This window comes from Panthera tigris, chromosome C1, assembly GCF_018350195.1.
Source record: "Panthera tigris isolate Pti1 chromosome C1, P.tigris_Pti1_mat1.1, whole genome shotgun sequence".
NCBI lineage: Eukaryota > Metazoa > Chordata > Mammalia > Carnivora > Felidae > Panthera > Panthera tigris.
Genome location: NC_056667.1, coordinates 177,987,291 through 178,048,238, shown reverse-complemented (window position 1 = coordinate 178,048,238; position 60,948 = coordinate 177,987,291). Strand labels below are relative to the sequence as shown.

The 60,948-nt window shown below is 35.6% G+C and overlaps 1 long non-coding RNA gene across 1 annotated transcript; it reads left to right on the top strand.

The window, feature by feature from the left end:
- Positions 1-410: 410 nt before the first annotated feature.
- Positions 411-5,598, top strand: LOC122240742. The gene is made up of 4 exons (XR_006220472.1): positions 411-485; positions 2,953-3,106; positions 4,938-5,012; positions 5,514-5,598. It is a non-coding gene; the product is annotated as an uncharacterized LOC122240742 (long non-coding RNA).
- Positions 5,599-60,948: the final 55,350 nt, after the last annotated feature.

Sequence of the window (60,948 nt, the reverse complement as noted above, 5' to 3'; positions counted from 1 at the left end):
GCCATTTACAAGCCAAGGAGACAGGCCTAGAACATATGGTTTCCTCACAAGCCTCAGGAGGGACCAAAGCTACCCACACCTCATATTGGTCTAATATGAGGTCTAATATGGTCTAATATGAAAGACAGTAACATACACTGTTTAAGTTACCTAGTTTGTGGTATGGCAACCCTAGAAAATTAACACACAATTTCTCCCGAGGTATATTATGCAAAAGCAAAATTTGGTACATGGAGTTTCTTGAGCCAAATACATGTTCCTTCACCTACCATTGCCTAGGCTCATCTTCAGTGACAGAATTGAGTAGTAGTGACAGACCATATAGCTGGCAAATCTGAGAATATTTACTCTCTTGACCTTTACAGAAAAGCTTGACAACAGAAGCATGGGTAATATTTCAGTCCACTAGAAAAGAGCAAAAAAAAAAGAAAAAAAAAAAAAAAAGAAAAAAGAACTCAAATGCTCATTAACAATAGAATGGATGGGTAAGTTATGGTTTATATCCATTGCCATACTCACAAATGATTAACAATTATCTCTATATGCAAGAAAATATGTGTACAGAACTTTATTATAGATTTTGTTATAAGAGTATACACATACGTAACATTTGCAATTAATAAACTAGGATATATTTTATCATAATCATAGAGCAAATTGAGTCTCACAAAATGCTTTATTTCATCTTTACCATACGTTATTTTTTTAAATCTCTTTCAAATTTTGGTGCAATCCATGAAAAAATAATTCCCACATAAATATTGGTTGGTGTTTTCATTTACACTAACAAGTCAGGTGAAACAACAATACTATATTAGAACTTCACTTATTCAAGACATTCCACACTCATGGGTTAAAAGAAAAAAAAAATGTTAAAATGTCTATACTACCCCAAGTAATCTACAGATATAATGTCTCTTTCAAGATACCAATAGTATTTTTCACAGAACTAAAACAATCCTAAAATTTGTATGGAACCACAAAAGATCCTGAATAGCCAAAGCAATCTTGAAAAGGAAAACAAAAGCAAGCTTCATGATTCCAGACTTCAAGTTATGTTACAAAGCTGTAGTAATCAAAAAATATGGTACTGGCACAAAAATAGACACTAGATCAATGGGACAGAGTAGAAAAAAAAAACCCAGAAATAAACCCATAATTATATGGTCAATTAATCTGACAAAGGAACGGATACCTAATGGGAAAAAGATTGTCCCCAACAAGTAGTGTTGGAAAAACTGGACACCTACATGAAAGAGAAGAAAAAAAAAACAAAAAAAACAAAAAAACAGGACCACTTTCTTTCACCATATACAAAAATAAACTCAAAATGTATTAAAGACCTAGGCATGAGACCTGAAACCATAAAAATTCTAGAAGAGAGCTCAAGCAGTAATTTCTCTGACATTGGCCACAGCAATGATTTTATAGATTTGTCTCCTGAGGCAAGGGAAATAAAAGCAAAGTTACATCAAAATAAAGTTACATTAGGATTAGATCAAAATAAAATGCTCCTGCACAGTGAAGGAAACAAAACTAAAAGGCAATCTATTAAATAAAAGATATTTGAAAATGACATACCCAATAAAAGGTTAGCATCCAAAATATATAAAGAACTTACACAACTCAACACCAAAACCCACAAATAATTCAATTTAAAAATGGGAAGACTTGAACATACATTTCATTAAAGAAGACATACACATAGCCAACAGACCAATGAAAAGATGCTCAATATTGTTCAGCATCAAGGAAATGCAAATCAAAACTACAATGAGATCTCACCTAACATTGTTCAGAATAGCTAGAATCAAAAACACAAGAAACAGTAAGCGTTGGCAAAGATGTGGAGAAAAAGGAACTCTCTTGCACTCTTGGTGGGAATGCAAACTGGTGCAGTCACTATTGAAAACAGTATGGAGGTTCATTAGAAAGTTAAAAACGGAGGCACCATATGGTCCCATAATTGCACTACTGGGTCTTTATACCCAAAATGCAAAAGTAGTAATTCAAAGGGATGCATGCATACCTGTGATTATTGCAGCGTTATTTACGATAGCCAAATTACGGAGAAAGCCCAAGTATCCATCAATAGATGAATGGACAAAGATGATGTGATATATACATATATATGTGTATATATATATATATGTATGTATATATATATGTATATATATATACATGTGCATATACATATATATGTGTATATATATGTATATATATATACATATATAATATGTATATGTACATGTATATATATATGTATATGTATAATATGTACATATATATATATGTATTATTCAGCCATAAAGACAGACGAATATTATTCAGCCATAAAGACAAATGAAATCTTGCCATTAGCAATAACACAGATGGAGCTAGAGAGTATTACGCTAAGTGAAATAAGTCAGAAAAAGACAAATACTATGTGGGTTCACTCCTATGTGGAATTTAATAAAACAAACAAAGGGAAAAAAAGAGAGAGCGAGAGAGCAAGAGAGACAAACCAAAAAACCCAGACTCTGAACTATAGAGAACTGACAGTTACAAGAGGGGATGGGGTGGGGGGGGATGGGTGAAATAGGTGATGGAGACTAAAGAGTACACTTACCATGATGAGCACTGAGTAAGGTATAGAATTGTCGAATGACTATATCGTACACCTAAAACTAACGTAACACTGTATGTTAGCAGGAATTAAAGACTTAAAAAAAGAACTTGACGCGTCTATCAATGACACAAGTGATTGTCTTACTGAATTTGATAGTGTTTTCCAAATCCTGGATATGTATTTCCTCCCTTTTGCGCTATTCACAAAGTCATGCCTACTAACACAATCTAGTTTTCAACTTAATCTCTATTATTAACGTTTTATCCATCATTTCAAGTTGAAACAATCGACAGAATAAATCAAGCTCTGATTTGTAACATTTGCCAATTTCCTTGGTTTAGGTATTGCCACCATCGCCTGTTTCAACTGTACAAATGGGTTAGAGGTTTTCTTAATATCTGTGATCCTAGAGATTCCATATTCTCTTACAAGCCTGTCCAATGTGTTAACAATGTTAGCTGAATTCTTAACCACGTCTGGCTGCATCGGTCCCAGGTAAGTAAGTGCCCATGTGTATTTGTTCTTGAAGGCCTTTGTTTTTCCTTTGATTTGGGGTTAGTTGGTTCGTCATTGACCTCAGTGTCTGATGGATTCGTGAAAGCTTGTAGATGTGCAGATTTCCCTGTTTGCTACCACTGCTGAGAGGGCAGGAGCAATGTTCTTTCCAGGTTAGTGTATCCCTAATGGAAACTGGAAACCTGGTTAGGTTTTTTTTTTTTTTTTTTTTTTTTTTTTTTTTTTTTTTTTAATAGTTTTCCCTATTCATTGAAGTTCACTGAGGCCTCACCCCATCTCTACTCTGCTTCCGGAGGTAATCTTTTCTTTTTTTTTTTTTTTTTTCCAGCTAACACATGATACATTTAATCAAGTCTAGCTATTTTAATAGGAGGAGGGGTTCGGGGTATGGGATTATTATTATAAATCCTCACAATTTTCTCTAAAAAGTGATTTCAAAGTAGAATACGATGCACTTATTTTTAAAATACTCAATTTCTCCTAGCCTGTGAATCATTTAGAATAAATTATTTTATATTTGAATCTGTGAACATGTCAATAATGCAATTAGAACACTGGTTGGTGCTGAGACACAGCAGGGAGGTGGGGACTACACAGATGGAAATCACATAGCCTCTGTTCTCCAGAAAATTGTATTAAATTTGATATTTATTAGTACATGTTCCTGCTAACAAGGCTCAATACAAAGAATACCATTGTTGCAACTGTGCAATAATTTGGTTTAAATATCCACATTTTAATTTATTACATAGCTACACAATTATGTTTTTGCATTTAATATACTTAGTTTCATCTAATTACTACATTCAATTATCTTCAAGTTATGCCCGCCTCTATTGTAGAATCTCAAATGCAGACATCTGCGGGGTTGTTTTCAGGCTACTTCATGCTATGATAAACATGTCAAAATGATATTGTCTTTCTTCCGCACATACTTCAGACTAGTATTTATTTTCAGTTACTACTTCTGCTTTTTTTTTCTCCCACTACCGATACTATAATTAAAGTCACTTGTTTCAAAGGAAACAGAGGATTAGAACAATTGTCAAAGATGTATTTTTTGGTTGAATTTTGTATTTCCTGACTAATGATTTTATCTGTGGAAATTGTTAACAACATCTTAAGAAAAAACATAGCCCTCCTTGTTGTACTTGCTGGTAACTGACAGCTACAAATGTCACCTTTGAAATTTCTCCAAAGTGTTTTTTGTTGTATTTTTTTTTAATTTTTATTTAGTTATGGCAATATATCAAACCATCATCAAACATCCTGGCTGAAATACAACAACATTAGGATAATCCTAGTATTTTGTACATAGTTTTGGATGTTTCACTCAAGTTAAATAAATTAAACTTAAAATTAGTTATGTCTTGCAAAAAATCAATTTTACTCCTAATGAGTAACAAATGATATAGGATAAAAGTAGTTCAGGACGTTATTGGAATATAACCAATATAGAATTCATTAGTTTTACCGTATAGAATTTGCACCTAACTTTATTTTGGTTGGTTAGAAAATGGCTTACATATTGCTTTCAGTTTAGAAGTCTTGCATGTCTCTTGGTTAATTTCTTTCTTTTATGTCTTGATGATACTATAAATGGAATTCTCAATTTCATATTCCAATTGTTAGTTGCTTATGTAAGGTCGATTCTGTTTTACTACTATTGTATCCTGAGAACTTGCTAAATCCATTAGCTATAGTATTTTTTAGATTTCTTTTCTATGTAAATAATTATGACATCTACAAAAAGAAATAGTTTATTTCCTCCCTTTCTATTCATATACTCTTTCTTGTCTTACTTTAATAGTGAAAATACACAATACCATGCTGAATGGAAAAGGTGAAGGGCACATTCTGCATTATCCTTGACCTTAGTGAGGAAGTAGGTAATATTTTACTATTAAGTATGAAGATAGATGTAGGTTTCTGTGGATCTCTTTGTGAAATTAATAAATTTATTTCTATTCAAAGTTTTTATTAGGTTTTCTTATTGGATGGGTGAATTTTTTCTAGTGTTTTCTTTATAACTCTTGACATATCATATGGTTTCTCATCTTATTCTTTTAATATGATGAATTACATTGATTGCTTTTCTAGTGTTAAAGCAAGCTTGCATTTTTGCAACGAATCCCAGTTGGTCATGACATATTTTCCTTTTATATATTTCTGGATTCCATTTGCTATTTATTAAGGGTGCTTGCATTTATGTTCATGATGAAAATTGATCTTTAATATTCTTTCTTATCTTTCCTTCCATTTTTAATGTACTTCTCAGGTTTTGATATTGGGATTGTATTAACCTTCTAACATTTGTTAGGTACTGTGTGCTCCTCCGGTATTTTCTAGAAGAGCTTATATAAAATTGCTGTTCTTTATTCCCTAGATGTCTGACAGAAATCACCAATAAAATCATTTCCATCTGAAGGTTTGTAAGGAAATTTTTAATAAAATTATATTATTAAATAGAGCGCATTCTTTTGCTTTTATCTTTCATGCCGTGATTTGTGTGTTCATTTAAGTTGAAATTACCTTATTTCTCTTACATTGCCAAAATGGTTGACATTAAAATAATTGTAATATTGCTTGATATTTATTTCTGTAAGATCTCCAGTGATAACCTCTGCTTCATTTGTGATATGGGACATTTTTGTTTTCTTCCTGTTTTTATCCATTTAGCTGGATTTTATTAATACTTTTAATTTTTTCTAAACTATCTTTTGCTTTTGACAATTTACAGTTTTTCTTCCAATTTCATTGATTGCTACACTTTCAGTGTTTGTCATTCTACTTTTTGAATTTTAAGGTAAAGTTACTTTTATCTTTTTTAGCTTAATAAGTTGGCCTTTTAAGTCATTGATTTTAGCCTGACTCCACTTCTTTCCTAATTCAAGCATTCAAAGGTATAAATTTTCTTCTAAGCATTTCTTTCATGGGATCGTATGGGTTCTGAAATCTTGTACTATCTTTCAGTTAGAAATATTTCTCAATTTCTCTTGTGAATTCTACTTTGCATCAAGGATTATTTAGAGAGGTTTTATCTTGAAGTGGTTTGATATATTATTCTCTAAGTACCAACTAGGTCAAAAGCTAGTAATGTTTTTTAGATGGTCTATATCTTGATAGTTTCTTATTCTATAAATTGCTATGTAGATTTTTTAAAGTGCAAGAATATGACCAAAAAATTAAAAAAAAAAACACACTTTTTCCCTGAACTATTTGAAAGTATGTTATTGACACTGAAAAACTTTAGTGTGTAATTGTTAAAACTAAGAATATTGTGCTTTCTAGTTACATTAAAATCATTAAGTTCAGAAATTAAAATTGATACACGGAGACCATCTAATTTGTAGCCTTCATTCCTGTATTTCCAATGTCAAAATAAAAGAGAATATACACTCATATCTTATTCAAGTGGCATAATGTTACGTTTTATTTTAAAAGGAAAATAGTTCAATTCAACACTATATATTGCAGTTAATTGTTAAGGTCTTAAGTCTTCTTCAATGTGGATCTTTTTTTTTTTCCTTGACTTCCATAATCTTCACATTTTAGAAGTGCTCCTATATAAAACATCACTCATTTTTTTCTTATGTTTCCTCATAATTATACATACTTATTTTTTGGCAGTAATGTTGCAGAATTAAAGTTTTTTTCTCACTAATGTTTGTCCAGTTACTATAATGTTAACTTTTCCACATGGTAATATTTTGTATGGTGGTCCTTCAAGAACATATTGATACCTTGTTTCTCCTCCAACTCTCACCCACTAGTTTGAGCATCCCTTTGTATTCATTGACTAACTTTTGCTATACTAGTTGCCAAATGGTAATGTTCTAATTCAGCGTTTCTTCTGACTATGGTCATCAGTTTGAGGATGTCAGGGACTATGAAGGTACAGAGAGTGTTCTGGACTTTTAACTAACAAGTGAATCTGTCACAGTTTCGTAAAGGCGGGCAGAAGACCTGGAAGTCTGAGGTTAAAGACAAAGGAAATCACTCACGGTGAGACCATTAGGGAAACTATCAGGATCGATGCTGGGTCCTCAAAACACAACTCCCACAAGGCACTAGTAAAAAGGCCAGGCCACAGCTGCACCTACAATAGATTGTCACGTAGGAGAGGTACTTCAAGCACAGGGAACCTCAATCTTTTCTAATGAGCAGCTAATCTGCCTGATATTTTCCCTGGAGGGAGAGGACATCTTTATTACACTGGCCAATGAACAAACCTGCCCTTCTGCGCCAGACACTAACACTATCTCTAGCTTTCAAATCATGGTCTGGACCAGTCAGTCATTGCCTCTACTAATGAAATATTCACAAACACGGGAAACCCATGGGAAACGCTCCCAATCCAACATTGCTTACCACCTTCAATTCCTCGTCCACCCTGCAGTGAGAGCAGACTCTTGAAAGCAGCAAAATATCCATGTGCATAGATTCATCTTTGCCTCCTTCACCACCACAGTTTCAGATAAGTTCCAGTAAATCTCTTCCTCTCAATACTCTTTGCAAAAAACCTATAATCTCTGGACCCGTATTCTATGTGTCCTCACTTAATTTCAAAAACTTTGCTGAAAATCACAGAACTTCTTTTAAGATTCTGTTTTCCAGTTGGCTTTTTTCCAAGGTATAATAAATAAATGAATGAAGTCCTTGTATTATTCATCTTATTTTTAATTGATTTATTAGAGAAAGGAGAGCAATTAATTTTTTCTCCCCATCTTAAGGGAAGTTTCTGTACTACCTTTCCTCCTTTAATAACATGTATATAACAGAGCTATTCTTTCTTTTGCTATTCATACCACACTATCATTAGGTAACAAAGTAGCAAAAACTATTGGTTGTCAACCTAAAAAAAAAAAAAAAAAACCCACCTGATTCCATAGGAAATCAGTTGTAGCTGTGCGGATGGTTACAGCACCATGAGTGCTCTACAAGGAGTAGAGGCTTCATGTATCCAACTTTTAGTCAACCCCAATGTAAATTTAAAATATTTCTTTAGCTAGTGCTTTCTTTTTTCTCCTGTTGGGGAATGAATGTAAAAGGAAAAAGATGGTTCATTCCAATCAATCTTGAACATCAACAAAATGTTTGAGGAGATAATATAAGACCCTAGGTCTCTGATTGAATGCATAAAACAAAACTATTAAAAGAGAAATATACTATGTCTTACGTACCCAGAATCTCTTGAAATTTTGTTTCATCAGTTTAGCCCTAACCCTAATACTACAAGGGACCACTATTTCCCTTTCAATTACATGAACCACCAGAGCAAAAACTGAGAAGGCAGGCATATATATCTGGATGGATTTATAAAAAATACTACTTTGCTTATTCATTTGAGTATTTACTTCTCTATGTATGAGCTTCCTAGGTAGTCCTAGATCAGGAACCTGAGAGAGTTGAAAATTTTACACAAATATTTTCTGAAATTACAAATGTGTTTAATTCAGGATTCTATTTTTAAACTTGTTATCAATTGTATCACTTTACTATTCAGTTAACTAATGTTTAGTTATCTACCTGAACGAACAACAACAAGAAATCTACTTTTATCTATGCCCTTTCAAAGCAAATGTAGGTATCTATTTTGTGAATGTCACAAACCAACCTCATACTCATGTTCTGCTTGCCGAGCCTGTCTATTTGGGGGTAGATAATACGTATACTTAGTTGAACAAAGGACAGTAAGTTGCACGCTTAGAAAATGACAAGAAAGCACTTTTCTTTGTTAATTTATTTCATAAACTTACTAGAATTTTATAAAAGACATGCCAAAGATATACTGAAGGAAAAAAGCAGTTTTATAACTATATCATTATTCCACATACAAAAAAATATATTTTATGATATCTTCTTTAAAATGCCAACTTAAAGTTTTCTCATATTTTAATCTCTCTATATAGAAACTAAAATAATATGTGCAGTTATTTATTAGTTTAAGCTAATTACAAAAATTAAGTATTAAAGAAAAAAGTTACCAACAGAACAAAGGGAAAGGGAAGCTAATACCCAAAACTACATTTTTGTACATTGCACCTTTGATATACTATTAGAAAAAAACATAATATTCAATTCTTAATGTTTTGATGCAAGTAATAATATTTAAAATCAGTTTTTGGGGTTTTTAGAGATTGGAAAATATCAGAAGATTTTCCAAGAGGGGAAACTGTTGCAAACAAGAAGACACGTTGTACTCACTGCTTCCTACTAATTTTCCTGAAAGAAGTACTTGTTAAATGTCAAATGCTCAAGAACAATACCAATTATTAAACAATGATCACAAAATGTGTTCTTTCTGACAATTGTTTAAAATATCTATTAACGCCATGGAATAATTTATCTAGCAACTCTTAAAAATCTTGGGTAGGGGGCGCCTGGGTGGCTTAGTTGGTTGAGCGTCCGACTTCAGCTCAGGTCACAATCTCATGGTTGGTGAGTTCGAGCCCCGCATCAGGCTCTGGGCTGATGGCTCAGAGCCTGGAGCCTGCTTCCGATTCTGTCTCCCTCTCTCTCTGCCCCTCCCCCATTCATGCTGTCTCTCTCTGTCTCAAAAATAAATAAACATTAAAAAAAATTTTAAAAAGAAAAAAAAATTCTTGGGTAGATATACAGATCAGCCTCATGATCTCAAGGGACTAAGATTTACCCTCTTTAAATTAAAATAAGAGTTATCTTCTGAGAAAGTAAGATCAAGTGTTACAATAAACTACATTCTTTCAAGAGTGTGTGAAGTTTCAGTCTTGACCAATGCTACATCAAGTTTCAGTCAACTTCTAATATTGTCAGAAATTATAATGAACTTACTGAACACGAAGAGTAAATGTCTACTGTTGCTGACTCCTTCTCATTTTTGCTGAATTTGTCATTTGCTCCTTTCAGTAGAGGAGCGGTTATGTAAAATATTCAGAAGAACTGATAGGTGAAACATTTTTCAAAATATAACTTCACAATCGCCTAATTATTTTCTTAGAATGTCTTAAAGACCTAAAATGAGTATCAGGAGATCAATGTTAAGAACACAAATGGATAGCAACAAAGAAAAGGAAAATGACAAAAATAGTGGTAAGCTGAAAAGTCCTTTTAGATCTGTATAACTAAGAGGGTGACAGTCTTGACTCAACTCACAATACTCTCGAATCAACAGTATATTGATATCCTATGAACTATTTCCGTATACTGAAAACTCTTGCAATCTCAGTACAATCTCTAAGGCATTGTCTCACACACAGTACCCAACATGTGAGATACGTTATATATCCACAATTTGCCACTTTGTCTGTAAGAACTGAGATAATGTACTTCAAGTGTCCACTACAGTAACTGGTATGTGATTATGAGGATAATAATGTCTAAAACCTATGTGGTGCTTACCATATGCTAGGCACCATCAGGGCTAAAGGTTCACTCATCTAATCCAATGAGCAAAACGATATGATAGCGTTGTTATCATTGCTATATATAGATGAGGTAATTGAGAGTCACAGTATTAAGGAGCTTGCCCAAAATTCCAAATCATGTAAATATTTCAGAGTAGAGCTGGGAGTTGAAGATGTTTAGCCAAAAGCCAAAGCCCACAAAATAGTCACTAATTGCTTTGTGTATTTATGAGGGTGGGAAATGGGATTTAATTCCTTCTCACATTTAGACATCTAAGAAATATACAAGCAGCTACATACTAATATAATTTAACCTCTTGCCCTTTACAATAGCTATCAAATCAAATATATAACTGAAACTTATTTCTATGGGATTTAATTTTCTTTTAATTTTTTAAATGTTTGTTTATTTTTGAGAGAGACAGAGTGCAAGCGGGGTAGGGACGAGAGAGGGAGATAGAGATACAGAATCTGAAGCAGGTTCCAGGCTCTGAGCTATCAACACAGAACCCGATGCAGAGCTTGAACCCAGGAGACCTGAGATAGGACCTGAGCAGAAGTCAGGCACTTAACCAACTGAGCCACCCAAGTGCCCCTAATTTTTATTATTTCTTTAAATAAATAATCAAGAACAAATGGCTAAGCATTTCGAATTCTGCATTTCATAGGTATTTTTCTTCCATTTTATTAATGGATTTTTATAAATATTCTTATCCCTCAGCTTCCTATTTTATAGATTGATCTTTATAACTGCACAAGACTTGGTTAACATTCATCATTTGCAAGGTAATTTACCTTAAAAATGCTAGTTCTTGAAATGATTTTAGATTTTATTTACCAATGTGCCAAAAGATTATAGAATACATGTTTGTATACAATTTTTTTCCAGGCTAAAAATATAAGAATGTAAATATATATGTTTCAGTGTTTACATCAAGTAAAATTACTGAAAAAATAATTGCACTCATTTTAATATAAATTTTAACTAGGGATTTTTTTCTTTCAATTTTACACATAGAATACAAGAGCTACATTTTTGTGATAACCTTAGTAACTGGTTGAAAATATTATTCAAGAGAGTCATTCATTAACCATAAGTTTTTGCTACTTCTTGGAGCACACTAGTAGAATTGCCTGTTTGAGCAACTGATCTCAATTGACTAAATCTGACATGTTAATGGAATTTGGAAATTTTTTGTAGGATTTTATTGCTACATGTATCTGAAATTAAAGGAACTTCTAATATAAAGTTATGTTCAACTGCCTAGACAAAAAATATATTTCCAAATGGTTCAGTGGTTTCCCGAAAGTACTGTTCTGTATCTACAAAATTTTCACATAGCACTTAAGATAAAGGTACCTTGTTTTAATAAACGTTAAAATGATCACGTATTCCACGGAAAATTAGTTTTTCCAGTGAGATGTTCCTAGAGGAAACCATTTTGTGTTCAACTTTTTGGAATATTGACCATTTTCCACTTTTGGAATTGACAATGAATAAAACATAATAAATCATCTTAAAAATCTATTTTTAAAAATCTTTTTAAACTAGACATTATCAAGCTTAACACTTAAAAATTTATTTCATGATAATATGGAAGAAAATTAGCAAGACAGGAATTCACTAAGTAGCTTGCTTTCGAATTTAAAGATGGAAAAGCATTAGAATAAATTTCCAGTAACTGTTCTAGCAGTTAACAGAATGCAGGAACAAGTGATCTTAAGGATTCAAAAAAGAAATGAAGTCTATTTGTTGGATCTTATTTAGAGAGTTCTTCAATTTATGCCTATGAAATCTACATTATTGAAGACAATTATCACCAATTAGCTCAAAGTACATCCTTTAATTCATTATACATCTGCTAAGAAACTATTTTAGCAACATACATCGCTAAGTATAATTGTTAATTGAATGACTAAATGAGTGAATAGATGAGTGATCATATTCTCAAGAGGCTTGAAGTCCGTGAGGAAAACAAATACTTAAAACCAACTACTATTGCGAGGAAGAATAACATTTGAGTAGCAGAATAGTCAATTTTATATAGTACACCAGTGTGTTTTTTTGTAAGTGTAATTCCTAATTAGCTTACCATTCATATAAAGAATATGCCTGACCTATTAGACTTACCATACAAGTGTTCATCACACAAACACTTGTGGTTTTGTGTTTGGATACTAGCATTCTAATAATTAGGTAGTAGTAACTTATGGTTACTTCAATTTGCACTTCCTTGATAACATATGATGTTGAGCATCTCTTCTTGTGTTTAGTTTTCATCTGAATATCTTCTTTGATGAGGTCCTCCAGATCTTCTCTCCATTTTTAAAATTGGTTTTGTTATAAACTGAAAATATATATGTTGAAACATTTTTCTTTCGGGGAGGCCTTTTATATTTTATTTATTCTTCACTTTTAAAACAGTACTATCATTGAATAGTAAAACAAAAAAAATTACCAAGTAGTAGGCATATTATGACCTAGTCCTACATGTACTACTGCACATAAAATGCCAGCAGTGAGTGCTATTTACTAGCCCTATTAAAAAGTCTGATAATAAACAGCACCTCTAGGGTGATGTTTATCATCCTTGTATGCTTCTCCATTGCAATGGCACAGTCTTTCCTAATTTGAATCAAGATGCTGGTATGAGGAAATGGGGTGTTGGGAAGGTTATTAGAATTTGATGAGGTTTTACAGGTGGAATCCTGATAAATGAGAATAGCTCACTTCAACGAGTCATGAAGAGAGCTGTGTTCTCTTTTCTTCTCTCCTCTACCTGAGGACACACAGAGAAATCTACACTCTGGACACTGGAGGAGAGCCCTCACTAGAAACCCATCATGCAAACACACAGATGTCAGAATTTCAGCCTCTAGATCGATGAGGATTAAATTTCTGTACTTTAAAACACACCCATTTTATGGTATTTTTAATAGACATCTGAGCTAAGTATTTTTTTCTTGAGTTTTAAAAACTCTTTGTATATTTTGGATAGCAGTCCTTTATCAATTATGTACTTTGCAAAATTTTTCTCCCAGTATATTGCCTTTTTGTTTTTTAAGAAGTGTTTTGCAAGGCAGAAATTTTTACTTTTATTGAAGTCCAACTTTTTTTTTCTTTCATGGACCATAATGAACTTGTAAGCAAGAAAAGCAAAATTTTATAACAGGAGGAAAAACTTAAACAGATGTTTGGCCAGACATTTTTTCAAAAAAATATGTGACATTGACATACAGATTTGCACATTTAGGTCATACAATGAAAAGGAATCAAAGACATAAACAGAATCCTGGATTCTGCTTTATGTTTTGTTATGATACTATTGGAAGATTATAAGCCCAAGAGGCATAGTAAGAAAGGGAAGGTGTCATAAGAGATTTTTAATGCCCAGAACTGTGTTATGGAATATTGTGTCAGGCACAAGCTAAGAACTTTGTGTTATTTCAATTAATTTTAACAAATATATTATGGTAGGAATTCCATATTCATATAAGTAATGTGAAATTTAGTCATATTATAAACCATAAAGTTAAACTTGTTATCTGAATACATGGTCCAGTCAGTGAATATAGTCACAATCTTGCCATCCAGATAAAATTATTTGGACAGCATTCTATAAAGTGAAAGTACTAAATCATTTTCAAATAAGCAGAGAAAGAGGTGATATTCATTTTTTTATACTTAGAAAAGTCAGTTTTATGACTAAGGAGAATGAATTTGAGAGATAATTAATGAAGACCAGGTGACTACTATGGACATGACTTAAGCGAGAGATGATGAGGTACTCAACTAGGACCATTGTTGAGGGACTCAAAGGTATGGAAAACATCTTTGTGGTATGGTGGGTTTCAGAGGAGGAGAACATCAAATCTTAGTTATACAATGTATTCCTTGTGCAACTGCATCCATCATTACAGGTTTACTAATCTCAAAGTGTCAGTGGAAGAAGACTGCAGGCCCCAGAGCTCCCAGACACAGGTCCATTTGGAAGTTTTATTGGACATTTTAGCCATCGTAGTTTGAAGTTTCGTCTTCGATTTAACACATATGGGCTAAACTTTGGCCTGTAAGCTGCTATTTTAACTTTGCTTTTGACTTGCTTGGTAGTTATTACTAAGAAGTTTAGGGTTTCAAAGTGAGGCATTATTAAGGTAGAAACAAACCTAGAATGGGAAAGGCAATTACTGGTGTTGTCTCCAGTGGATCTATATTTAGTAACTGGGATGACAGCGATATGATGTCAGGATTTATGAAAAGATGGCCAGGTTTGCTGGGGAAAATAAGAAGTTAGGATTTATAGAGTTTATCATTGAAAAATTGGCAATATATCCTGGGGAAATTACAGCAATCAGATATGAATTTAAGCTTTTGGCTGGAAAGACATTAGATTTGGAAAGGTAGAATACTTAAATTATTGTTACTTAAAAGTGTGTAACATGATCTAGGGTAGGAATTTGAAATAAAAAGTTTTCTGAAGCTAGAAACATGTTATATGCTTATATTTATGGAAAATGTGGAAATTATAACTGCTTGAGAATCAAGGAAAAAGATCAAAATGCTTGCTGATCCTACCAAAGGTTGCATGTAAGTTATGTTTTCTAAGGATAGATGTTTGATTAGAGTAATTTGAGGATGGGGTAGTGATGCTTCAAGTGAATAATTTTAGTAAAAAATTTTATGTTGTGGGCTACATTGCTAGACAATATTGTGAGTCATGAAAGCCATTAGAAAATGAATATTGATATCACTTCAGCTTCACAGAAACACATCCACTAGTTCTAGTTTGAAAATAAAATACTGAGATCTCTAGTATTTCAATTGACACGATTATTGCCAAGAAATAACAAGCTTTTTGAACTGAATACCTACAAGGAACAGATTGTTTTAAACTAAATGGTATTATATACAGAATGTTCTAACTCACCCCTTTTTTGTATGCATGTGAGCAAGATACCACATTTAACTTAAGGATTATTCCAGTTTGGCAGAGATTACTGCCAGTTTTCATTCCTTATATGTGATATGATATCTGTACAAATATTACTATGGAATTTCTTTTTCTGATGGCTTAAATGTCACTGTAGAATAAAACTATATGGCAAAAGAAAAATGCATCATTACTGATAATTTTAAAGAATTATGGGGAACTGATTTGTTCATGGGTGTTAGTGAAGTAAGTGTCCTTGCCTAAGGAATGCAAGAGAAATAGAATACCCAAGGACTCTTGACAATTTGTGGGTCTTATAATTAGATGCATTACTTTTATTCCATTGTCTTCTATCTTCTTGTTCTATTAACACAATATATTAGTAGGTTGGTTGTTAACAAAGGACCACCTTTCAAAAAATTCTTATATATATTTTTTACATTTATTTTTGAGAGAGAGAGAGAAAACACATGAATGGGGGAGGGGCAGAGAGAGGGAGACACAGAATCTGAAGCAGGCTCCAAGCTGAGCTGTCAGCTCAGAGCCTGAGGCAGGCTCGAACTCACAAACCCTGAGATCATGACCTGAGCTGAATTCTGATGCTTAGCTGACTGAGCCAACCAGGCATCCCTCTTATATTCTGATTAAACTAATTTCTAATTACAGAAATTATATTTTATATATATATATATATATATATATATATATATATATATATATATATATAATATTCATATTCTAGGGCCACCTCTGTGGCTGATTCGGTCAAGCGTCTGACTCTTGATCTCAGCTCAGGTCATGATCTCACTGTTTGTGGGATCGAGCCCTACTTGGGCTCTGCACTGACAACGTGGGGCCTGCTTGGGATTCTATCTCTCCCTCTTTCTCTATCTCTCCCCCACAGACAACTATACATGCACTCCCTCTCAGAATAAATGAACATTAAAAAAGAACCACAGTGATGAAAGATTAGTTTTTCTCCCAACATTTCCCAATATTATGTAACATCTACAGGAAAGGCGATGTTCTGAGATGTCTGCATTTTGCTTTATGAACAGTAACAGAATAATGAAACATTACTTTTATGTAAACAATAGAAAACTTTAATTTAAACAGTTTTTAAAAGGTTAAAAATCCATAGTTTGGATGAAAAATAAGAACATAAAGTTCACTAGGGTCTAGAAACAATGGTAGGTGGCCACTGAAGTTCTGAAACTCAAAAAGAAAACAAAAATGTCAAGACTTAAACAAAACCTACTAAGTAGCTAGTAATAGAAATGTGAGTTTTCAAATAAAAAAAGTATAGATAATACATACTTTTAAGAGGCATCAATAAAAGGTGGGAGTAGATGAGGTTTGTTGATGGGAAAGTTTATCATTATTCATAAATTAGCCAATAAATGTAATATAAATCCAATAAAATCAGAGTTTTTGTTGTTGCTGAATTGGATAAGTCTCAAATCCAGATGGAAGGGTAAATAAATGTCAAAAGAATATTAAGTAAGTCAAGGTGTGTAGAAGATGTCCTCATCAGCAGTCAATCCAGAATATAAACCAGGGATAATTAAGCTAATTTGATAAGAACAGAGAAATAGAATATATCAGAATGCAAATCCCAAATAAAAATTCATCTCTATGTAGGAAATTGGTATATGATAAGGTCATTTTAGAAACAGAGGATAAGAGATTTCCCTAAGTACGCTGTAGAAAGTCATAGGAGAATAGGATTCCTGGAAAAGAAAGGAGGAGGAAGGGGGAGGAAGGGGGAGGAAGGAGGAGGAAGGAGGAGGAAGGAGGAGGAAGGAGGAGGAAGGAGGAGGAGGAAGGAGGAGGAGGAAGGAGGAGGAGGAAGGAGGAGGAGGAAGGAGGAGGAGGAAGGAGGAGGAGGAAGGAGGAGGAGGAAGGAGGAGGAGGAAGGAGGAGGAGGAAGGAGGAGGAGGAAGGAGGAGGAGGAAGGAGGAGGAGGAAGGAGGAGGAGGAAGGAGGAGGAGGAGGAAGGAGGAGGAGGAGGAAGGAGGAGGAGGAAGGAGGAGGAGGAAGGAGGAGGAGGAAGGAGGAGGAGGAGGAAGGAGGAGGAGGAGGAAGGAGGAGGAGGAGGAAGGAGGAGGAGGAAGGAGGAGGAGGAAGGAGGAGGAGGAAGGAGGAGGAGGAAGGAGGAGGAGGAAGGAGGAGGAGGAAGGAGGAGGAGGAAGGAGGAGGAGGAAGGAGGAGGAGGAAGGAGGAGGAAGGAGGAGGAGGAGGAAGGAGGAGGAGGAGGAAGGAGGAAGGAGGAGGAAGGAGGAGGAAGGAGGAGGAAGGAGGAGGAAGGAGGAGGAAGGAGGAGGAAGGAGGAGGAAGGAGGAGGAAGGAGGAGGAGGAAGGAGGAGGAGGAAGGAGGAGGAGGAAGGAGGAGGAAGGAGGAGGAGGAAGGAGGAGGAGGAAGGAGGAGGAGGAAGGAGGAGGAGGAAGGAGGAGGAGGAGGAAGGAGGAGGAGGAAGGAGGAGGAGGAGGAAGGAGGAGGAGGAAGGAGGAGGAGGAAGGAGGAGGAGGAAGGAGGAGGAGGAAGGAGGAGGAGGAAGGAGGAGGAGGAAGGAGGGAGGAGGAAGGAGGAGGAGGAGGAGGAAGGAGGAGGAGGAAGGAGGAGGAGGAAGGAGGAGGAGGAAGGAGGAGGAGGAAGGAGGAGGAGGAAGGAGGAGGAGGAAGGAGGAGGAGGAAGGAGGAGGAGGAAGGAGGAGGAGGAAGGAGGAGGAGGAAGGAGGAGGAGGAAGGAGGAGGAGGAAGGAGGAGGAGGAAGGAGGAGGAGGAAGGAGGAGGAGGAAGGAGGAGGAGGAAGGAGGAGGAGGAAGGAGGAGGAGGAAGGAGGAGGAGGAAGGAGGAGGAGGAAGGAGGAGGAGGAAGGAGGAGGAGGAAGGAGGAGGAAGGAGGAGGAAGGAGGAGGAAGGAGGAGGAAGGAGGAGGAAGGAGGAGGAAGGAGGAGGAAGGAGGAGGAAGGAGGAGGAAGGAGGAGGAAGGAGGAGGAGGAAGGAGGAAGGAGGAGGAAGGAGGAGGAGGAAGGAGGAGGAGGAAGGAGGAGGAGGAAGGAGGAGGAGGAAGGAGGAGGAGGAGGAAGGAGGAGGAGGAAGGAGGAGGAGGAAGGAGGAGGAGGAAGGAGGAGGAGGAAGGAGGAGGAGGAAGGAGGAGGAGGAAGGAGGAGGAGGAAGGAGGAGGAGGAAGGAGGAGGAGGAAGGAGGAGGAGGAAGGAGGAGGAGGAAGGAGGAGGAGGAAGGAGGAGGAGGAAGGAGGAGGAGGAAGGAGGAGGAGGAAGGAGGAGGAGGAAGGAGGAGGAGGAAGGAGGAGGAGGAGGAGGAGGAGGAAGGAGGAGGAGGAAGGAGGAGGAGGAAGGAGGAGGAGGAAGGAGGAGGAGGAAGGAGGAGGAGGAAGGAGGAGGAGGAAGGAGGAGGAGGAAGGAGGAGGAGGAAGGAGGAGGAAGGAGGAGGAGGAAGGAGGAGGAAGGAGGAGGAAGGAGGAGGAAGGAGGAGGAAGGAGGAGGAGGAAGGAGGAGGAAGGAGGAGGAAGGAGGAGGAAGGAGGAGGAAGGAGGAGGAAGGAGGAGGAAGGAGGAGGAAGGAGGAGGAAGGAGGAGGAAGGAGGAGGAAGGAGGAGGAAGGAGAAAGAAGGAGGAGGAAGGAGGAGGAAGGAGGAGGAAGGAGGAGGAAGGAGAAAGAAGGAGGAGGAAGGAGAAAGAAGGAGGAGGAAGGAGAAAGAAGGAGGAGGAAGGAGAAAGAAGGAGGAGGAAGGAGAAAGAAGGAGGAGGAAGGAGAAAGAAGGAGGAGGAAGGAGAAAGAAGGAGGAGGAAGGAGAAGGAAGGAGGAGGAAGGAGAAAGAAGGAGGAGGAAGGAGAAAGAAGGAGGAGGAAGGAGAAAGAAGGAGGAGGAAGGAGAAAGAAGGAGGAGGAAGGAGAAAGAAGGAGGAGGAAGGAGAAAGAAGGAGGAGGAAGGAGAAAGAAGGAGGAGGAAGGAGAAAGAAGGAGGAGGAAGGAGAAAGAAGGAGGAGGAAGGAGAAAGAAGGAGGAGGAAGGAGAAAGAAGGAGGAGGAAGGAGAAAGAAGGAGGAGGAAGGAGAAAGAAGGAGAAAGAAGGAGGAGGAAGGAGAAAGAAGGAGGAGGAAGGAGAAAGAAGGAGGAGGAAGGAGAAAGAAGGAGGAGGAAGGAGAAAGAAGGAGGAGGAAGGAAGAAGAAGGAGGAGGAAGGAAGAAGAAGGAGGAGGAAGGAAGAAGAAGGAGGAGGAAGGAAGAAGAAGGAGGAGGAAGGAAGAAGAAGGAGGAGGAAGGAAGAAGAAGGAGGAGGAAGGAAGAAGAAGGAGGAGGAAGGAAGAAGGAGGAGGAAGGAAGAAGAAGGAGGAGGAGGAAGGAAGAAGAAGGAGGAGGAAGGAAGAAGAAGGAGGAGGAGGAAGGAAGAAGAAGGAGGAGGAAGGAAGAAGAAGGAGGAGGAAGGAAGAAGAAGGAGGAGGAAGGAAGAAGAAGGAGGAGGAAGGAAGAAGAAGGAAGAGGAAGGAAGAAGAAGGAGGAGGAAGGAAGAAGAAGGAAGAAGAAGGAAGAAGGAAGAAGAAGGAAGAAGAAGGAAGAAGAAGGAAGAAGAAGGAAGAGAAGAAGGAAGAAGAAGGAAGAAGAAGGAAGAAGAAGGAAGAAGAAGGAAGAAGAAGGAAGAAGAAGGAAGAAGAAGGAAGAAGAAGGAAGAAGAAGGAAAGAAGAAGGAAGAAGAAGGAAGAAGAAGGAAAAGAAGAAGGAAGAAGAAGGAAGAAGAAGGAAGAAGAAGGAAGAAGAAGGAAGAAGAAGGAAGAAGAAGGAAGAAGAAGGAAGAAGAAGGAAGAAGAAGGAAGAAGAAAGAAGAAGAAAGAAGAAGAAAGAGAAAGAAGAAGAAAGAAGAAGAAAGAAGAAGAAGAAGAAAAGAAAAAAGCAAAAAAGTCCAACAATCTATGAAAGCATAATTCATTCTGGAGCCAACAGGGGGTTGAGATTGAACAACTAGTTGAACTAAAATCCAGCAGGTGACAACTTCCTGTGAAGGAGATTGTATATACTCACTGTCTATCTTTTGATATAACATAGGGGGAAGACTTAGTGACTGAAAAACTAGTTAAGATGAAATCAGCTACAATCTTGAAACTTTTTTAAAGGCTAAGTACTTGTTAACATGACAGCTTAAAATAACTGGAATCCCTAAAACACAAGGACAGTATATAACGGCACCGTTATCCAAAGGTCTTAACTACATGCTCAATAGGACAGCTGGGAAAAGGGCAGGAGATTTAACTGACTTGTTTCAGAAAAAGGACTAAACCACTAGCCAGACACTTGTCAAATGTGAAGTAAAAATCTTTAGCTACGCATGGAAAGGCAGAAAATGATATTGTCCCCCAGACATAAGCAAAGATTTGTTACCTCTTGGGGAGGGTTAGCCATCTCCCAAAGTATCCTCTCTTGCCCCTGGTCCCAGGCAAAAGTGACTGCCTCTCTGGGAAAGGTCTAATAAAAGTTGTCTGTCCCTCAGAGTAGTAGAAACCCTGCTCATGCCAGGAGTTTGCACGGATACCAACTACACATCTGCTAATACTGGGGAGAGAAAAAAAAAAAAAAGAAAAAAGATCCCACCCATAATCAACCACTGATAAAAGGACTGAGTTTCCTGCTATGTAGAAGAGAAGTTCGGCACAGAGGGTCTACCTCAAAGGAACTGAGCTAGGAGAACAGAGAACCCATCTCTGACCACATTTCAAGCCTAACATACACTAAATAACAATCTATCACTAGAATGACAAAAACAAAATCAAACCACAAGGAAAGGACTCTTCAGTATAATGATGCATTATAATGGACCAGTAACCATGAGAAAAACTCTCTGGAAAACATGGGACCTTCAATAAAAGCAAGATGACAACAGTCTACTACCAAGAGCTAAAATCTGTGGTGAATTTAAGACAATAAAACCCCAAACACAGCTCAACTACTGCTTAGATGGACTTGGCAATATGTCATAATAGCCTTAAGAAGAAGTATTCCTTGGGGCGCCTGGGTGGCTCAGTCAGTTAAGCATCTGATTTCCGCTCAGGTCATGGTCTCACAGTTAGTGTGTTAGACCCCCATGCCGAGCTCTGTGCTGATAGCTCAGAGCCTGGAGCCTGCCTCAGATACTGTCTCTGTCTGTCTCTGTCTCTGTCTCTGTCCCTCTCTCTCTCTCTCTCTCTTTCAAAAATAAGAATTAACAAAATTAAATAAAAAAGTATGCCCATTTATGTAAATACTATTTATCCTAGTCTCTAACTTCTACACACACTGCTCTGTACTCAAAAATATTTAGAGATAACCCACAAAGAAACAAAAAGAAAGAATAATTCAATAAATCTATCAACAGACCCACAATCAGAAGCTTCCCAGATACTGAAGGTAACAGATAACTACATATACAATAAAATTCTATAATAATTCTAGTGGGAAAGGTAGGCAATATATATAAATACATGGACAACTTTGGCAGATAAATGGAATGTTAAAAAATAAAATGAAAATGATAGAAACCAAAATAAGATTATAAAGAAAAAATCATTGAACTTGCAGATTGGTAAATATAAATTATTCTAATTGAAAGCTAAAGTGAAAAAAATTAAAAACCAGCTAAACAAAACATAGTATCCAAGAGCTAAAGAGCAAAAGTAACTATGATAATCGTTTATACATATATATATATATATATATATAGAGAGAGAGAGAGAGAGAGAGAGAGAGAGAGAGAGAGAGAGAACACGCTAATTGAACTAACTAGGACCAAAATCTCAAGGAAGAAAGAAAGTTAGGAAATAATACAAGAGATAATGACCAAGGTATATCCAAAATTAAAGAAAGTTGACAAACCACAAGTTCAAGAACCTCAGCTATCCACAAGGAAAATAAAAATAAGCATAAACCCAAACTCTAACACTCAAAAATGCAGTCAAAGGCAAAAGAAAAAAAAATGGATACTATGAAAGATAAAAATGTTAATAAACTTCTCAGAAATAGGCAAGCCTAAAATAATCAAGTAACATTAAAGTGCTGAAAAAATACTGAAAAAAAAATGTTAACCCAGAAACCTGTATCTATCCTATATCTAGCAAAGGTATATTTTAAAAGATAGAGATGAAATAAAGGTGTTTTCATACAAGTGAAGATAAGAAAATCAGTAGTAAACTACAGTACAGTCAAAAATAATACGAGGTCAAATAGAAATTTAGATCAACTCATCAAAATGAAGGGCAGACATGCAAGATTTATGGTAAATAAAGCACTTATTGTTTTTCATTTAGAAGATAATTGTCTTAAGGAAAAACTGTAACAATGTATCATGTGGTTACTACCCCTGAAACAAAAATGTAAATGATGGGAGGGAGGAAATTGAAGTACCATGATATAAAGTACCATGAAATGAAACATGAAGTGTCATAGCATTTGAAGGTACATTGCGATGAGTAAAAGATGTTTATTGTATACCCTAGAAAAATCACTAAAAAAAAAAAAAAATTAGCATAATTATTAAGACAAGAGAAAAATTAAAATGGGGAAAAAGCTCAATCCACAAATAGTAAGGAAACAAGTAAAAATAGGAATAAAAAAATTAGTAAGATAGTAGATTGAAATCCAACCATACCAGTAATTATATTAAACATGAATAGTAGAAAAAAAACAGTTGAAGGAGAGATGATCAAAATGCATTAAATAAAGGAACAATTATTTTATGCCCTTTAAAAGACCCACTTTACCTATAAAGACAGAAGATAAAAATAAAATGATAGAAATATAGCACATAAACACTAAGCCTAAGAGAGCTTGAAAAGATATTTTACTATCACATAGAATAAATTCATCCCAGAGAATATTTACATGGATATAGAAATTTCATAATGTTTTACATGATCAATACATTAAAAAGACATAACCTAATTATGCAATGACCAGATATTTATAATGCATAAAGTCAAAACTGACATGACTTATTTAGAAAGACAGAGATGTACAATGTATTTGGTTAGCTCATTCTTCTTGTAATTTATAGAAAAACACAGGGCACCTAGGTGGCTCAGTCAGTTAAGCAATCGACTCTTGGTTTCAGTTCAGATTGAAACGGTTTCCTGAGTTCGAGCTGGAGTCAGACTCTGCACTGGCAGCACGGAGCCTGCTTGGGATTCTCGGTCTCCCCCTCCCTCTGTCCCTCCCCCACATGGGCTGTCTCTGTCTGTCTGTGTCTCTCTCTCAAAATGAATAAACTAAAAAAAATAAAATAAAATAAAATTCAAAGAAAAAATGCAGAACACTTGAACATTATCAAGTGAAAATAATTGACATTTCTACAAAATGGTCAATCCCGAAGTTTATTAAACTATTGCATTGGGGTGTGTTTATTTTTTTTTCTACACAGCATAATTTGAACATTCTTGTACATCTCTTCACATAATCCTACATATAAATATATACTTTTAAATAAAGGATTCCCAAGACTAACTGGTACGTATAATTCAAAGGTAAGATAGTTTACCAGATTATAACACAGAAACATTAAATTCTAATATTCATTTTAATCAATTTATCTAATTCATCTCCCCTAGGAATTCCCTAGGGGAATAAAACATTCCTTCCTTTCCTTCCTTTCTTCCTTTCCTTCCTTTCTTCCTTTCCTTCCTTTCTTCCTTTCCTTCCTTTCTTCCTTTCCTTCCTTTCTTCCTTTCCTTCCTTTCTTCCTTTCCTTCCTTTCTTCCTTTCCTTCCTTTCCTTCCTTTCTTCCTTTCCTTCCTTTCTTCCTTTCCTTCCTTTCCTTCCTTTCTTCCTTTCCTTCCTTTCTTCCTTTCCTTCCTTTCTTCCTTTCCTTCCTTTCTTCCTTTCCTTCCTTTCTTCCTTTCCTTCCTTTCTTCCTTTCCTTCCTTTCTTCCTTTCCTTCCTTTCTTTCAATTTTAGAGAGAGAGATAGTGAGGAAAGAGACAGAGAGAGAGTGAGAATCTTAAGCAGGCTCCCTGCTCAGCTTGGAGCCTGACACAGGGCTTGCTCCAATCACCCAGGGATCGTGATCTGAGCTGAAATTCAGAATTGGAAGCTCAACCCACTGAGCCACCCGGGTGCCCCACAACATTCCCTAGTTTATTTCTTTGTTTCTGACCTTCTCTGTCCTGAGTGTGTGATTTTATTGTCTTAAGCAAGCCTGTAGTGAAGCATCCACTTCTATCTTTGAAACAGTATGCGAATAATTCCAGTTCTGCCTTTTTGTGTGTTTACATAGAGCTGAAATATGCAACCCAGAGTTTTTGTCCCAATCGTTTCTCCAGGCATCCATCAAAATGCTGGGCTTCAGATTTTTTTTAAAAAAACATAGAATGACTCTTATTCATATTCCTAAGTCATGAACTGTCTTTATGGTATCCACTGGCTCCTATATGTATTGCATAATCACCTCTCTGGCCTTCGCAAATGGCAGTACACTGGGTGTGAACGGTTTATTAAACTATTACATTGGGTTGTGTTTTTCTTCCTCTACATAGTATAATATGAACACTCTTATACATCTCTTTACATAACCCTATATGTAAATATATAATTTTAAATAAAGGATTGCCAAGATTAACTGCTATGCATAATTCAAAAGTAAAATATTTTGCTAGATTATAGCACAGAAACATTAAATTCTAATTTTCACTTTATTCATCTTATAGAACTTAGTGACTGTAACATGATTAAAATCAGTTCTATAGCTTCAGCATGCTGAGATTGATATTTTAGCCATTTCATGCTCACCATTCTTTGTTCATGCAATAATTATAAATGTATTCATCCCTTCAATATTTTTTAATCATCTGAGAGAACAATTGTTTTAGAAGTAATAGCCCTCATAGAACTTATATTTAACTGGGGAATTATATTCTAACAATGTTTTATTAGTAAGTACTAAATATTCATTGACTAAAAAAATTATCTCCCCACATTGTAAGAGCAGAAATTTAATTTGGGGGGTAAACGCATCTGCTTTAATTTTTAGATACACAAATAGATTTTAATGGAGAATATAAAACCTTTCTAAATGTGATAACAAGATGGTAAAAGAGAGTCATTGAACAAAATGAACAAGAAAGTTTCTTGTTTTAATTAGACCCCAACTGTTTGTCCACTGTAGGGTCTATTAAAGATCTTTTATCCCTTATCTCCCCCAATTCTTCTACATAGTAAGTCTATTATAGTGAGTTTAGAAATTGCTAAAAATTAATGCCTCAGCTCTTTTATTAATATTGATACGTAGCCTTTACAACTTCACTTACTGAAAGTTAAATCATCAGGATGAATCATATATTTGACATTTATGATTTCAGAAATGTTAGCATAAAATTGATATAATACTGATAATAATTATGACACTAAATCATATTTATATGTTTTGTTCATTCCAAATCTCTAAATATTTTATAAAAATAGAAACTTTTTTTCATCTGGAACAAGGTAGTAAATATTCAAATTATATAATGCCAAGTATTAGCAAAAGAATACCTGTAAATTTCTTGAAGTCAACTGATTAGAAGCAAATTTTTTATATGATATCACATTTAACCTTCATAAAGTAGAGCAAAATGAGACTCTCCTTATGTTCACACAGCAATCTTAGAAAGTGAGTATTAATATACTTTCTTTGCAGATAAAAAAAACTGATAGACGATTGCATCTTCCCTCAAAATTATACAATTAATAAATGGCAGAGCTTAAATCTAAACTCAGTTCTCACATATTTTCATTAAAACAATTCCTTTATAATCTTCAAATACCGGACCATCACAAACTCTCCCAGTCACGGAAGCATTTAAACATCTGCTGAGTAATTTTACACTAACAAACTGTTGTCCCGCTCCCCTAGAACCTTTTTCTTTTCCTGATTCTTCTTCAAATTCTAGTATCTAGAGACAAAGCCAGAGTACTGACACTAAGTATTCCTCTTTTGTATCACATCCCTTTGTACTTTATAATTTCACATTTTTCTCAAAAAACTGTTATTAGAGATAGAATTATACAATTGTACAATTGAATATTATTTCTACAGTATAATTTTTCATATTTGTCTACAAAATAACCGATAATCAATATTGACTGAATATACAGATAAGAACTATAAACTTTCATTTGGTCTTAGAATGCCAACATTTGACATAGCTGAGTCTTCTGAGACTATGTTTTAATGAAATGTCTGTCACCAAAGTCAATAGTGTATATCTTACAGGATTTTCTTAATTGTAGAAGTCTACTTAATTAAACATACTTTAAATTCTGTACCTTGAAATGTACATGATATGCTCCATATATCTTGTATGCAGATATACATGCTTATCTGTGATACATACTTACCTCTCACCAACATAACCTAAATCTGCTTTTAGTCCAACCTATTTTATTTTGGTGGTGGAGAGAAGGGTATGTGTTTATGTATGCATGTGATATTTTGTAAAGAAATGTGTTTTCTCAAGGAAAATATTACTAAACTGGATGGAAGGAGTCCTACATACAGTGTGTTTATTCTGCTACTAATTTTCAATGCATTTATAGAAAACTTACTAATTCTTCTTAAGATTAGGTTTCTATGTATGGACAATGAAAAAAAATGAACTATAGGATTTCCAATGATGCTTACATTTTAATCTGTTTTGCCTATGTTATTTTGTGTTCCTTTTAGTTATTTACACGAATTACATATGCATAGGTAATTGCCCTAATATACACATTAAACAAAGTAGAATAAAAGTGAATACAATCCCTATCAAAATACTATTTTTCACAGAGCCAGAACAAATAATCCTAAAAATTTTACAGAACCGCAAAAGACTCACAGTAGACAAAGAGATTTTGAGAAAGAGTCGGAGGGATCATAATCCCACATTTCAAGATCTACTACAAAACTATAATAAAAACAGCATGGTATTGACACAAAAAAATACCACACCATTCACACGTATATGGTCAATTAAGCTATGACAAAGGAAGTAAAAATATGCAATGGGGAAAAGATGGTCTATTCAATAGCCCGGAAAACTGGAGATCTACATGAAAAATAATGCAATCAGAATACTTTCTAACACCATATACAAAAATAAATTCAAAATGGATTAAAGACCACAGTATGAGAACTGAAACCATAGCCTCCCCCCCACCCCCACTCAGAAGAAACCATGGGCAGTAATCACTTGGACATTGGGCATAGCGACATTATTCTAGATAGGTCTCCTTGGGGAAGGGAAACAACAAACAAAAACAAACTATTGGGAATACACCAAAATAAAAAGCTTTTCATAGGAAAGTAAAACATCAACAAAACAAAAAGGCAACCTACTGCATAGGAAAAGATATTTACAAATGATATATTTGATAAGGGGTTAATATCCAAAATATATAAAGAATTTGTACAACTAAAAACACAAAAGCTCCCACAATAATCCAATTAAAAATGGGCAGAAGACCTGAATAGACATCTTTTCCTAAGAAGAAACACATACGGCCGACAACTAAAAAGATGTTCAACATCACTTATCATGGAAATGAAAATCAAAACTGCAATCATCTCACACCAGTCAGAATGGCTAGAATGAAAAAGACAAGAAGCAGCAAGTGTTGATTAGGAGGAGGAGGAAAAGGAACCCATATGCACTGTTAGTAGGAAAGTAAATTGTTGCAGCCACTGTTAAGAACAGTATGGAAAATCCTCAAAATATTAAAAATAGGAATCACATGACCCAGTAATTCTACTGTTGGGTATTTGCCCAAAGAAAGCAAAAACACTAATTTGAAAAGGTAGATGCACCCCTATGTTAATGGCAGCATTATTTACGGTAAAGAATCAAATCACCTATACAAAGCACTTAGAATCTGGCACATAGTATGCACTATATAGTTCTTTGCATTTATTTTTTTGAGAGAGAGAGAGAGAGAGAGAGAGAGAGTGAGTGTGAGCAGGGGAGAGGGGTAGAGAGAGAGAATCTCAAGCAGGCTCCATGTTCAGCAACAAGCCTAACACGGGGTTTGATCCCTCAACCCTGGGATCATAACCGCACCCAAAAATCAAAAGTCGGACTCATTTGACTAAGTTACCCAGGTGCCCCGTTCTTTTCAATTATTAGTATCATCATAGAACCTCTGAATACACACAAAGATTTCTATCACTATCAGTTTCAAGGTGTTTGTGATTAACTTAAGAGAACAAAACAAACCCCAAAATAAGAAAATATGTTGCTGACTAGATGTGGTAGGTTGTAATTCAGATTGTTTTATGTAATTAGCAGAACCCCAGAATCACAACAAAGGATACATGCAAAACCTAAATTTTCCTGAACCTCATCTTAGAGAAATTGAACAGAGACCAATACAATTCCATAAACTATAATTTGAATGTTAGAAAACTATTTCAGGATAGAGGAAAAGTATCAAAACGAATTCACTCAAAAGATATCATAGGGAAGATTTGAACCTACTCGTCTGAGATGCAAACATTAAACATAAGTATGATTAAAAGTAATTATATAATGTTTAACAAATACTCTAAAATAAAAATTATTAAATCAACTAAAAACGTTAACTATTTAAATGGTATATTTATTATTCTTATTTGCTCATTGCTTGTTTATAAAAGTCATTTTTTATATTGACTGGTATTACAAAAAATTAAGATTAATATTTTTCCTAGAAACCGGACCATAATTACAGAAGCATCCCCTTATAGATTTTTCTTCTATTGTTTCTCCTTATATTGTTTCTCTATGGATACTTTTATGATATTTTAGTCTTTGGTTTTCAGAAGTTTAATTATGATGTACTTAGCATGGATTTTATTGGATTTATTTTTTTCTTGCCATTTAAACTTGATTTTGTAGGTTTGTGTCTTTCACCAAATTAGGAATGTTCCACAGCATTCATTCTAGCCTTCTCTTATCCACCTGCAACTTGCTTCTTTGACAGTGAAAAACCTTTCACCGGGCACCACTCATTTACATATTTGTTCAAACACAGTATACAACTAAAGCAGTTTCAAAAGCAGCCCATGACCCCACAAGAAACAAATTTATCAGAGTACAGCGTTTATGTAATTTCTTGGGTCTTTACCCATTCATTTTCAGTCATAACATCCTCTCCCAAATTTGTCAACTCAATTTTCACCTGCATGCCCCCTTTACTGTAATTATTTCATATATGCATAATACAGTTAAAAAGATCTCTGGAAATTCCTGATTTGTTTCATCTACAGTCTTGTCTTTTCCAGATCATAAAAATGGAATTATATAGTATAAAAGGATTTTGATTTAAATTCCTACACTTAAATCTGTTTAAGAATTCTCCATATTGATGCACAAGTCAATAACCTGTTCCTTTTTTTAAAAATCATGATAATTATACTCTTTTTTAATCCCCATCACCTATTTTACCCAACCCTCTACCCACCTCCATGCTGGAGACCATCAGTTTGCACTCTCTAGTTGAGAATCTGTTAATTGGTTTGCCTTTTTTTTTTTTTTTTCCTTTGCTTATTGGCTTTTGTTTCTTAAATTTCACATATGTGTGAAACCATGGTATTTGTCTTCCTCTGACTGGTTTATTTCCCTTAGCATTATTCTTTCTAGCTCCAGTCACGTTGTTGCAAATGGGAAATTTTTATTTTTTATGGCTGAATAATATTCCATTGTGTGCACTTTTTATTTGTATTTAAAATTATGCATATGCGTATGTATGTATATATACGTGTGTATGTATATGTATGTGTGTGTATATATATATATATATATATATATACATACACATACATACACCCACATATATATGCCCCAAATATGGTTCATCATTGTAAATATTCTATGTACACTTTAAATAATGTAGGGGCGCCTGGGTGGCTCAGTCGGTTGAGCGTCCGACTTTGGCTCAGGTCATGATCTCGTGGTCTGTGAGTTCGAGCCCCGCGTCGGGCTCTGTGCGGACAGCTCAGAACCTGGAGCCTGTTTCAGATTCTGTGTCTCCCTCTCTCTCTGACCTTCCCCCGTTCATGCTCTGTCTCTCCCTGTCTCAAAAATAAATAAACATTAAAAAAAAATAAATAATGTATATTCTATTACTGTTGTGTAGAATGTCCTATAAATGTACATTAGAATAAGTGCTGTTCAGGTCATCTATATTCTTACTAACTTTGTGTTTACTTGTTCTATCAGTTACTCTTGCATTTTGTAAGTCACATATACATATAAGCTTGTTATATCTTCTTGAAGAATTGGCCCCGTTATCAAGTAATACATTCTTCACACTAATAATCTTTCTTGTTCTGAAGTCTACCTTTTCTTAGTATAGCTATTCTACTGATCTTTGTCTAGTGTCTGCATTATACAACTTTACCCATGTTTTTACTTTTAACATATCTGTATCTTTAAAGTTAGTTTCTTGTATAGAGTATATAGAACATGCATAGAAAGATGTGTAGTTAAATTTTGTTCTTTATTCAATATGATGACCTCTGTCTTAACTGGTGTTTATACAATTCATGTTTAAAGTGGTTACTGATATACTTGGATTAAAATCTAGCACATTGCTATTTCCATTTGTTCTGTGTTTCTATTTTCTATATTCTTTTTCTGCCTTCACTAGTTTTAATTTATCTTTTTATGTTTCCATTTTGTTTTCTCTATGAACTTATTACTTATGTTTTAAAGAAACTTAGCATAGGATTTACAACATAAACTTTACACTTAACGATTACCTTCGAAATAGCTTATACCACTAAGGTGAACTCTACAGACCAGCAACAGTATATTTTTAATTCCTCCCTTGCACCATTGTCATATATTTCATTTTTACATACTCTAGAGCACACAATACATTGGCACTATTATTGCTTTAAACAATCAGTCACCTTTAAGAGCATTTGCAAATAACAAAACACAATGATAGAAAATCACTATTTTTGTAGCCCTAAATTCATATGTTGAAGCTCTAACTTTACCATACCTTCAATAATGGGGCCTCTAACAAATAAATTAAAGTTAAATAGAGTCATAATTGTGGGGCCCTGATACAATAGGATTATTATTCCATATGAGAAGAGACACCAGAGAGCTTTCGCTCTCAAGCCTCTCTCACCATGTGAGTACACAAGAAAGCAGCAATTACAAACCAGAAAGAATAATCTTACTAGAACCAGGCTGTCACCTTGATCTCAGAGTTCTATCTTCCAGAACCGTGAGAAAGTAAGTGCCTATAGTTTAAGTTGCCCAGTTTGTGGTATTTTATTACAGAAGACCTAGCAAGCTAAGGCATATAAGCTTAAATTTTACCTTTATTGGGGCGCCTGGGTGGCGCAGTCGGTTAAGCGTCCGACTTCAGCCAGGTCACGATCTCGCGGTCCGTGAGTTCGAGCCCCGCGTCAGGCTCTGGGCTGATGGCTCGGAGCCTGGAGCCTGTTTCCGATTCTGTGTCTCCCTCTCTCTCTGCCCCTCCCCCGTTCATGCTCTGTCTCTCTCTGTCCCAAAAATAAATAAAAAACGTTGAAAAAAAAAATTTACCTTTATTATTCCATTCCTGATACTCTTAACATCTGAGTAGAGTTCTGACATGATGTATATTCATTCTGCTTAGAAAACTGTATAATTTGATAGCCTAAATCTGCTGGCAGTAAATTCCCTCAGCATTGGTTGTCTGATGTTACTATTTTTTTTTTAAACATTTATTCATTTTTAATAGACAGAGCATGAATGGGGTGGAGCTGAGAGAGAGGGAAACACAGAATCTGAAGCGGGCTCCAGGCTCTGAGCTGTCAGCACAAAACCGATGCGGGGCTCCAGCCCACAAACTGTCAGATCATGACCTAAGCCAAAGCCGGACACTTTACCAACTGAGCCTCTCCAGCACAGCTGAAGTTCTTTATTCTTCCTCAGTTTTGAAGAGTATTTTCACTGGGTATAGAATTACAGGTTGATTTTTCTTTTAGCACTTGAAATATCACTATAATCTCTTCTTCATTTATGGTTTCTGTTGAGATGTGTAATGTAATTCTTAAACTTATTCTGTGTGTAATGCACACCTCTTCCCCCCCGGGCTATCTTCAAGGTTTTTCTCTTCATCTTTGCTTTCAGCAGTCTGAAAAATATGTCTATATGTAAGTTTTGCTTTGTTGGGTTTCTGTATTTTCCTTGATGTTCCCCAAGTCTTTTGGACATGTGGTGTGTGTGTGTCACTAATTTTGGAGGATTCTAAGTCACTGTCTCTTCAAATATGTCACCTTATTGTTGCTTTCTTTTCCTTCTGCGGTTCCAATCATAGAGGTTATAGCCTTTGTTATGTTTCCATAAAATTCAGATGCTCTATTTCATTGTGGGTTTTTTTTTTTTTTTTCATTTGTTTTTCTCTTTTTTGCTTCTATTTTGTTAGGGAGTTTTTATGGATCTCTTTCCACTAGTCAGGGTTCTCCGGAGAAATAAAACCATTCACCTACATACGTATATGGGTAGAGAAGTTTATAAGATTTAGTGTAGGAATTGTTTGAGGCAATATAGAGGCTGAGGAGTCTAACAATCTGCCCTATAAGTTGATTGTACAATTTAGTCTTAAAACTGGCAGCATTGATCTTTTCCTGTCTGTGGATAATGAGTCTCTTTCCAAGAAGAATGGGGGAGAGGGGTAAGAAGGGAAATAATTTGCCCCATCCCTGACTTTTTGTTCTATTTGGACCTTCGGTGGATTGGATGATGCCTGCAGCTGATGAGGGAAGATCTTTTCTGCTTAATCTTTCCATTCAATGCCAATTCAAAAGCCAATCTCTTCTGGAAACATCCTCATGGACACATCCACAAATAGTGTTTTACCAATTACCTGGGCATCTCTTATTCTAGTCATGTTAACACTTAAAGGAACCAGTAAACTTGAATGTGATGTTTGTAGTTAATTTAAGTGCATCAAGTCAACTGATAAATCTGATGATTCTTTCATTAGTTGCTGTGTTTTGGATTTCTAACATTTCTGTGTTATCTTTACTTTCAATGCTCATCTCTGTTAAAATTACCTATGTGATCTTGCATGCTTTCTACTTTTTATATTAGAGCTATCATCATAATTATCTGAAAATGTGTCAATTAACAACTGTGTCATATCGGAGTTTGTTCTTGTCTTTTCAAACTGTTTTTCTCCTTTTTATGTCTTTTTTTAATGTCTTTTTTTAATGTCTTTTTTTTTCATGAAAGTTGCTATGTTAGGGCAGTCAACGCTGAAGTAAATGTTTTATGCTTGGAGATAAACACATCTTTCCTTCTTCAAAGTCTTAGTGTGGGAGTTTTGCTAATCTTGTTAGCAATTGGACTTGGACTGAAGCTTATTGTTGTTATGGTTACCTTCAGTGTAACTAGAGATTTCAAATTTTTCCACTGAAAACTTGTTAATTTCTTCCCATTTGGATTTTGGTCTTTCCTTTGTCCTAGTTCCTAGATAATTCTGTCCCTTGCATGTCTCTCAGTTGTATACCGCTGTTAAACTCGAGGTAGGTTGCCGCAGAAGTATAGTGTGGTGTGCCACACCACAGGTGTGGTGTTTAAGCCTCAGTGTTAGGTGGTACTATTAATGTGGATCTCAGTAATGTAGTTTTCACAGGTTTTTACGCTCCTCTGTGAAAAGTAATGCTTGACCTAGCACACATATCTGCCCTTTTGCATTGGTAGACCTTTGTCCTTCCTGTTCCACTGCAAATGGTTCCCAGTAGTACTCTCAATATACTTGCTCCTGAAAACAAAACTTTGTTCCATAGGGAAGAGAGAAGGTTGGTCATGGCCAGCACCGATGTGGGTAGGGGGTTCCTCAGGATTCTCCCCTAGATGCTTGGTGGGGTTGTTCAGGGAAATCCTTCAAGAGGGTAAGAATACTCCAAATGTCTGCAGCCTCCACAGGCTTTAAATTCTCTTGCTAACCCATATGTGGTCTTAAGCAAAACATGAAAAACGTTTCCTTACTTGTTCATATGGTATTTGGTGATGTTAGCAAATGCTTGAATCGTGTTTCTCTTTACACACACTCCTTTTTAAAGTTCAGTTGTCTGCCCTGAAACTTCAGTTCTGGTTCAAGAAAACACGACGTGAATTTTGGCCATGTCTTTTCTGCTTCTTAAAACAAAAAGGCAATTGTGATGTTGATCCCATCACTCCGCACATGTCTGAGTTAAGATCTGAGCCTGCTCATTTTTCATCTTCTAGTTACATCATCTATCATTTCTGATTGTAGGTCTCTTGACAGCTTTTTCTGCTGGCTACGGAACAATTTTTATGTTTCTTTGCATGCCTAAAAATTGTTAGATATTGGATATTAGGTTACTTTGCTGAACGTCAAAATTTGTTGTTTTCCTTCAGGTTGGCTTAGATTCGTCTGGACCTACAGTTAAATTCAGATGTTTTATCACTTTGAAGACTGAGTAGACTTTATTCTTATTCAGTAAGGTAGGTCCTTCCCCCACAATATCTACCTAATGTCCCAGGAAAATAATCACTGAGGCTTCTACTCTGGTTGATCAGAGCTCAAATGACTGCTACTTGCAATTGCTCAGAACTTTGCAGCAGACATCTTCCATTGTCTTTTGCTCTTGGCCTTCTTGAATTTTATTCATTCATGTGCAGCCCAGTATTCAGTGGATATGCATAGAATTTTTTTTTTTTTTTTTTTTGGCAGTTTGGAAACCAGTTGAATTTCTGTTGGGAGTTTCCTTACAATGGGGTGGCTGGGCAGGAGGTGGCCAGACCCTCCCCGTGTCACAGGATTTCTGATGCATATTCTGCAGTTATTTTTGCAGGATTCCCTGTTTTCTTCATACCGTCTCCTTCAATTTTCAATCATTTCAATCCTCACCAAAGTCTAACCTCCATCTCTTAAACTGGAATTCCAAGTTTGTGAGTGATTTATTTCTGTACAAAGGGATCCCCAAACTTCAAGAGTTAAAGTGATTATAAAACCCACCCTCTTAATTCCCCTTATCCAAGAGATAATCGTTCTGCACTGTCTGATTTCCAACGTCTAAAATCATTTTGTAGGGGCACCTGGGTGGCATAGTTGATTTAAGTATCCAACTTCAGCTCAAGCCATGGTCTCATGGTTTGTGAGTTTGAGCCCTGTGTCAGGCTCCGCTAAAGGCTAAAAGCCTGCTTCAGATTCTGTGTCTCTCTCTTTCTCTGCCCCTCCCCTGCTCCCTCTCTCTCAAAAATAAATGAATACTAAAAATGTTTTTAAATAAAAAATAAGATCATTTTGTATATTTTATCCAGTTTTATATTTGTTTATGTTATGATGTTAAGTTTGATCTTTGCTTTTCCTTCTTGGCTAGTAGCCAAAGAATGGGGGAAATATTTGAAAAAAAAAAAAAAGTTTTACATATTATTTCTCCCTGCTTCAACTTGTATCTTTCATATTTGTGATATTATCTTTCAACATATTATTTTATCTATTTTACATCAGCTTGCACAAAATGTAATTCTAGGTGCTCTGTGACCTGCAGAAGTATAGTGTTTGCCCCATAAGTCCTAATACTCACTTTATTAGTTTATCATTTTAGGAATACTCTAGAGAAAGATAAGATTTCTAAATATCAGCACATTTTTGTATAATTTTATCAAAACAGACTGTTTATAACCCTTCTTTAAAAAATTTAATTAGTTTATTGGCAATATGTTAAGTGTTTTAAAAATCTTAAATACTAACAAATTAATTTTCCATAGTTACTTATATATAAAGAATATCATAATTTTTTATTTTTTTTCGTTTTATTTTTGAGAGAGAGGGTCAGAGCATGAGCAGGGGAGGGTCAGAGAGAGGAGACACAGAATCCGAAGCAGGTTCTGAGTTGTCCACATAGAGCCCGATGTAGGGCTCGAACCCATGCACCCTGAGCTGAAGTCTGACACTCAACCAACAAAGCCACCCAGGTGCCCCCGAGTATCATTACTTTTTAAAAGGTCTAAATATTGATGTTTGTGAATCTTATTTATCAAATAGCACTCAAATGACCATATCCAGTTGTAGATAATGAAATTTATCAGTTTTTCTGGGCTTAAATTTAAAACAAAATTAAAAATTACAAACCCTAAAGCAGTTTTTGCTGTAATTATGATTTTATTGTAGATGTATTTAAAATTTTATAAACTTTATTTTAAATCCATTTCCATCCTCTAATACACCGAATAAGAAGCACAGGAAAACATATAGACTATGCATTTGTGGAAGAAAGCACGGTTTTGTGCTTAACTTTTGTGGCTAAGAAAATTAATAAACCACAGGTGTGCTTTGCATGTGTTAATGAGAAGTGTGTGGGCTCTGATTATAATTCAACTTTTAATGCTTGGTGCAGTCACTCAAGCTTGCCAATATCTAATTACTCTAAGTTAGGCACATTATTATTTTACTGGCTTCTATTGTCCTTTGATCAGAACTGGCACATGATGTAGTTCACAGGTTTGTAGTGTCAGGAGAATGTTGAAAGAGGGATAGGAAAGAACACTCCTGATGGGAACGAAATTTAGCTACAGGAGAGTTTTATCTTAATGGTCTTTGGGTGATGGCTTCATGTTGTAAAGTACAGATATGTATTTGCAAAAATTTTTAAGTTAATATTAGCAATATTATTGCTAAAGCAACGTTCAGTCCAGAGATATTCCACAAAAATAAGTTTTTAGATTAAATAGTAAAAAAACTAAATGAACAGTCTTAAAAGCCAAGTGCTGAATCAACTGCAACATTAGCTATAAATAACTAGTATTGTCAAGTTTGCTTATTTTGGCCAACTTATTCAGTTGAAGCACGTCAGTATTGCAGCAACTAGGGAATGTTAGATCTCAAAACTATACATGTACCTATAGCTTTTTAAATAAAAACGTAACTCATGTATAGTTTGTCTTGACCATAAATATCTGGTCTTCTTATATTTCTAGGATGGCCCCCTCTCCAATATCATTAGCTATATCCTGAAATTATTAATATTTTTTGAAAACAAGATGTGCTTAATAGGAAGTCACTTATGGGAATCAAAACCGATTTTTTTTTTAAAAAGTCACAAATACCAGAATATAAACAGATTTTGAATACAAGACTTAGACTCAAATTCTGATTCTTCTAGGCAGTATAATTGCCTATTAACTTTTTTTTCGTCTATAGACTATATAAAGTATTACAAAATAACCCAATGAAGTATGGGAATAAAATTCAAAGTGAACACGTGTTTAAAATACTTAGCATAGACTCTGGAGAAAGGAACATACTTCAAGTTTATTCATACATACTAATAAATGAAATATTAACAAATTACATTTTTCTAGACAGTGTTAATATATAAATGATGGTCCTTTATCTCAGTGAGCTAATAAACACATTCATTTGCAAAGGCATTATATCTAATTCAAGTGTACTGTGTTCTACTTATTTTGTGTGTGAAACACACAACCACATCATTTGTTCTGTCTAGGAGAGGTGGTCCTATTAGAAATAATGCACAAGTTGGCTGCCTGGGTGTCTCAGTCTATTAAATATCTGACTCCAGTTCAGATCATGATCTCACAGCTCATAAGTTCGAGCCCCGTGTCGAGCTCTGTGCTGACAGCTCAGAGCCTGGAGCCTGCTTTAGATTCTGTGTCTCCCTCTCTCTCTTCCCCTCCCTGGACCACAGTCTGTCTTTCTCTCTCAAAACTACATTAAAAAGTAAAAACAAAAGTAAATAATGCACATGAGAACTTCTGGGGAAGATGATGGAGTAGAAGGATCCTAAGCTCACCTCCTCCCATACATACAACCAGCTAACACCCATGTCAATATAAATAACCCTGAAAATGACCTGAAGACTGGTCATAGAACAAACTATTTACAGATAATTGTATAGAAGAGACCACATCAAAAAGGGTAGGAAGAGTAGAGATGCCATCAGGAGACAAAATGACCTACAAGACTGTCAGGCACAGACAGGGGAGAGGAGCAGACCCCACATCAGTCACACAGGCATGCTTAACAAGAACTGGGAGAAAAATCCCCCTAGATTTGGCTTTAAAAATCAGAGGGCCTAACTGTGTGAGTTCTTACCATCAGTAAAGCTTAACACCGCAAACTTTAAAAATCAGCAAACTCTGCTCTGGGAGAGCCACAGAAAGCTAGGCAACTGAGTCTCTGTCCTCAGATATAACAAACAGGCCCATTGAGATACAGCATGGTAGCAACAATTTGAAGAAAGAAAAAAAAAAAACACATATGTTAGGGAGGAAGATTTGTTTACTAATCTCAGAGCTTGTGTTCTGAGGGATAAGATATTTAGGAGACTTCTGGAAGAAGAAAATGGCTGGTGGGCCCCATTTCCCTCCCCTGACTCCCAACCTAGACACACGGACACCTACAGAGCCATTGCAGCACAAAAACTCTCCACCCAGGTTGAGAGAAGTGTGCACCACCCTCACGCTGTTCTGCACACCCAATCCCTCAAAGGTACCCTCAGGAGTTCATCAAAGCAGCCCCACAAGTATGGCAGTGTGCAAGCAACTCCAACATGCATCGGCACCACTCCCAAAGTGACTTCTAACTCATGCATACCGGTATGACTGCAGCTCCAACAGTTGGGTGGGAGCAGATATCTAGTCTGGCTACAGGCCTTCCCACTACCAAATGCTTCTCAGTGTATGACAGAGAAAGCACCCTGCAGTTTGTGCAACCACAGTTCTGGCCAATACCAGATCTCACCCAAATTATGACAAAGGCAGCCCCAGACTTGTCCACTAACAATATAGGGACAAAACCGTGCCCACGACAGGGAAAGAGAACCACTGCAGACAACAAGGTTGAAGGCAAATGTGGCTTAGCCTTAACACTAGGGTGCACAAATCCCACATAGGAGATACCCCTGAGGTGCCAGGTTCTGGTGAACTGTGGCCACTGCACAGCAAGACCCCACAGGACCTCTTCTTCATAAGGCCACTGCTTTCAAGAGTAGGAAATGTTGCTGACTTTGCTAACACCTAGAAACAGGCATAGAGAGTTAGATAAAATGAAGAGACAGAAGCATGTGTCCCAAATAAAAGAACAGGATGAAAATCTCAGCAAGGGAGCAAAATGAAACAGAGTTAAATAATACGCTTCATAGAAAATTTAATGTAATTGTCATAAAAATACCCACTGCGATCAAGAGCAGAGAACTCAGGGAGACTCTCTACAAAGAGACAGAAAACATAAAAAGAGAACCAAGCAGATATAATACCTCAACAACTGAAATAACAAATACACTAGAGGTAATAAATAGAAGACTAGAAGAAGAAGAAGAATGAATCACAGATCCAGAAGTCAGAGTAATAGAAAGCAATTAAGCTGAGAGATGAGAGAAATAGGACTAGTAAAAAATATGAATAGATTAAGAGAACTCATCATCAAGCATAACAACATCCACATTATAGGGATTTGACAAGGAGGCAAGAAAAAAGGGAGAAGAAAACTTCTTTGAACAAATAATAGATGAAAACTTCTTTTATCTGGGAAATGGGGAGGGGAGGAACAGATATTCAGACCCAGGAGCACAGAAAAACCCCAATAAATTTAAACCAAGGAGGTCCACACCAAAACACATAGTCGTAAAAATGGCAAAAGATATGACAAAGATAATTTTAAAAGCAGCAAGAGAAAACATTTACATACAAGGGAAACTCCATAAGGCAATTATCAGCTGATTTTTTTATCGGAGTTTGCAGGCCAAAAGGGAGTGGCATGAGATAAAGTGCGGAGATAAAGTGCTAAAAACAAACAAAAACAAAACAAAAACAAAAATCACCAGCAGCTAAGAATACTCTACCCAGCAAGCCTACCATGGGGAATAGAGAGAGACAAAGAGTTTCCCAGACAAACAAGAATTTATCATCACTAAACCAGCCTTACAAGAAATGTTAAAGGGAACTGTGAGTGGACATGAAAGACCATAAGGAGGAATAAGAAAAGTATGAAGCACAAAAGCAATAAATTAAGTGTATCTATAAAAATGAGTCCAGGGATTCACAAAATAAAAGAATATAAAGTATGACACTATATACCTGAATATGGCATGGGAAGGAGTAAGAATTTAGTGCTTTTAGAATCAGTTCAAACTTAAGTGACTGTCAATACAGACAGCTATATGCATAAGGTTGTTATATATAACCTAAAATGGTAACTACAAATCAAAAACTGGTAATAGAGATACAAAAAGATCCAAATATATCAGTAAAGAAAGCCAGCAAACTGAGAAGAAAACAAATGAACAGAGAAGAACTACAAAACCAACCATAAAATAAGGAACAAAATGTAAATAAGTATATACCTACCAATTACCTTGAATGTAAATGAACTAAACTCTCCAGTCAAAAGACATAGGGTGACAAAAACAAAAAAAAGCAAGATCCATCTATATGTTGCCTACAGGAAACTCCCCTCAGACCTAATGACACATAAAGTTTGAAAGTGAAATTATGGAAAAACACTTATCATATGAAAGGAAATAAAAAGAATACTGGGGTAACGATACTTGTGTCACAATAACAGACTTTATTTTTTTTTTTTATTTTTTAATATATGAAATTTACTGTCAAATTGGTTTCCATACAATAACAGACTTTAAAACAGAGACTCTAGAGTCCTTCTTCGTGTCTTGCTAAATTATCCACACAAGGAACAATCCAACAAGTAGATTTAACAATTGGAAATGTTTATTAATCCAATGTGGGAGGAAACCAAATAGAACAGCTATTCACATGCATAAAGTAAGAAATCAAAAGTAATAAAATAGTAGGGGACTTTTAACATTCCTCTTATATCAACAGACAGATTAACCCAACAGAAAAATAACAAGAAAACAATGGTTTTGAATGATACAGTGGACCAGATGGATGTAACATATATTCAGAGCATTGCATCCTAAAACCATGGAATGCACATTTTTTTCAAGTGCACATTCTCCACAGCAGATATTGTTAGTGTACAAAAAGTTCTCAGCAAATTCAAAAGGATTGAAGTCCTACCATGCATCTTTTCTGAACACAACACTAGGAAACAAATTCAACCACAAGGGAAAATCTGAAAAGAACACAACTACATGGAGGTTAAATCGCATTCTATTGAACAATGATTGGGTCAACTAAGAAATCAAAGATGAAATTAAAAAAAAAAATACATCGAGATAAATGAAAATGAAAACACAAGGATCCAAAGTCTCAGGGATGCAGCAAAAGCAGGTTTAACAGAGAGTTTATAGCAATATAGGCCAACCTCAAGAAGCAATGTAAATCTCTAATACACAACCTAACCTTATACCTAAAAGAGCCAGTAAAATAACAAAACCAATAGAAGGAAGGAAATAAGATTAGAGCAGAAATAAAATAAAAACTAAAATGACAACAACAAGAAAACAATAGAATAAAATAAAGAGCTGGTTTTTTGAAAAAAAAAATTAATAGATAAACCTTTAGCCAGACTCATTAAAGAGAGAGGGAGAGAGGGGGGAACTAACTATCATAAATGAAAGGAGAAATAAGAACCAACACCACAGAAGTACAAATTATTATAAAAATTTCTATGCTAACAAATTGGACAACCAAGAATACATACATAAATTCCTAGAAACATAACCCACCAGAACTAAAGCAGGAAGAAATAGAAAATCAGAATAGCAATGAAATTTAAGTACTTATCAAAAATATCCCAAGAAACAAAAGTTCAGGACCAGATGGCTTCACAATTGAATTCTACCTAATGTTTCAAGAGGAGTTAATAATTATTTTTCTCAAACCATTCCAAAAATAGAAGAGGAAGAAAAACTTCCATATTCATTCTATGAATGTCATTCTAATTCTATGAATTCATTCCAAATTCATTCATTACCCTGAAACCAAAACCAGATAAAGACATTACAAAACAAAACAAAAAAAACCACCCGAACATCTCTGATGAACATCGATGCAAAAATCCTCAACAAAATTTAGCAAACTGAATTCATTAATACATTTAAAACATCGTTCACCATGATCAAGTGAGATTTATTCTGGGGATGCAATGGTGGTTCAATACACAAACACACACACACACGCACACACACACACACACACACACACACACACACACACACAAAATCAACATGATACATCACATCAACAAGAAGAAGGGTAAGAACCATATAATCATTTCAATAAGCACAAAAATAAACATTTGACATAGTACACATCCATTCATCATAAAAATCCTCAACAAACTATGTTTAGAAGGAACATACTTCAAAATAAAGGACTTATAAGAAAAAAAAAAACACATAATATCATACACAAAAGTGAAAAACAGTTTTTCCCCTAAGATCAAGAACAAGACAAGGATGTCCACTCTCACAACTTTTATTCAACATAATACTGGAAGTCCTAGCCACAGAAATTAGACAACAAAAATAAATGGAAGGCATCTTAACTAGTAAGGAGGGAGTGAAACTCACCATTTGCAGATGACTTAATTCTATATAGAGAAAACCCTAAAGACCCCACCAAAAAACTACCATAATTAATAAATACATTCAGTATGGTCACAGGAAGTTAAATCCATATACAGAAATCCATTGCATTCCCATACACTAATAATGATGAAGTAGAAGAAAAATTAAGAAAACACTCCCATTTACAATTGCACCAAAAATAACAAAATATCTAGGAATCAACCTAACAAAGAGATAAAAGGCTTGTCCACTGAAAACTATAAAACATTGATAAAAGAAATTGAAGAGGACACAAATGAGAACATATTCCATGCTCATGGAGTGGAAGAACAAATATTGTTAAAAAGTTTCATACTACCCAACACAACCTACAGATTTAATAATTCCTATCAAAACACTAACAGCATTTTTCCCACCACAGAACTAGGACAAACAATCCTAAAATTTGTGTAAGCCACAAGTGACTCTGAATAGCCAAAGCAATTTTTGGCCAAAGCAATCTTTGGTAAACAGAAAAACCAAAATGGAGGTATCACAATCTGAGATTTCAAGATCTACTACAAAGCTATAGTAATCAAAATTGTATGGTGCTGGCACAAAATACAGATGCAATAGAAAAATAAGTCAATAGAACAGAATAAATGAAAAGAACAGAAAATAGAGCTCAGACATAAACGTACACTTATATGGTCAACTGATCAGCAAAGGAGGCAAGAATTTGCAATGGCAAAAAGACGGTCTGTTCAACAAGTGGTGCTGAGAAAACTGAACAGCTATATGCAAAATGCTGAAAATGGAAAACTTTCTTAAACCATATACAAAAATGAACTCAAATGGATTAAAATCCCAAAGACCTGAAACCATAAAAGATGACAGCTTAAGGAGTGTGCTGACATAGGTACAGAAACATTTTCCTTGATAGGTCTCCAGAGACAAGGCAAACAAAAGCCAAAGTAAAGTATTGGGACTACATCAAAATAAAAACCTTCTGCATTATAAAGCAAACTACCAAAACTAAAAGGCAACCTACTGAATAGGAGAATATGTTTGCAAATGACATATCTGCTAAAGGACTAGTATCCAAAATACATGAAGAACTTCAACACAAAAAAAAAAAAAATTAAAAGTGGGCAAAAGACATGAACAGACATTTTGCCAAAGAAGACATCCTGATGGCCAAGAGACCCATGAAAAATGGTCCACATCACTCATCATCAGGGAATTGAAAAATCAAAAACACAAGGAGATATCACCTCATACCTGTCAGAATGGCTAAAATCAAAACCATAAGAAACATCAGCTATAAGAAACAGCAGGTATTGGTGAGGATGTGGAGAAAAAAGGAACCTTCATGTATTGTTGGTAGGAATACCAACTGGAGCAGCTATTGTGGACAACAGTATGGAGTTTCCTCAAAAAAATAAAAATATAATTACCATATGATCCACTAATTCCACTACTCAATATTTACCCACAGAGTATAAAACACTAATTCAAAAAGATATATGCACCTTTACTTGTATTGTAGCATTATTTACAATAGCCAAATTATGAAAGCATCCAAGTGTCCATTGTTAGATGGATAAAAATTATATATACATGTATATTATGTGTATATATGTACATATATGTATATATACATACATACAATGGAAACTTACTAAGTCAAAAAAGCGAAATTTGCTATTTTCAACAACATGGATAGATCTAGAAGGTACAATGCTAAGTGAAATAATTCAGTCAGAGGAAGACAAATACCATAGGATTTGATACATATGTGGAATTTAACGACTAAAACAAGTGAACCAAGAAAAAAATATAAATAAACAGACTTTTAAATAGAGAGAAAAAACTGATTGTTACCAAAGGAGAGGTGCGGGGGTGGGGGATGGGTGAAATAGATAATGAGGTTTAAGAGTGCGCTTATCATGAGCAGCACTGTGTAACGTATAAAATATCAAATCACTATTGTACACCTGAAGCTAATACAAGACAGTGGGTTAATAGAATTAAAATAAAGAGAAATAATCTACCTGTCAATATACTTGTGGAAAGTAATCACTTAAACTTCAAACAAAAAGATGTCACTTTACTAGGTACTATAGTCTATTTAGAAAAAATAAAAAGTGTATATAACACATTTTCACTGCAAAGATTTCATAATAATCCCCTCCAGGGTAATGTGTATGGATCCGTCGCTTGAAAATCTATATTTGTAATAATTCTGTCTGTTGTTCTCCAGACCACTAATTTTTCTGACTATGCTAATGTAATTCTGTATCTTCTGTATAATAGAGAAAGATTGATTACATACCTAGAAAAAAAAAATTGGTTTTGTCCCTAATTCAAATAAACTTGGAATCACGCTAAATTCTGAAAAATTTTTGTGGAATATTTTTACAATAGGCGAAATATTTGTGTTGTTTTCTACTGCATTATGAAGATATAGGTAGACAAATGAACTAAAGATCAAATGGACACTAAATGTTCCTTGTCCTTTATAAAATAAGCATAATGTGCCAGAATATAAGTCATTACAAGATACAAAACTCTGGAAATAAGATTTATACATGTATTTACTGGTATAAAATATAGGTGTGTGCCTCATACACACACACATCTTTCTAATAATGTAAATAAGAAGACATAATACTATTTAATAGAGATTTATCTGGAACTGCCCTAATACAAGAGATAAGCACATAGTCTAGTAAGAAAAGTATAACCTATCCACCCACACAAAAACTATATAATATTACTTTATAACAAAAGTTCAAGATCACAAGAATACTAATTAATGCTACAAATATTTCTTCTCTCCCAGTAGTGAGGTTTCATCTAATCTAGAGACCAAACACTTGTACTTTGCATGAAATTTGGGCTGGGTTCATTTTAGTGTTTATAAAACACATGGAGTAAAAACACTTAAATGTGTTCATGAACCACCATGAGTGGTGGTCTAGAAATGAGACACCTTCTAGAATGTTTAATATATGGGGCTTATAACATAATAAACTTGGGTTTAAATCTGGGTCCCATTATTACATAACCTAAGACAGGATGCAAAATCTTTTTGAATGTACTTATATCTGGAATAAAGAATAATACCTAACTCAAATATAGTCTTGATAATTAAGTGGCAGTTTGAGTGGTGTTTGAACAACCATCCCACAGAGAACTAGAAATGTTCAAATATACACAGACATACACTTAAATATGTTCCAGGGTATTGGAGAGATATTAAGCAGTGAAGAATTGTTAACACTAAGAATTTCAGAGAAATGAAAAGGTCTTTAAGGGCTGCTTTTACCCAAATAAATTCCCCTCTTCCAATATTATAAATTAGAGTCTAGGAAACTAAGTAGAAGTCTTAATAAACTCACCAGACTTAAGGGATAAATGTTTGAGGTCAAAGCTAAGAAATGGTTTAGGGTCTTAATAGTCCACCAGACTTTGAGTTGGGACCCAAGTAGTTTACATTGTAGTGGTAACAATAAATTGGAATATCAGCCCATTAAGGGTTAAAGCATGGTATAGAATTATCTTAATCTATCTGAAGTAAGGTCATTTTGGATTTTTGATGCTCCTAGCCTAGACACTTTCCAGGAGTGAGAATAGATTTCCTATTGAGAAACTGTCAGCCACATTCTGATTCAAGCTGACATCATAAGAAGCTCCTAAACTAACTTCCTCATCTGGACACTGATACTTTAGCTACAAACAGAACAAATTCCTCTAAAAGAAATACAAAATTTAGTCGAGCGACTCCTGTACATTGGGCAAATGAGAAAATATAGATGTATGGATGTGTGTATAACATATAAATTGGTAGGAGAGGCTGACACAATTTCACCAAAAAACTCACTGACGTACAATAACATACAGTGAAGAAAGGGATCACAATTCCCATCTTCTCCCTGAGGAGTGAAAAATCCTTACATTTAGTGCTCCAACTTTTAAGACTTCCACCTAAGAGATGGCTCCCAAAACACTTACCTGTTAAAGCCAACAGGGCTGCCCTACAATACTATACTAAAAAACAAAACAAAACAAAAACAAGAAAAACAAAAAAACCAGTTCTCAATGGACTCCTGAGGACTACTGTGACTATCTCTGGAATTCAGCAGAGGGCAACAGACTGAAACACCAGTCTTCCTCTGAAAGAGGCTCTATTTACAGATCTTAAAAGCTACAGCCTGAAGGTCAGGCTTCTTAGTTAATCCAAATCGAGTGACCTATTTTAATACTCTCTAGTAATTGAGGACATTGGCAGGCACCATCTTTTCTCTCTCCCTCTTTACCACTCCAGGTCTCTAGCTTGTGAACAGTTTGGTGGTACAGTTTTTTGTGCCTGCTTACCAGGGTATGCAACCGTCTGTGGTCTGGCTCTTTGGCTCATGGGACTTACATTCATGGATTTCACAGGAATGTAGCAGACAGTAAGTTCTTCATCAGCTATCCACCAAGGGTTTAGTGAAGAGGCAGAAGACTGAAATGCCCACTATTTCCCTGAAAAGTGCTCTTTGCAGATTTTAAAAGCCATAGTTTGAGCGTAAGTTTTCTAATTTAAACACTGCAGTGACAACTGCAATTCTCTCAAAAACCTTTCCTCCCAGCACCAGGTCTACAGTGTCTCCATGAAAGGAGATTTGCACACATTGGATTCCTTGGATTTGTGGCTGCTTACTTTAGGATACAACCCTTGATAGACTGAACCTGTGTTCACTAGTTCAATGAGTATAGCAACTAAAGAAACATTCTTAACTAGCTAACCCTCCAGGCCTTGGAGTAGAGAGTGCCAACACAAATGCCTATTTTACAGTCTCTTACTGAAAAGATTTATTAGCATACTTTAACAGCTGCTGCCTAAGGGTCCAGATTCCAATCATCCAGCATCTAGTTAATAACTGAAATCTTCCCCTTTGGGACACTGATAGGTCTTGGCACATCGTCAACTAGAGGGTCTCACTAACAATGAAAAAGAAGCCTGTTTAGACAGCCACAAAGGTTTGAGAGATGACCAAGAGCTCAGGCCAGCAGAATGGTAAAGTTTCATCTTACACAGGATACTCCTTTAGTCCTATACCTTGGGAGGGGTGACAGTTTTATCTAATCACAGAAACCAACACAGAGTCAAAGAAAAAAGAAACAGAAATATGCTTCAAGCAAACAGAGTAAGATAAAACCCCCAAACAGACCTTAGTAGAGGTAAGTTATTTACCTGACAAGGTTTGAGATTATTATCATAAAGTTGCTCATTGAGATTAGGAGAGTAATACACACAGTAAGAATTCAATAGAGCACTACATTCTTATATTTTAGATCTAACAAAAATCATAGAGCAGAATATAACTAACCTTAAAAATTCAAAAGAGATTCAATAACTGACTAGATGAAGCAGAATAAGAGATCAGCAAACTTGAAGACAAGACAATGAAATTCATTAAATCAGAGGAGTAAAAAGCAAAGAGAATTAAAAGGAGTAGATAGCTCAAGGTACCTATGAGGCACCATCAAGTGGCCAAATATTCATATTAGAGGACTCAGAAAAACAGAAGAGAAAAAGGGACAGAAAGATTTCCTAAATAATGGTTGAAAACTTCCCTAAGTTGGAGAAAAACAGACATCTAGATCCAGAAAGCATATAGATTCCCAATAGGATGAATCAAAAGTTATCCACACCAAGACACATTAAAATTGTCAAAAGTAAAAGAATATTAAAAGTAGCAAGAGAAAAAATATGTATACAAGATAAACATAACCCATTAAAACAAAATCCTGAATAGCTAAAGCAATCTTAAGAAGAACAAACCTGGAGACACCAACTTACTATTTTTCAAGTGACATAACAAAGCTATGCTAACCAAAAAGTATGGTACTGATATAAAAATAGACACAACAAACAATGGAATAGAATAGAAAGCCCAGAAATAAACCCATTCTTACATTGTCAATTTATGACAAAGGAGCCAACAACATATAATAAAGAATCATCTCTTCAATAATTGGTATTGGGAAAACTAGACAGCCACATGCAAAATAAACTGGACGGCTATGTTATACTATAAAAAAAACATGTTTAAAATGGGTTAATGACTTAAATTTAAGACCTAAATCTGTAAAACTCCTAGAATGAACACAAAGGTAAGCTTGTTGACATTGGTCTTGGCACTGATGTTTTGGATTGGACATCAAAAGCAAAAGCAACAAAAGAAAAAAAAAAAAAAGCAAGTGGGACTACATCAAACTAAAAAGCTTCCATACCACAATGGAAGTCATCAATAAAATGAAAAGCCAACCTAAAGAATGGGACAAAATATTTGGAACTCCTTATCAAATACAAGATTTGCAAAGTATATACAGAATTCACAATACTGAACAACAACAAAAAATTCCTATTTTAAAAATTGGCAGAGGAAGTAAACAGACATTTTCCCAACAGAAGTATACAAATGGCCAACAGGTACATAAAAAGGTGCTCAAAATGACTTGTCACTAGGAAAATCAAAATCACAAGATTACCTCACACCTGTTGGAATGCCGATTGTCAAAAGGATAGGACATAAATGTTGGTGAGAACATGGAAAAAGGAATTTTATGTATAATCAGCAGAAATGTAAATTGATGAAGCCACCATGAAAACCAGTACTAAAAACTGAACTACCAAGGTTCTTGGGTGGCTCAGTCAGTTAAGCGGTTAAGTGTCCTACTTTGGCTCAGGTCATGAACTCGCAGTTCGTCAGTGCAAGTCCCACATCAGGCTCTCTGCTTTCAGTGTAGAGCCTCCTTCACCTCCTCTCTACCCCTCTCTCTGCTCCTTTGTCCCTTCCCTGTGCCCACCCTCTCTCTCTCTCTCTCTCTCAAAAATAAACATTAAAAAATTGAACTATAATTTGCAATTGCACTTGTTTGTATATAGCAAGGAAACAAAATCATTACCTTGAAAAGATAATCTGTACCCTCACCATGTTTACTGCAGCATTACTTACAATAGTCAAGATATGGAAACAATAACACTCCATCACCAGATGAAAGAAAATGTGATGTGATTATATATCTCACACATATACACAATAGAAATTATTTAGCCATAAAAAAGGAAATCTTGCCTTTATGAAAACATGGATGGACATTGAAAGCATTATGCTAAGGAAGTCAGAAAAACAAATGTTGCATAATATCACTTCACTTACACATGGAATAAAAAAAAATCATGATTTCACAGATACAGAGAACAGACGGATGATGCCAGAAGTAGGGGCAAGGGGTCAAATGAGTGAAGGTATTCAAAAGCCTAAGTTTGCAGTTATAAGATATACAAGTCCTGGGGATATAACGTACATCATGGTTACTATAGTTAAAACTGTACTATATACTAGAAAGTTACTTAGAGGGTATCTTAAAAGTTCTCATCACAACAGAAAGAATTTATAATTATGTGAAGTGAATGTCGACTAAACTCATTTACCCAACCTATATATTTATATATGTTTAGTATTTTCTATACTTAAAACTAAGACAACATTAATGTCAAGTATATCTAGATAAGAACAGAAAAATAAATTATCTATCACCTCAAGGTATCCCAGAACTTTTTCATATATAATAGAATAAAAAATTTTAAAAACAATGTATCATGTAAAAAATACAAGGAGACAACCAAGACAAATAGAAAGTTAATAGCACCAAAACCATAGAGGACCCAATTAAGAGAGTTACAAAATTGTACTTTAAGATACTTGTGTGTTTTTTTTTTTTACAATAATAACACAAAAGATGATTGACAATATTTTCAGATAATTAAAATGTCATTGGTAATTTTAGAACAGAAATACATAATAACTCACCAGATTGGTTTAAAAGCACCTTAAAAGAGATTTAAGAAGTTGAAAAGAAACAACTGTCAACACCTGCTAGTTGCACTTGTGTATATTCAAAAATTATATCCATATAGATGATTGGAATTAAAACAAAGCTGACTAGATAAATTCAATATATAAATCCAAGTGTGCTTATAGATACTACAACAGATCTATATTGCAAATATATACTATATACCATTTATGTAGCAAAGAAACATACCTAATACCAAGAAATATACGTATCTAGACTTATCCAGAGGAAACTACAACATTATTAAGCAAAACAACCAACCAACCAAATACCGGAGGAAAGATGGTGGAGTAGGAGTGTCCTAAGGTAACTTCATCCCACAGATACATGGAGGCAGCAGGTACATCTAGGCAACTAATTCTGAAAATGACCTAAAGACTGGCAGAAAAAATTTTTCATAGCTAGGTCATGGAGAGAACTCCACATGGAAAAGAGTAGGAGAGCCAGTCCAACCTGTCTCCCTGGGCAGGGCATCCTTCTGAAGTGGTTTCTGCCCTGACATACAGAGCAGGCAACTACGACTTGGACTCGTCTCCCTCCTAGTGATTCCTGCCCTGAAGAAGGATGGAGAAAACTTCACATACCAGCATACACACAATTCCTGCCACAGGTGCCTGTGCAAGGAACAAGCTGCTGTTGTGTGTGCCTAAAACTGTGGCAGAAAGGCTACTTTGCTAAGAGATAGGCTGAGTGCCACCCTGCCCCGGTGAACCCTCAGCAACCACAGTGAGGCCTCTGAACTGTGCAGGGAGAAAACTCTGCCCAGTGCATCCACAACAGCAAAGGGGTCACTGCAGCTTAAGGAAATTGTGGTTCAACCACAACATAGGAGTGTCCACAGCCCACATGGGACACTTCTAGAGCACCTATTTCTGGTGACCAAGGGCAAGTATGCTATGGAACACTACAAGACCTCTTCTGTACAAGCCCACTATTTTCTAGACCATTAGGTGTATCTTACCTACCCAATAAATACAGAGTCAAAGACTGACAAAATGAGGAGAGGAATAGGTTCCACATGAACAAACAAAACAAAATCACAGTAAAAGAGCTAATTAAATGGAGATAGGCAAAAGGTTTCATAAAATGTTCAAAGCAATGGTCAGAAAGATACTGACTGGACTTGAAAAAAGGTGGATTAACTCAGTGAGAACTTTAAAGAGACAGAAAATATATTTTAAAAAAGTAGTCAGACTATATGTTTTCACTCTTATGTGGATCCTGAGAAACTTAACAGAAGACCATGGGAGAGGGGATGGAAAAAACAAAAGTTAGAGAGGGAGAGAGCCAAACCATAAGAGACTCTTAAAAACTGAGAATAAACTAAGGGTTGATGGGGGGGGTAGGGAGGGGAGGGTGGGTGATGGGCATTGAGGAGGACGCCTGTTGGGATGAGCACTGGGTGTTGAATGGAAACCAATCTGACAATAAATTTCAAATTTTTAAAAAAAGTAGTCAGAGCTGAAGAATTCAATAACCTAAAAAAATCAATTTGAGGGAATCAATAGATTAAAGGATGCAGAAGAATGGCTCAGCAATCTGGAAGAAAGGGTAATGAAAAGCAACCAAGCTGAACAGCAAAAAGAAATAAGAATTAAAAGAGGAGACTAGGTTAAGGGAACTCAGATATCATTAAGCATAATAACACGTACATCCCACATGGAGAACACACATAAAAGAGAATAGAAAAGTTATTTGAAGAGATAGCTGAAAACTTCCCCAATCTGGTTAAGGAAACAGACCTCCAGTTCCAAGAATAGAGAGAGCCTCACACAAGATGAGCCCAAGAAGATCCACACCAAAACACATAATTTAACTAGCAGAAATTAAAGCTATAGAGGGAATTTTAAAAGCAGCAAAGGGAGGAATAAGTAGTTACATACAAAGAAAGCTACAGAAGTCTAACAACTGATTTTTGAGCAGAAACTTTGCAGGCCAGAAGAGAGTGACATGATATAATCAAAGACCTAAAAGAAAGCTTGCAGCCAATACCACTCCATCCAGCAGCCATGAAAAAAATGCTCAACATCACTAATCATCAAGGAAATGCAAACCAAAACCACAATGAGATATTATCTCACACATATTGGCTAACACCAAAGACACAAGAAATAGCAAGTATTGACAAGGATATAGAGAAGGGAAAACTTGTACACAGTTGATGGGAATGTAAATCCATACAGCCATGGTGGAAAACCGTAAGGTTTATATTAAAATGGAAATGTTAAATGATCCAGTAATCTACTACTGACTTACCAAAGGAAAATAAGACGCCTAATTTGAAAAGATAGGTATTCCTTTGTTTATTGCATCAGTTTTCAATAGCCAAGATATGGAAGCAACTCAAGTGTCCACAGACATAGGAGTAGATAAAGTGGTGTGTGTGTGTGTGTGTGTGTGTGTGTGTGATGGAATATCACTCAGCCATAAAAAAAGGATATGGTCTTGCCATCTGGGATAATATGGATGGACCCAGAGGGTATTAGGCTAAGGGAGAGAAGTCCAAGAAAGACGAATACCATATGAATTTACTTATATGTGGAATCTAAATAAAACAAACAGACTCTTAAATACAGAGAACAAACTACGTGTTTGCCAGAGGGGATGTGAGTATGTGTGGGAAGGGGGATGTGCAAAATAGATGAAAAGGATTAAAAAGTATCAACTTCCAGGACAAAAGAAATCAGTCACTGAGATGAAAACTACAGCATAGGGAATATAATCAGTACTGTAAGTACTAATGTTGTGTGATAACAGATAGAGACCATACTTACGGTGGCAAGCACACAGTAGTATAGAATTGCTGAATCAGGTTGTATACCTGAAACTAATATTGTATGTAATTTATACTCCAATAAAAAAATAAATAAAATTAAGCTAAGAAAGTGGCTTACCACCAATACCCTACTTTTGCCATAATTCAGGAGTCCAATAATTGGCTGAATTTTACCTAAAACTCTATTCTGTGACTTCCTTTAAAGAAATTATGGCTTTGTATCATTCAAAGAACAAGAGCAACAACAATAAAATGGATAGGCAGACTCAAGTCCTAGATGAACGCTTTGAAAAAGTAATGATGCCATTTTATCCACATTATTTACTTTGAATGTATGGTGAATTAAAATTATGACAATCAATTAAATTCTAAAGTGTATGTAAGAAACCAAAAGATCAAGAATGGCAACAAAAATATTAAGGAAGAAATAGAAGGAGAAAAAAAAAAAAACAAGGGAACACTACTATATGGAGTATATGTAATATTATGTTAGTGAGGACGGTAGTCTTGCTACAAGACTGAACATATACACTACTGGATGTCTGCAGAGAGTCTAAAGACAGACTCATGCAGTTTCAACACTTAATTTATGACAAAGATGGACCTTTACAGTATCATCCAAATAGAGGTCTTTTTATTAAAATATTAGAGTCAACTGCAATATCCATGTCATAAAATTTTTAAAATCAAAGAAGTTGGACCATTACCTCACATCAGACATAAAATCACTTTCAGATGAGTTTTGTAATTTATTGTTGAATTAGGGGGAAAAAAAAAAACCAGCTTGTAGAAATTCGTGGAGCTGTCTCACGCTCCTGGACCCTGTGCTAAGTAAACTTTGTTTCGTTTCTTTAACAAGCAAGCAAAATAAATACATAAAACATCCCAAAGTGAAAATATGATTACATTTTTACATTAAAACTTAGCACTACTAGGGGCGCCTGAGTGGCTCAATTAGTTAAGCCTCCAACTCTTGATTTTGGTTCAGGTCGTGATCTCAAGACCGTCAGATCAAGTCCCATGTTGGACTCCATGCTGAGTGTGGGGCCTGCTTGGGATTCTCTCTTTCCTTTTCTCTCTGTTCCTGCTCCATTCTCTCTCTTTCTGTCTCTCTCTCTCTCTCTCTCTCTCTCTCAAAATAATCATTAAAAAACTTTAAAAAAAATAAAATAAAGGTAAAATTTAGCACTACTCAACTATAAAATGAATACATCCAGTTAATCAAAAGTCAAGCCATACTTTAAGAACTGGCCATAGATTCATATCCAGAAAACAGAATTCTTTCAGATCACTAAGAAGTAATCTGATTTAAAAACAGGTAAGACACTTGCACAGGCATTTCATAAAAGGAGCTTTTTAAAGACAAAAATCATAGGCAATGTTGATCAACCTTGTTCATCATAAGGGAAATATAAATTAAATTACAATCAAATAATATTACTGTTACACATTGCTTATGAAGTTGCTTGTAACTATTCCCATTTCGGCAGTCATGCACCTTGACAACGTATGTGGAAATACATTCAGAATTTGGGTCTCAGGAAATTTTTCATGTTGTCATGATCTCTCAAGATCCTTTACGGTTTCCATGTGAAAAACCTAGCCTACCTTGTTAGACAATGCTAGACTACACGGAACCAAGACATGTTGTCCCAGCTATAGGCATCCCTGATCAACCAGCTCAAACTGGCACCTGTCTGCAGAAACATGGGTGAGCCTGAGACCAAAAGAATCACTCGGCCCAAAGTATTTACGAGTAAAATCCTGGTTTGTGAGCATAATTTGATCCGGAAACATGCCTGTAATCCAAAGCACTTGTGTATCAAAGCGAATTTCAAGACCCATTGGCTCAGTTGTGATCGTGTGATGTTCGGCATCAATGTACTACTTGTATTGCAAAACATCACTCTTCTACTAAGTTAAAATGTATTAATATTTGGTCTCCTTGCAGGACATTCGCAGGACGACTTACTCACAATTTAAAGTTTTCTCTATACTGTTTCAAGACAAAGGCTGTTTAAAGCAAACGTGTTGGGGCGCCTGGGTGGCTCAGTTGGTTAAGCGGCCGACTTCAGCTCAGGTCATGATCTCGCGGTCCTTGAGTTCGAGCCCCACGTCGGGCTCTGTGCTGACAGCTCAGAGCCTGGAACCTGTTTCGGATTCTGTGTCTCCCTCTCTTTCTGACCCTCCCGCATTCATGCTCTGTTTCTCTCGGTCTCAAAAATAAATAAATGTTAAAAAAAAAAATTTAAAAAAGCAAACGTGTTCAGTAGTTTTCGGTACAGTAAAAGCCAATTAATTACATTAAAAACTCAGTTTCTTAAAAGTGAAGTTTTAATATATAAAACAGCATATCCTATTCTGATACTGAAGTGTAATTTGGAAAATTTTGGGCATTAGGCCTTGTTTGGACATTTTTATATTTTGTTCATATACACTGTGATACCGCTAAATTTGAACATATATGCATATCTGTGTGACCCAACACCATTTTTAGATTTATACATCCCAGTGCATACATACATGAACCAAAAGTTTATAGCAGCAATCCAAGTATTCATGTAAATAAATTCATGATAAATTATGGATTCATTATAATACTGTACACCAAGAAAGTGAATGAACTATGGCTATCAAAACAGATTTCTCCCATACACCTGATTTGAGATCAGAGAAGCAGATACAAAATAATTTACTTTGTACTTATATATGTGGTAATAAAAACTAACCTAGTGATTTAGTAGTCAGGATAGTGCTTGTAGAAAGAATTAATGTGATAGAATGGAATCATGAGAGGGTTTCTGTGATTCTGATAAAGTTCTCCTTCTCCACATGGATGGCTCTTTACATAGATATGTTTCCTGTAGGATCAAAATATGTAAATGTTCTTATGTACATTATATTTCTTATCTAATTTTATTAATTGAACAGAATCTAGTGAGGCTTGGAGTATTAAAAGCAGTTACATCTTCCTTCTCCTACAATGTCTGTAATTGCATTAAGAATGTATAAATTGTAAACCAACTTCTAAAACATCAGACCATAGAAACTCTTTTTTCACCTAATACACTCTGCTATTATTTTACTCTACCTTCACATTTAGAAGTTTTTTTTTTTTTTTAAACGCAGGGCTGTTCCTCTCTGGACATGTTTCCTTGGTTTAGATTCTGCCATCATGATTTCTCTCTTCTAAGGTGTTCTCCCCTTCTCTTCATTAGAAGAGTCATAAATGTTTGAGTACTTTTAACATGCCAGGCATTTCTCAAGGAGCAAAACAGGTAAGAGTTGCCTTCATTGTGCTCACATTTTAGTGGACGAACTAGATACCTAAAGTACAGCAAGACAACATGTGATATTCTGTGGAATCTCAACATTCTTCCTCCATGCCCTTTATATAAGTGATTATAAGATGATTTTCTCGCTTCTGAGATGTTAGAACATTTACCCCTGTGGCATATTGTTTCCAAACTATTTTTTCAAATCCATTCTCCCTCTATAATAGGATGATACATTCATAACTACTGGGCTGTCAGCTACCTATCTGCTCCATGAAAAGGTTCATTCTTTTCACCTCCATAAACTTTGGGCTTAGTCATGTAACATGTTTTGGCTAATGGTATGTAAGTAAGGTCAAGTTTAGTACGTACCAGCAGAAGCGTTAAATAAAATTGCATTGTTAGGCTCTGCTTCTCTTGCTCTTGTCTTTCAATACGAAGACAGGTTTCTTATGGCACAAAAACAAACACTTAGAGCAATGGAACAGAATAGAGAACCCAGAAATGGACCCACAAACATATGGCCAACTAATCTTTGACAAAGCAGGAAAGAATATTCAGTGGAAAAAAGACAGTCTCTTCAGCAAGTGGTGCTGGGAAAACTGGACAGCGACATGCAGAAAAATGAACCTGGACCACTTTCTTATACCATATACAAAAATAAACTCAAAATGGATGAAAGACCTAAATGTGAGACAGGAAGCCATCAAAATCCTCAAGGATAAAGCAGGCAAAAACCTATTTGATCTTGGCCACAGCAACTTCTTACTCAACACGTCTCCTGAGGCAAGGGAAACAAAAGCAAAAATGAACTATTAGGACCTCAAAATAAGATATTCTGCATGGCAAAGGAAATCATCAGCAAAACTAAAAGGCAACTGACAAAATGGGAGAACATATGTCATTTGCAAATATCAGATAAAGGGTTAGTATCCAAAATCTATAAAGAACTTATCAAGCTCCACACCCAAAAAACAATCCAGTGAAGAAATGGGCAAAAGACATGAACAGACACTTCTCCAAAGAAGACATCCAGATGGCCAACCAACACATGAAAAGATGCTCAACATCACTCATCATCAGGGAAATACAAATCAAAACCACAATGAGATACCACCTCACACCTGTCAGACATTAACAGCTCAGGCAACAACAGATGTTGGCGAGGATGCAGAGAAAGAGGATCTCTTTTGCATTGTTGGTGGTAATGCAAGCTGATACAGCCACTCTGGAAAACAGTATGAAGGTTTCTCAAAAAACTAAAAATAGAACTACCCTATGACCCAGCAATTGCACTACTAGGCATTTATCAAAGGGATACAGGTGTGCTGTTTCGAAGGGGCACATGTACCCCCATGTTTACAATAGCACTATCAAGAATAGCCAAAGTAAGGAAAGAGCCCAAATCCATCCATCGATGGATGAAAGGGTAAAGAAGATGTGGTATACAATGGAGTATTACTTGACAATCAAAAAGAATGAAATCTTGCCATTTGCAACTATGTGGATGGAACTAGAGGGTATTATGCTAAGTGAAATTAGTCAGAGAAAGACAAATATCATATGACTTCACTCATATGAGGACTTTAAGAGACAAAACAGATGAACATAAGGGAAGGGAAACAAAAATATAAAAACAAAGAGGGGGACAAAACAGAAGAGACTCATAAATATGGAGAACTGAGGGTTACAGGAGGGGTTGTGGGAGGGAGGATGAGCTTAATGGGTAAGAGGCATTAAGGAATCTACTCCTGAAATCATCGTTGCACTATATGCTAACTAACTTGGTTGTAAATTAAAAAAAAAAAGAAAATTAAAAAAAAAAGAAAACAGGTTTCCTAGATCATGGCTATTGCTTCCATCAATGTTTTAAAACACAGAATTATTGTGGAGAGAGTCTAGCACTACCAAACCCAATTAGGCACAGCTGAGCTCAGTTGATCTGTTGTGCAGGTGACCTACCCCCTTATGCAATGTAGCAAAAGAAAAAAAAATATGCCAAATAGATTAAAGGTTATTTACTTCTGCATCATTTACCTCACATTATATAAATAACATTTTATAAACAACAAACCTGGAAACTAATTTGGAAAAATGACTGCTAAGGTACAAACTATACCCTGTCCTTGTGCTCAAGATTTGCTTAGAAAATGAATCTAACTGCCTTCTCATCTCACGTGAGCTATTCTAAACCCATTTTTACATCATGTAATCTCTTGATTGTTTTACATTTCTCACATCCGTTTGGAATTTTATGTTGAATATTTGTGTTTGGCTAAGATGTAAAAAAAGTTTCCTAAACTGTTAGGGGAAAAAAAAAAAGTTTCCATAGATGTGATCAGCTCTGTGAGGTCATCCCCTTTATAAGATATTGTTAAAAAGCCATTTCTGGCTTAGCTTTTATTCACTGCTACAAATTTGCATGTACTTATATAATTTGCATGATATAGGAAGATCGGAAGCTGTTATTGCTGACCAGTGGAAATGCCAAGAACATACTTACACAAGTGTACTTTTTTAAAATTTAAGCCAGTAGATAAACAGTAAAATTTGTTTTCCCCTAATTGTGTACATAAAAATCTTTATCTGGTACACCAATTTATTAGTGAATTAATACAAGAAAAGTTAATATTAACTCATTCTTCTAAAACAGTACTTCGGTCAATCAGAAGATTTGTCTAGATAGAACACAGACCCATTTAATTTTGTTTCATTAAATCTTTCTCCTTTGAATCTTCTGTTCCTAAATACAGCCTGTTTTGCAACTGTACTTCCACATTTTAGAAAGTCAACTAAGCTTCGCTATGATTCAGATTGCCTGTATGAAGCTTTTTCATGGGATCATGCATCCTGTATATAGCATAATTCTCTTCAACAGGCACAGCTAATTAAGTTCTGTAATCAAGGACACTGCAGCCAAGAGCTAATTTAAAAATTAAATGCTGAAAACAGAACAACATGATTTACTCCACAGTTAAACAATTAGAGATGAAGGGACTGTGGCATATTCTGTTTTTATGACATTAGAAAATCTTCATAATGAATTTTAACATTTTTCTTTATAACATTTACTCTTCTGGTCTAACCCCACAAACCCTTTTGTCTAATCTGACTAGCTTTAGGTATTTTTCAGCAGGTAGCTTTAAACTCTGGATGTATTTAAGTTTAAAATGAAGGGACACCCGCCCCCCCCCCCACCCCCGGCAATATTGTTTTGCAGACATGGTCTTTTGCTTACAAATGACTTGTTTGCAGGATGATGTGAATTTGGTATCCCTGTAATATTAACACCAGAGCTTAATACTTGGCTGTTTCCCTTGCAAACTATTTTAAGTGTTTATTTTTTAGAGACAGAGTGCAAACAGAAGAGGGGCAGAGAGAGAGGGGGACAGAGGATCTGAAGCGGGCTCTGTGCTAACAGAAGACAGCTCGATATGGGGCTCGAACCCATGAACTGTGAGATCATACCTAAGCCAAAGTCGTACACTTAAACAAGTGAGCCACCCAGATACCCCACAAACTCACTTTTTTCTTTCTTTCTTTCTTTTTTTTTTTTTTTTACCCTTTGTTACATCCCATTTTTCACTCTTCTCCCTTAGGTATTAGAGAATGCCTACAAACAGCTCTTTAATATTTTCTGCCTGTCAAAATTGGAAAAGGGCCAGGACTCCCTGGTTTACCATGTTTGATAAGATTTTTGTCTGGTTTTTAGCTAGTTCTCGGTGTATAGACTGTGATTTATAGTGAGTGGGGGTGGTGGAAAGGATTGGTTGTGGACTTTGGGCTTATTTATACGAGAGGCTGTGGATGATGTGAAAGCTGAAGTTTTAATGTTGGGTCAGTATCATTTTATATCAAAGGGTAAGTTAAAGTCTTTCCATCGATTGTTCATATGTTGCCTGAAACTATTCGCTTTTATGTGGAAATGAGAGCATAGTAGGAAATGTAGACATTTATTTTATACACCAGCCAACAAGGAATGAGATATGAAATATTCATATTTATATACACAATTATTGCAAATAAAACCTGTCCCCAGACACAACTGATAGTACCTGTTAAGCTTAAACTTACCTTGAATAGAAGATAGGGTCCTG